This window comes from Mustela erminea, chromosome 10, assembly GCF_009829155.1.
Source record: "Mustela erminea isolate mMusErm1 chromosome 10, mMusErm1.Pri, whole genome shotgun sequence".
Classification (NCBI taxonomy): Eukaryota; Metazoa; Chordata; class Mammalia; order Carnivora; family Mustelidae; genus Mustela; species Mustela erminea.
The window spans coordinates 49,401,730-49,473,818 of NC_045623.1; positions in this window are offsets into that span (position 1 = coordinate 49,401,730).

Below are 72,089 nucleotides of genomic sequence, written 5' to 3' on the forward strand. Positions count from 1 at the left end.
TAAATGTCAAAGGAGGGGAAAATGTAAACAATTTACATGGTCTTCATTCCTGCATCCTCACAAGTATCTTTAGGTTTTTACCTAAACTTAAGACTATCCCAAACCAGAAATCACAAGGTTTTTTAGTGTTGTTTGTTCTATAGACACAGTGTGGAACTGCAACTAGAGCTCTTGAAGAGAAATCTTATTCCCATGTTAAATTCTGATAAAACTTGTATATTTATAAATTTTAACAAAAAAATTGTTATTTTTGATTATTTTATTTTTTTAAATTTTTTTTAAAGATTTTATTTATTTATTTGACAGAGATCACAAGTAGGCAGACAGGCAGACAGAGAGGAGAGGAGGAACCAGGATCCTTGCCGAGCAGAGAGCCCGATGCAGGGCTCGATCCCAGGACCCTGAGCTGAAGGCAGAGGCTTAACCCACTGAGCCACCCAGGTGCCTCCAAAATTTGTTATTTTAAATATGCATCATTTTTAATGAATTCCTACTTTTTTTAAAAAAAAGATTTTATTTATTTATTTCACACAGAGAAAGAGAGAGAGAGCACCATCTAGGTAGAGCTAGAGGCAGAGGGAGCAGGAGTAGCAGGGACCCTGATGCAGGGCTCAGTCCCAGGATCCTGGGATCGTGACCTGAACCAAAGGCAGACATTTAAGTAACTGAGCCACCCAGGCACCCCAATGAATCCTTACTTTAACTGCTTCTTTTGCTTATATAAGTAACTACTTGCTCTTATGATATTAAGGGATGGGTTATTCTTTTTTTTTTTTTTTCACATTCATAGAATTAACTCATTAGTTACTCTGACAAATATTTATTTAGCACCTACTACACACTGGACAAATTACTAGAACCTGAAGATTGAGTTGAGAACAATATAAACAAAAATCCTGCCTTTTATATACAATAAAGATAAGCAAATTAAACATATATGTATATTTATTAAATGAAAAAGACAGAGATAGCCTATGTGTATTGGCCCCTTCTTGTTAATTTCTTTATTGCAGGCTGAGACCGATTTGCTCAAAATTCTGCCAGCACCAAATTCTATTTTTTACACATCAATTTATTATTTTAAAAACTCAAACATGCAAATTTTAGCCATTCAAAGACCACCTCCTTTGCACACCAGCAAAACCTCATCTAATAACTATTACCTATCAATAACACAGGGTTTCCACAGTTATAAGGCCCAAAGCTACCACAGTCCTTGTTAACTATCTGACCCAGAGACTCCCTTCCCATGGGGCTGAGCAACATCAGCTAGACACATAAGCCAGTTCTTCAGTCCTTCTGTCTCAGGAGTACCCTGCCTTTTTCTAATTCTGAGTAGTGTCCCTAGCTCAATAGCCTTTGGACAGACCCCTGTTATATAGAACTTCCTCTCTCTTGCAATTTTATCCAAAAGCCACCCAAATAAACTTGTTGTATGTCAGTGCCTTCTGTGATCATGTTGTTTTCTTGGATTAGCCCGAATCCCTCAAACTCCCAGCAATATTAATTAGTATAAATCATGAACAAGAAAAGATGCCAGGAGGTGAAATATAAAATAGGAGCAAGGAGTTAACATTTAAAAAATTTTTTTTTAAGATTTTATTTATTTATTTATTTGAGAGAGAATGAGTGAGAGAGAGCATGAGAGAGAAGGTCAGAGGGAGAAGCAGACTCCCCAAGGAGCTGGGAGCCCGTCGCGGGACTTGATCCTGGAAGTCTGGGATAATGACCTGAATCGAAGGCAGTCGTTCAACCAACTGAGCCACCCAGGCGCCCAAGGAGTTAACATTTTAGATAGAGTGGCCAGGTACATCCTCACTGAGGGGCTGAAATCAAATGAGGTCCTGAAAATATGTGGGAATTGGTCACACATATTATTTAAATATTTATTATCTATCTCCTTCACTAAAATGAATGTTCCATTTTTAAAAAGCATGCTGTGGACGAGATTGAGCACATTCAATCTCAGGTGGCATGGCCATAGAATTCTACCACTAAAACTAATATAACATTATATGTTAACTAATGGGAATTTAAATACAAACAAAAAAGAAAATAAAATACAACCCATAAGAAAATCAATCAATTAATCAAAATTTTTAAAAAAGCATGCTGCATATTTTAGTCACTGTCAATATTTTCATTGCTTAAACAGTGTCTAGAACATGGTAGGTAGTTAATAAGTATACATGTGACCAAATCAATAAATAAGACTTCTCTTGTATCTGCAACACTGTTCTAGTATCAAATTTTTAGTCTTTCAAAGTATTGCTGAACTGAAAGTATTCTAAGGAAATAGTTATCAAAAGGGAAAAGTGAACTCTCTCCCAATCTGCCAAAAAGAAAGGTGAAAATCCACACCAACTCCCAAACTGCCCTCCAAAACTCAACCACTGGTTTTGATTTGTAAATATAGTGTAGTATTGTGTTGTATACACATATATGTGTGTGTATATATACATATACATACACTGAAATATTTCCCCTTTCCCCTTTTACTTGTTAGCTATATAACTTTGAGGATGACTTAAATTCTTACAAGGCTTATATTCATTATCCTTAAAATAGAGTGATGATATAATACGCCCCACATGATTTTGCTGAGAAAAATAATAATGCATATATAGCATTTAATAGAGGCTCAGAAACACTGTAAGTGTTCAATTAACACTAGCTGAAATTAATCAAACGATAATTGGACCAGTATTCATCAAATGCCTTCTATGTAACAAATAATATGCTTCGTGTAAGTATCAAATGGCTGATAATATTTGAGCCCTCATATATGAAGGAACATATAAACTATAATGGATGATAGACATATAAAAATACAGATTCAATGAAGTGGTGAATGCTACAGTGGTGATATTAATGACTGCTATAGGAGCACAGAAAACAAAAAATATGATATGCACACAGCTTCATATCTTTCCGGTGAGAACTTTTTCCTAAAGCAATTTACTCTTGGACTAAACTATTAAATATTAGTAACTTCTGTATTTATAGTTATTTACACATGATCAATTTTTTGAACTGTTAATCATATCAAAAAGTTAATATTAAATGGGTACCTGGGTAGCTCAGTTGATTAAGCATCTGACTCTTGATTTTGACTCTCTGGTCATGATCTCAGGATCATAAGATCAAGTCCCACTTCCACGCTGTGCTCAGTAAGGAGTCTGCTAGAGATTCTCTCTTTCTCCCTCTGTACTTCCCTCCACTCATAGTTTCTTACTCTCCCATTTTCTCTAAAATGAATAAATAAATCTAAAAAAGTTAGTATTTGAGTGTTAATCATATCAAACAGTTGCTCAGGCTAAAATTCTTTGGGGTTATTTTGAGGCTCCTCTTCTTTTACAAAACTTAGCAATCTAACATATTGGGACATTTTTTGATCTACCTTCAGTCCGTGTTCAGAATTTGAACACTATCTCCACTACTGGCACCCCTTTCAAGAGTCAACATCATCTCACATCTGGATTATTGCAATGGCTTTTGAACTATATCTCTGATTCCTACATTATGTTCTTACCATAGCCATTACTTCTGCCTGTAATGCTCTTTCCCCAGATATTTTACATGGCTCCCTCGCTTTTTGTCACCATCTGTGCAGGGCAAACTTGATTATCCACTTTAAAATAGCAGTCTGTATTTTCCCCATGTCCAGCATCCAATATCTCCTTATCCTGCCCTCCTTTTCCATTGCACTTACCATGGGCTGGCATGCCTTATAATTTACCAATGCATTATGTTCATTGTTTTTTTCTTCCTCTTTCTCCTAGAATAAAATCTCCATAATGGCAGATATTTTTCTTCTTTTTTTTTCCTGATGATTCCCAAGCAGCAAGCATGATATAAATTCAGTAACTACTGGTCACATGAACAAGTGACTAAAACAAAAAGAAGCGGAGATCTTAGCCAAAATGGAAACCATCTAAATATCTCCTAATATTACATGAAAACTCTTTCAGCAATGGTGATTTTTTTTAAAGTAATCCTCATGGTAACAAAGAACTCTTGAGATGTTAAATGCTATACATTACTAAGATTGAACTTCCTAGGCAATTCCTTCATAAGACTTGTACAGCAAAATTTTACTAGGAATTACAAATATATGAAAAGTTTCTAATACTATACATATTTTTAGAAAACTGGTATGACCAAAACAAAACAGAACATTGTCAAACTTTGTAAATTGTCTTAATCAGAATAACATTTAACTGAGATCACCCTCCCTTACTGAAACTCTCGGTGGGGGGTAGCAAAATACATCTGAGTATTCAGATCCTCACCTATTTTCATAAAGTTTTTCATAAAGCTTTATTGAAACACAGACACATTCTTTTATTTATGTGTTGTTTATGGCAGTTTTTATGCCACAGTAGCCGAACTGATTAGTTCAAGGGTCATCTGAAACATGAGCCTAAAATATTAGTAAAATATTTACTATCTGGCCATCTATGAAAAAATTAACAGGTCTTTGCTGGATAAACAAGTATGAACAAAACAAGCTCTGGACCATCTTGGGTAGGAGAATAAATAACACCGTAAGAAAACATTTCCCAGTGAATTCATTTATTAACAGTATTCCAATGGGAATGTCCTCTCTAGAACCAATGGGATTTTTGTTCAAAATCATATTTTGTCAGCTTTGGTGAAAAAGGGTTTAAATACAATAAAATTAATCACTTTCAAATGTGCAATTTCATGAGTTTTGACAAATATATACAGTGTATCATCAGTGCCACGGTCCGTATATGCAATTTTTTTTTTTTTCCAGTTCCCCTACTCTACTCTATGGCCCTTGTCAGCTGCTGATGTACTTTCTGTAACAATAGATTTATATTTTTCTTAATGTTCAGGTAGTTGAGTGGCTCAGTCAGTTAAGAGCCTGCCTTATGCTCAGGTCATGATCCCAGAGTCCTGGGATCAAGTCCACAATGGGGGAGGGGGGGTCCCTGCTCAGCGAGGAGTCTGCTTCTCCCTTTATCCCCACCCCTGCTTGTGACCTCTCTCTCTTTCAAATAAATTTAAAAAATCTTTAATATAGTTTTCTTAATGTTTTACAAATGAAATCAATTATGAATGAATTATTTCACTTAGCGTAATTTTTATGATTGCATATGTCAGTGATTCACTCCTTTATACTGTTTACAGCATCCCATTGTATGTCTACATCACAGTTGGCTTATGTGTTCACCAATTGATAGACATTTGGGTTATTTCTAAGTTTGGCTATCATGAATACATCTTCTGTGAATATTTACCTGAATTATTTGTATAAATGCATGTTGTATTTATGTTGGACCTGGCAGTGTAATTTCAGGGGAAAATAGTACATTTAATTTTAAAACAATCTACTAAGCCATCTTCCAAAATGGCCATACATACCATTTTACATTCCCACAAGCAATATATGAGAATGCCAGTTGCATTGCATCTTCCAAATACTAGAAAGTGTCAGTCTTTTCAATTTTAGGCATTTTTATAAAACCACAATTTTATTGTGGTTATTATGACATAAAGGAGTCATGTTATGGTCATAATTTGTATTACACTAAGGATTAATGCTTTTATTAATTTCTAATATTATATTTCTAATATATAATATACATTATATCATTTGTCATGTTATGTATATCATTTGCCACCCATTTATCTTTTTGGTAAAATGTTCAGATCATTTGATCATTTCTTAAATTATGCTGGCCTTTTTTACATTATTGAATTGTAACAGTTCTCTATGTAGTAGATATATGTTTGGCAAACAAATGCCTCTCAATCTGTAGCTTACCTTTTCATTTTCTTAATATTATTTTATGAGAAAAAATAATCTTAAATATTATTTATTTTAAAAAGAGTGAGAGCGTGCAAGTATGGGGGGAAGGGATGGGAGGAAGGGAGAAGAAGTTTTAAAAAGACTTCTTGATGAGCACAGATACTGTAGGGTTGGATCTCACGACCTGAGCCAGATGGGGACCTGAGCTGAAGCCAAGAGTCAGATACTTAACTCATTGTGGCACCTAGGCTTGCCAAGGGAAAATGTTTTTAAAATTTAAAGAAGTTCGACTTCTAAAATTTTCTTTTATAACTAAAGTGTTTTGTGTCCTGTTAAATAAATTATTAATTAATGTAAGATCATTACGATTTTCTTCTATTTTTTTCTTCTACAAGTTTTACACTCTGAGCTCCTGTATTTAAGTGTATTGAACATTTCAAGTTGTTGTGTTTGAGATTTATATTTATATTCACTCTATTGCATATGAATGTCCATTTTTACTAGCATCATTAGTTGAGATTATCACCTCCCTTCTGAATTACCTTAATATTTATCTTAGGTCAAACCAATTGATCATATATATGTAAGTCTGTGTTTAGACAGTTAACTTTTTTTTTTTTTTTACTTTTATTTATATGTCTATCTTAAGCCTATGCCTTATTTTCTTCATTGGTTTGGCTTCATAGAAGTTCTTGAAATCAGGTAGGTTAAATCCTCAAATGGTATCTTTGAAAAAATTTTGCTTCTTCTTGGGGGTAGTTACATGTCCTTGTAATTTTGGAATCAATCTAACAATTTCTAAAAAAAAAAAAAAAAAAAAGCCAAGAATTTAATTAGAATTTATTGAATCTATAAAAATATTGAGTTTTTGATGTTTAACATGGTTTAACTCCCCATTTATTTACATACTCTTCACTTTTTCTTTTCAGTGTTTCAGTTTTTAGTGTGTGGGCCTTGCATATATTTTATTAATAGTTCCTTATTTTATATTTTGATGCTATTGCAATGATAATATTTTTCATTTATTTTATATTTATGTAAAATTAAACTTATTATTTTACTGTTGACCTTATAGCCTAAAATATTGCTAAAGTCACCTATTCTAAAAATTGTGGTGTGTGTGCACATGCCTGTGTGCTCATAAATTTCTTAGGATTATCTACATAAATGACCATGCTGTCTACCAATATGTGTGTGTGTTATTTCTTTTCTTCTCTTATTAAACTGGCCAAAAGTTGAAAATGGATCATGATAGTTGACATCTTTGATTTATGCCCATCCTAGGAGGAAAGCATTGATGCTACTTGTAAGTTCTTTGTAGATGCTCTTTTTCATGTTGATGCTTTTTCGTATTCCTACTTTACTGAAAATGATTACCATAAACGTGTGTTGAATAAATTATGTTTATTTCTTTTTTTCTGATAATTATGGCTTGAAAATTATATATATATATATATGTGTATATCAGTCTGATTAATTTTGTATCAGTCTCATTAATTTTGGTCTTCTTTTACTACTATGTTGGAAAATTATTGATATGAAGTCTTTTGATTTTTCTAATAATTTTTCTAAAAGCATAATTTTATCTCCAATAAACAAAATCTGTTATTTTGCTTTTTAAATTTTTAAATTTTCATAAGGTAAAAATGTATTTTTACTTCTTTATATAATTTATTTTTAATGATTCTTATGAGTTATTTAGAAGTATTTTTCCAAATACTTGGTGACATTCCAGATATATATTCTGTTATTTATTTATAATTTAATTTTCCTGGGGATCAAAACCATATTTTGTACAATTTCAAATATTCTATAAAAATATGATTTATTTCATGGTCCACAATATGATTCATCTTATCCATATGCATGAGATGCTTTACCCATGTGTGGAAGAAAAGAATATGTCTTTTCCTGTAGTTATACTAACTATTCTATATATCCATTATATCATGTTCATTCAGTTTTGTAAACATCTTCCCTATCGAACACCAAATTTTTGGCCTACTAGTTTTACAAACTCTTGTGATGGAAGTTTTGAAATATCCAGATGCAGTTGTGGGTTTTCTACTCCTCTTCAGTTCTCTCAGTTTTCCTTCTTGTACACAAATGTTCTATTATCATGTGCATATGCATTTAGGAGTGTAATGTCTTCTTGATAAATTGCCCTCTTTATCAGTAACATCTTTTCCTCCAGTCACTATTCTTTTCCTTAAAATCTACTCCTTATGTTATTAATGTAGTCACAATAGCTTATTTTTGAACAGTGTTTGTATGGCATATCTTTTTGCCATAAATATATCTATGTTTTCATATTGTAGGTATGTCTCTCATGGACAGTATTATGTCCAGTCCTACTTTTTTATTCAATCTAGAAATCTCTGTCTTTTCCCTAAGTACTTAGAAAATTTGCATTTAATGTTCTCATCTATATGATTGAATTTAAATTACTACTTTTCTATTTCTTCTTTTTCTGCCTTCTTTTAGGTTAACAGAAAATTTTAGAGTTCTCTTATTTCTTCTATTGGCTTATTAGCTCTACCTCATTAATTCTTTAAAATGTTTGTTGCTTTACAATTTAAAACATGCAGGGGCGCCTGGATGGCTCAGGTTAAGCCACTGCCTTCGACAGTGGGTCGTGATCCCGGGGTCCTGGGATCGAGTCCCGCACGGGCTCTCTGCTCGGCGGGAAGCCTGCTTCTTCTTCTCTCTCTTTCAGCCTGCCTCTCTGCCTACTTGTGATCTCTGTCAGTCAAATGAATAAATAAAATCTTAAAAAAATGCATATAACTTATTATAATTAAACAATATTATAAGATTTTATGCATAATATGAAACCCTTATGACATATACTTTCATTTCCTCCAGAATATTTATGTTATTGCTGTCATACATTTTAGTTCCACATTTTTAAAGGATATTATTTATTTGTTTGAGAGAGAAAGTGTGTAAGAAAGAGAGCATGAGCAGGAGGATGTCCAGAGATTAAGGGAGAGGAAGAAGCAGACTTCTGGCTGAGCAGGGAGCAAAGACATGGGTCTCCAGCCCAGGATCCTGGAACCATGACCTGAGTTGAAGGCAAGCGTTCATCTGACTGAGCCACTCAGGTGCCCTTTCACAGTTTTTTTGTTTTGTTTTTTAATGTGCAATATATTGTTATTATTTTTCCTTTAAAGAATCAATTAGTGAAGAAGAATAGGGGGATCCTAAGTTAGTCTTATCCCTCAAATACAGCTAGATAATTATCAAGTCATTTGAATACCTGAGAAATCAACCAGAGATCTGAGAAGAAATGCTGTAAGTCTACAAATAGAAAAACAACCACCTTTTGGATGGCAAAAGTGAAGAGATTGAATCTGGAGTGATATAGTTGAGAATACAGTGGACAGGAGGAGCCTGCTTAAGGAGGCTAGTGTGAAATATTATAAGCAGAGGAGTGCAAAACTGGAACTTTTAAGAAATCTGCTAGTGGGGGGCGTCCCTGACTAAAAGGTGCTCAGGTGCTGGAATGGAATCCCAGGTGTGAGAGTTGGTCTTAGGATTCCCCAGCATCTCAAGAAAAACAGGGGTGCCTAAATGAGGCAGAGTTCTCAGGCATAGGAGTGGCAGCAAGTCTAGGTACTGGCTTTCTGCTCTGAATTGCCATAAACTCAACTGCTGTACAGTTGTGAGACCACTTTCCAGGAGGGGTCCAGCAAAATGGAGAGGCTTGGCAAGATCCAATCCCTCCCCTGGGAGGAACAGCTTGGGTCCACACCTCAGGAGTCCATAAAACATGGAATTTTGAAATTCAGTTGGGTGCCTGAAATAAAAATGCTCAGTCACAGATCAGGTAAACATAGAGTTCTGTCGGAAACTGGGAGATGACAGTGATTGACTGCTTTTCACAGAAAATTGGGGGCATGGTCTTATAGCTCCAGGGCTAGAGAGCTGGGCACAGCCATATTTGTTCTACCCATCAGAGCTAAAAGCCTGCAGGGAGCAAAACAGTGCCACAGAGTGGGATCTAGAGCCACTTACACTGAGCCCTGCTTCTGTGCAAGGGAGATGCACTTGCAATTGGACAAGTCCACCTGAGAATCAGCGCAACAGGCCCATCCCCTGGAAGACCAGCACAAACAATTGGCCTACACCAAGTTTACAGATCATAGAGGGCTGTGAAGTTTCAGCTCTTAGGAAAAACAGTATATAGCATTTTTTGTATTTTTATTCTTTAGTATTTTACTATTATTTTTCAGTTATTTTCTTATTTTTTCAATGTTTTTTATTTTTTTAATTTTTATTTTTATACATACATTATATATTTTATTTTATTTTTTGTTTCCTTTCATTTTACTGTACTTATTACCCACACATATACACATATATAAAGTTTTCTTTCTTTCTTATTTTGAAATCTAATTTCTTTTAACAAGCACACTAAAACATACCAAGGATCTAGTTTGTTTTGTTTTCTTGTGTTTTGTTTTGTTTTCTGTTATCATTGTTGATTTCTCTCTCTCTCTCTCTCTTTTCTTTTCTGGACAAAATGATGAAATGGAAAAATTCACCCCAGATGAAAGAACAAGAGGAACAAAAATCCTCATTGCCAAGGATTTAATCAATAGGGATATAAATAAGATAACTGAATTAGAATTTAAAACAATGATTATAAAGATACTAGGTGGATTTGAAAAAAATATAGAAGACACTAGAGAATCCCTAGAAGAAGTAAATCTTTTTTTTTCAGGTTGAATTTAAAAATGCTATAACTAAGATGCAGCCCCAAGGGGAGGTCATAAAAACAAGGATGAGCAAATCAGGAGATTAAATCAATGATACAGAAAATAAAATGATGGAAAATAAGGAAGCCAAAAAGAAGAGAGAAAGAAAACTATTAGATCAGTAAGGGAGGCTTAGAAAACTCAGCAATTTCATAAAGCAAAATAATATCTCTATTATAGGGTATCCAGGAGATGAGGTGTAGGAGAAAGGGTCAGAAGGTTTATTTGAACAAATGATAGCTGAGGACTTCCCTAATCTGGGGAATAAAGCAGGCATTTAAGTTCAGGAGGCACAGAGACCTCTCTCTCTAAAAATCAACAAAAACAGGACTACAACTCGACATATTATAGTGAAGCTTACAAATTTCAAAAATAAAAAGAACACCCTGAAAGAAGCCTTGGGACAAGAGTTCTTTGAACTATAAGGGAAGACACATAGGATGGAAGCTGACCTGTCCACAGAGACCTATCTGATAGACGAGAAAGGACTGGCATGATATATTCAACGTGTTAACTGGGAAAAATATGCAGTCAGGAATACTTAATCCAGCAAGGCTGTCATTCAGAATAGAAGGTGAGATAAAGAGTTTCTAGGTCAAACAAAAACTGAAGGATTTTGTGAACACTAAAGTAGCCTTTTAAGAACTGTTAAAGAAAATCCTTTGAGCAGAGAAAGAACCCAAAAGTAACAAAGATCAGGAGGAACAGAGACAATCTACACTAACAATGACTTTATAGGTAATACAATGATGCTAAATTCATATCTTTCAACAATTATTCTGAATGTAAATGGGATAAAGGCTCCAATCAAAAGACACAGGGTATCAGGATGGATTAAAAAAAAAAAAGAAAGAAAGAAAGAAAAAGAGAAAGAAAGAAAAAGAAAAAGAAGACCCATCTATATGCTGCTTTCAAGAGACTCACTTTAGACCCAAAGACACCTTCAAATTGAAAGTGAGGGAGTGGAAAACCATCTTTCACTCCAGTGGACATTTAAAGAAAGCTAAAGCAGCCATCCTTATATCAGACAAACTAGATTTTAAATCAAAGGCTTTAATTAGAGAGAAGGAATGACATTGTATCATAATGAAAGGATTTATCTGACAAGAAGATCTAACAACTGTGAAATTTATTCCCCTAACTTGGGGGAAGCCACATATGTAAACCAATTAATAAAATTAAAGAAACTCATTGATAATGAGACAATAGTAGTAGGGGAGTTTCAAATTGCACTCACAGCATTGGAAAGATCATTAAAGCAGTAGATCAATAAGGAAAAAAGGGCTTTGAATGAAACACTGGACCAGATGGGCTTCACAGATATATTCAGAGCATTTCATCCTCAAGCAGCAGAATACACATTCTTTGTGAGTGCACATGGTACATTCTCCAAAATCGATCAAATATTGGGTCACAAATCATATCTCAACAGGTACAAAAAGACTGAGATCATACCATGCATATTTTCAGACCACAATGTTATGAAACTTGAAGTCAGCTTCATGAAGAAATTTGGAAGAACCTCAAGTACATGGATGTTAAGGAACATCCTACTAAAGAATGAATGGATCAACCAGGATATTAAGGAAGAATTAAAAAAAAAATACATGGAAACAAATGAAAATGAAAATATGACAGTTCAAAACCTTTAGAATGCAGCAAAGCCAGTCCTAAGAGGGAAGTACATAGCAATATAGGCCTTCCTCAAGAAACAAGAAAAGTCTCAAATATACAACCTAACCTTACACCTAAAGGAGCTGGAAAAAGAACAGCAAATGAAGACTAAATCCAGCAAAAGAAAATATATAATAAATATTAGAGAACAAATCAATGATGTAGAAGTTAAAAAACAAAACAAAACATTAGAGCAGATCAATGAAACTAGGACCTGGTTCTTTGAAAGAATTAATAAAATTGATAAACCTCTGGCAAGACTTACTAAAAAAAAAGGAAAAATGACCCAAATAAATAAAATCATGAATGAGAGGAGAGATCACAAAAAACATGGAAGAAAAACAAATAATTATAAGAGAATATTATGAGCAATTATATGCCAACAAATTGGGCAATCTGAAAAAAAAAAAATGGATAAATTCCTAGAAATGTAAAAACTATCAAAACTGAAACAGGAAGAAATAGAAAACCTGAACAGATCCATAACCAGCAAAGGATGTGAAGCAGTAATCAAAAATCTCTCAAAAGGGGCATCTGAGTGGCTCAATGGATTAAGCCACTGCCTTTGGCTCAGGTCATGATCTCAGTGTCCTGGGATCAAGCCCCGCATCAGGCTCTTTGCTCAGTGGGAGCCTACTTCTCTCTCTCTCTCTCTCTCTCTGCCTGACTCTCTGCCTACTTGTGATCTCTCTCTGTGTCAAATAAATAAATAAAATCTTAAAAAAAAAAAATTTCCCAACAAAGAGTCCAGGGCCAGATGGCTTCTCAAACGAATTCTACCAAGCATTTTAAAGAACTAATGCTTGTTCTTCTGACACCATTACAAAAAACAGAAATGAGAAGAAAACTTCCAAACTCATTTTATGAGGCCAGAATTGCCTTGGTCCCAAAACGAGACAAAGATCCAGCTAAAAAGGAGAATTACAGGCCAATATGCCTGATGAACATAGATATAAAAATTCTCACCAAGATACTACCTAATAGGTTCCAACAGTAAATTAAAAGAATTATTTACCATGACCAAGTAGGATTTATTCCTGGACTGCGGGTTTAACATGTGCAAATCAATCAATGTGATACACCACATTAATAAAATAAGGACAAGAGCCATATGATCCTCTCAAGACGCAGAAAAAACCATTTGACAAAATACGGCATCCTTTCTTGAAATAATTCTCTACCAGGTAGGGGTAGAGGAAACATACCTCATTATAATAAAAACCATATACAAAAGACCCACAGTGACTATCATCCTCAGGGGGGAAAAACTGATAGCTTCTGCCCTAAGGTCAGGAACAAGACAAGGGTGCCCACTCTCACTACTGTTGTTCAACATAGTACTGGAAGTCCCAGCCTCAGCAATCAAATAACTAAAAGAAATAAAATATATCCAAACTCAGTAAAGAAATCAAACTTTCTATCTTTGCAGATGATGTGGTATTCTATGTAGAAAATCCAAAAGACCCCACCAAAAAATACCTAGCACTAACACACGAATTCAGTAAAGTCACAGAACATAAAAGCAATGCAGAGAAGTCAGTTGCATTTTTATACACCAACAATGAAGCAGAAGAGAGAGAAATCAAAGAAATTATCCCATTTACAATTGCACTAAAATCTATAAGATAACTAGGAATAAACCTAATCAAAGAGGTAAATGATATGTACTCTGAAAAGTATAAAACATTTAAGAAACAAATTGAGGAAGACACAAAGAAATGGAAAAACATTGTTTATTGTTAAAATATCTATGTTACCCAAAACAATCTACACATTCAATGCAATCCCTATCAGAATACCATCAGCATCTGTCAGAGCTGAAACAAACAATCCTAAAATTTATATGAAACCATAAAAGACCAGAAAAATCCAAAGGAATATTGGAAAAGAAAACTAAACTGGAGGCATCATAATTATAGATTTTTAACTCTATTACAAAGCTATAATCATCATGATAGTATGATCCTGGCATAAGAACAGACATCTAGATCAATGAAACAAAATAGATCCCAGAAATGAACCCTCAACTCCATGGTCAGCCGATTTCCAACAAAGCAGGAAAGATAATCCAATGGAAAAAAGACAGTCTCTTCAACAAATGTTGTTGGGAAAACTGGACAGCCATATGCAGAAGAATGAGATTGGACCACTTTCTTTCAATATACACAAAAATAAACTCAAAATGCATAAAAGAACTAAATGTGAGACAGAAATCCATGAAAATCTTAGAGACCACAGGCAGCAATCTCTTTGACCTTGGCCACAGAAACTTCTTGCTAGATGGTTTCCAAAGACAAGAGAAGCAAAAGCAAAAAAAAGAACTATTGGGATTTCATCAAGATTAAAAAGCTTTTGCACAGCAAAGGAAATGGTCAACAAAACAAAAAGGCAACCGATGGAAAGGGAGAAGACATTTGCACATATCTTATCAGATAAAGAGCTGTATCTAAAATCTATAACTAATTTATCAATCTCAACACCCCAAAAACAAAAATCCAGTTAAGAAATGGGTAGAGGATATAAATGATGTTTCTCTGAAGAAGACATACAAATGGCCAACAGAAACATGAAGAAATGTACAACATCATGGGGTACCAGTGAAATACAAATAAAAACCACAATGAGATAGCACCTCATGCCAGTCAGAATGGCTGAAATGATCAACTCAGGAAACAACAGATGTTGGTGAGGATGCACAGAAAGGGGAACCCCCTTCCACTGTTGGTGGGAATGCAAACTGGAGCAGCTGCTCTGGAAAACAGTATAGATATTCCTCAAAATGTTGAAATTAGAACTACTCTATGACCTAAAAATTGAACTGCTAGATACTTATCCAAAGGATATAAACATAGTGATTCAAAGAGGCACATGCACTCCAATGTTTATAGCAGTAAAGTCCATAATAGCCAAAATATGGAAAGAACCCAGAAATCTATTGACAGACGAATGGATAAAGAAGGGGCATATATACACAATGGAATATTATTCAGCCATTAAAAAGAATTAAAATCTTGCCATTTGCAATCATGGCAATGAAACTTGTGGGCCACACCCTAAGTGAAATAAGTCAGTCAGAGAAAGACAAACACTATATGATTTCACTCATATGTGGAATTTAAGAAACAAAACAGATGAACATAGGGGAAGGGAAAGAAAAATAACATAAGATGATAACAGTGAGGGAGGAAAACCATAAGAGATTCTTAACTATAAGGAACAAACTTAAGGTTGCTGGAAGGGAGGTGGGTAGGGGGATGAGGTAACTGGGTGATGGGCATTAAGGAGGGCACTTGATGGAATGAACACTTGGTGTTATATATGACTGATGAATCACTGAATTCCACCCCTGAAACTAACAATATACTACGTGTTAACTAAATTGAATTAAAAATTTTAAATAAAAAAAAATCATTTACCTTTTTAATGGAGATAAAAACATCTTTTATACTGACCCAGATGTCTACTTTTTCTTATCATCTTCACTTGTTTGTATAGATTAAAATCTTCATGTTTGATTTTTCTTTCAGCCTAAAGGACTCTATTAATATTTATTATAGTGCTCCTATGCTTTTCATAATTTATCTAGGCTTTGTTTATCTAAAGAAAAACTCACATCTACTTCAATATTGAAAAATATATTTACTATTAAACATTTGTTTTATTTCAGTATTTTTAAAATGTTACTCCATCATCCTCTGGTTTGCATAGTTCTACAAGTCTGGTGTCATTTTTTCCCCTCATAAAAAACCTGTCCTTTTTTTTTTTTTTAAAGATTTTATTTACTTACTTATTTGACAGAGAGAAATCACAAGTAGATGGAGAGGCAGGCAGAGAGAGACAGAGGGAAACAGGCTCCCCGCTGAGCAGAGAGCCCGATGCGGGACTCGATCCCAACACCCTGAGATCATGACCTGAGCCAAAGGCAGCGGCTTAACCCACTGAGCCACCCAGGCGCCCCCTGTCTTTTTTTTTTTTTCATCTATTTTAAGATAATTTCTTACTATGAATTTACACATAATTGATTATAATATACACTGGTATGATTTTAGTCTTTCTTTTAATTCTTATTTTTTTTGCTTGAAATTCTGTGAATGTCTTGGATCTATAGGTTTATAGTTTTTAACATATTTTGAAGATGTCCTTTACATCTTATTTTGTTTCTGTATCTTGCTTTTTTCTATGGAATGCCATAACACATATATGAGGATGACTGATAATGGCCTATAGTTCACTAAAGCTCTGTTCATTTTTCCAGTGTTTTTCTTTTTTGTTTTTGTTAATGTTTGGATATTTCTACTGCTAGACTATCAAATTCACTAATATGTTCATATGTAGTTTCTAATTGGCTGTTTACTTTCTATTTCAAATACTGTGTTTTTCAAAGATTTGTATCAGTTTTTCTTTTAATCTTCTATACTTCTTATCATGTTCATGCATTTTTTTTTCTTCTTGAACACATGAAAAATATTTGCAACACTTTTAATGTTTTAAATGTGTTGATTTCCTTATCTCTGGTATTTTTGGGACTCTTTGTATTTTAAGCTTTTCCTCCTGGCTATACATTTTCTTGTTTTGTGCATACCTGACTTATTTTTAATTTGATGCCAAATATGTTACCTTGTTGGTTGCCAGATATTTTATTCTTCTCATTAGTGTAATATTTTTTTCCCCATCATGTAGTTAAATTTCTTATAATCAGAATCCCCTAAGATTTCCTTTCAAGTCCTCTTAGCATGGGTTTTGAGCTGCCTTTACATTAGGGCTAACATTTCCTTACCTCTGAGCAAAATTCTTTCATGGTAGTACTTTTAGGAGAGCTCTATCTTATCCCCCATGTATTAGAAATTCCTTCTCATCTGTCTGATGGGAATACAAAGTATTCTAGGCCCTCTGTGAACCCTGTTACTTTTTTCCTCTGTTACTTTCTGGTGGTACTTCCTGATCTTGGTATCTTCTTCCTATACATACACAAATCTGTATTCTGTCAAAATCTCAAGGGTCCACTCTGGAATACCAATACTCTCTTATCAGCTACTTCTCTTCAGTACTCTTACTATGAAGATTTTAGCCACATGAGGCACAAACTCTGAATCTATCTTAACAACAACAATAAAAAGCCATAGAATTTGGCTATCTGCAAATCGCTGTTTTATATTATTTTTGTTTCTCTGTTATTTCATCACAGCTGAAAGTGAGAACATTTCAACAGATCATTACATGAGATCATGAGCTTGTGAGTATTACATTAGATAATATATTTAAAAGTCCTGATTACTTAGCCTACTATATAGAAGGGGCTCAATAAACATTAACTTACCTCCTACTTCTATATACTTACTTTATTCCATACTATACATTCTAAAAGTCAGATCATATATGAAATAACTTCTTGTCTTAATAGATAAATACACTTTAGTGCACACCACAGGGAGATTCAGCTAAGTAATGATTGCTCTTCCCCTTAAATTTTCTATAAACTGAAGCAGATGTACTTCATTCATATAGGATGAATGTTCTCAGATATTTTAACCTTCTCAGATATTGCTTCCTCTAAAAAAAGAACATGATATTGCTATTATGTTTATGAGAATTAACCGCTTTTATTTTTTGATCAAAGCATCTTATTATGGATTGAATGTTTGTGTCCTCCCTCTCCCCAGAGCCATATGTGGAAACCTTAAACCAAGTAGGTGGGATGGCATTAGGACCTTTGGGAGGTAATTAGGTTATGAGGGTAAAGCCCCCAAGGGGTATTAGAACTCTCATAAGTCGAGACATCATGGAGTTTGTGCACTCTCTCTTTCTCTCGCTTTCTCTCTTTCTATTTTGGATGGCTGGCTATTAATCAGGAAGAGGGTGTTCATCAGAACCTAACCATATTGACACCTTGATCTTAGATTTCTAGACTCCAGAACTATGAAAAATAAATATTTGTTGTGTAAGCTACGAAGTCTATGTTATTCTATTATAACAGAAGGCACATTTTAATCCATGCTTCCATTAATAGAAACAATCTAAGCCATGACTCCTGAATATGCCTCCACAGACATTAATGCTCTCTTTGGAGCAATAAAAGGAATGCTAGCAAGGTGATGCTCCCTCATAATACCCCTCATATTTCACAAATTGACAAATTCAAGCCTGGGACTTAATTGTTATGCTTACAGTAACCACTAACTTTGGGAACATCTGGTGATCTCTCATTTGACAGCTGGCGTCCACAATTCCAAGTATATATTTGAGCAACTGAAACATAAAGGACAAAGTAAGGGATTCTCCAACTTTTTCAGGAACATATCTGGATGGTATCCATCGTTACTATTTAACCCACAGAAAATGGGCAGGGAGAAGTTCTACATAGCAGTGATCTTCTGCCTCTTTCAAAGGGAATATCACTTTTTATACAGCCCTTCAAGATGACTTAAAACTATGATTTAGTCATCTAAAGCTGGACCAAAATTAAAGTGAATTGAGGGGGGGCAGTGTGGAGAAGAAGCCCAGAAATGTAGAGAGAAGATAAAAGTTTGGAGTTGCAAATCTTATTAGCTGCATGGCCTGAAGTAAGCATCTACAACTTTCAGAGCTTCCCTAATTTATGCATCCAAGGATATATAGTGTGCATAAAGATTACTATGAAATAAAAAAATACAATGTATAGATTTTTGAATGCTGTTGCTTTTATAGACTGCAACTTTTAAATTATACTGTCAGCTTTTATAAAATTCTTTAACCATTGGCTTTGTAGATCTAAATTTAAACAGAATCTGAAACAGTAGACACATTTTCCTTTCAGAGAGATAAATATAAATTCAAAGAGGATAAGATGACAGATGGGTATTTTGGAGATTCATAACTCTGAATTGAGCTTTTATTTTATGATGTTTCTTCTATATGTATTTATTTGATAGAGATTTTATTTCTAACAGGTGTTACTGAGCACTACTGAGCACTACCATAGAATTTTTTTTAACCTGTCTTCTACCACTTGCATCTGTTTGTGTCTTTCAGTAACAGCATTGTCACCTTCATCTGGATGAGACAGTTTCACAAGGTCATCAGCAAGGTCAGTAGCAATAGCCGTCTCTAAAAGATCCAATCAGGCTTGCAATAGGATCAGGGTGATTGTTTGTTTATCCATTTAATCTTTAATTTATTTTCCAAACCTGTTATTTTGAGTTTATCACCTATTTCATAGTTGTTTAATAAGGTGCAAAAGATCTGATTTTTTTCATACTGAATTTTTGAAACATAATAGTATAGTGATATCTGTGCAATCTATCACTGCTCTGAAATAAGGGGAAAGACTATTTCTCCAGGGTTAACCTGAACATATCCATTTGGATTGTTTCCTTTTGCACTGATTTTTATATTATGCCGTTACAATGTGGAGTTCACACAAGGAACAACCTATGGTAACAGTTTTCAATGGGTATCTTGAACTTGTGTTGGATGGTTAAATATCTTGAAAGCAATTAGTTTAGGATTTATGGCTTTGATACTTTCTGCTATATCATGCAAATTGTTTCTAAACAAATCCCTTAGACTATCTATCAATCTAACTATCTAACATATATTTGTCTATCCTGAGAGTGAGAGGGAATGAAATTTATAGTTATATAGTGTTTTATATATATATATATATATATATGAATATCTATAGTTATACATATGATATCCCTTTCTACATATTTTTTCAGAGAAATGAGTGAAAAATTACAAAGAAATGCTTATATTCTATTTTCTATCTACTTAAAAGAGAGGACAGATATGTATATCTCTATATATATTTATCTATAGCTATAGATCCAGATCTATCTATATCTACAACTACACCTGCATTTATCTAGCTATTTTATGCCTCTATCAATCTATCTATCTCTTGAAAGTGAGGATAAAGTATGTTTTGTTTTGTTTTGTTTTAATGTTTGTATTTTACTCATCCTAAGGACACAAGGACACATCCTAAGGACTCATCACAAGGACACAAGAAACCAGTTTGGTTTTTCCCAGTAAGGTGCCAAGATAACAAAGATATCAGGTTATTTTTTTTCCCCCATGGAAATTTTAGATGTTCAAGTAGATGTACATCAACTGTGTATATTTCCAGACTGGTTAATATTTATAGTCTTGACCTTCCATGAGTATTATATGTGTGCGGTCATGCCATAACTTTTTGAAAGATGCAGTCTGTCTCAAACTTAAATTTTCAATCAAGATTATATCCTACCTTGGGGTGCTCGGGTGGCTCAGTTGGTTAAATGTCTGCCTTCAGCTCCAGTCATGACCCCAGGACAATGGATGAGCCCTACATTGGGTTCCTAGTGCAGCAGGGAGTTTGCTTCTCCCTTTCCCACTTTCCCTGCTTTTGTGCTCTCTTTCTCTCTGTCAAATAAATAAAAATAAAATCTTTTTTAAAAATTATAAGATTATAGCCAATCATCTTCCATAAATTTAACAGGAGTTATCTGTAATTTATTATTACTAGGATGCCCAAAGGTGTTCTATGTCTTTGAACATCATAGAACAAAATCTTACTATTTACTTCCTAATAGATTTGCTATGTGACTTAAATATATTTTTGGAAGATAAAAATTACTTAAATGAAAGCTGTAAACATTTCAAAGAAGATCACTCTCACTATCTTCAGATCATCAAATTACAGAAGCTCAGAACTAGGAAGAAATAATACCAAATATCTGACCAAACTTTTTACTTTTAAAAATGATTAGGCATACGTATAGGAGACATGACTTGGCCCCAAATCTCACAAGTTGGTCTTGTTCATACAACAGAAATAATTGCTATATTGCTGCTGTTATAATGAAAGCAATCTCTTTCTTGCAATTATTGAGCTAAAATATATATATATATATATATATATATAGAATACAGAATTACTTTTCATAGCATACTATTTTTAGTGTTGTTGATGTTTTATTATGAGTGTCACTATTAGTATTTATAATTATTGTTATTATTACATCTAGATCTAGACCTTTGGGTAGGATTCAGGTTAAAATATCAAGTTTGCCACTAACAAACTCTGTGACCCAGGTAAATACTTAAACATCATTCAGGGGGCACCTGGGTGGCTCAGTGGGTTAAAGCCTCTGCCTTCAGCTCAAGTCATGATCACAGGGTCCTGGGATCGAGCCCTGCATCGGGCTCTCTGCTTGGCAGGGAGCCTGCTTCCCTTCCTCTTTCTCTGCTTGCCTTTCTGTCTACTTGTAATCTGTCAAATAAATAAATAAAATCTTTCAAAAAACCATTCAGAACCTTCCTTTCATATATATATATGCTCCATCATTACAACTACTTATTTTTTAAAGACTTCATTCATTTATTTGAGAGAGAGAGAGAGAATGAGCAGAAAGGAGGGGTAGAGGGAGAGGTAAATAAGAAAAAAGACTTTCCACTGAGCAGAGAACTCAATTTGGGCCTCAATCCCAGGACCTATAGATCATGACCTGTGCCGAAGGCAGACCCTTAATTGACTAAGTCACCCAGGTGCCCCACATTACAACTATTTGTAACCTAATATGATATGAACTCTTCTAAATCCTTAGTAATTTAGCAATATACTCATGTAGGGAGAAAAGAAAAATATCTGCAATTCACCAGCCAAGAAATAAATGAGAAAATCCAATATAAATAAATAAATAAACAAGGTATAACTGGACAAATAATCTTAATCAAAATGTGCAATAGGAGACCAAGATCACAGAAACTTTGGCACTGTGAAGCATAGCAATCATGAGTTCATTCTTTCACCTGGGATAAACAAGGCCTCCCAGTGGGAAAGCATGTTTTGTGTTTTGGAGAACTGAGTGGTTTTAGTTGCTGCAGGTATAACAGGAAGCCCTTGGTCAGGAATAAGTTGTGGACTCAGACTTCAGACTTCCTAACTCTCCAAAAATGTGTATCAGTGAGAGACTGTCAAGATGGCTTCTTCTATTTCCTGATGATCATAGTTTCTCAAAGGCAAATAAAACAGATCCTGACCTATAATATATTTCACTGGTCTTGACAACGTTTGTTTCTCAAAGGGCAGAGTAGGATTCATAGGACAAGCCAATAAACTTAACCATAAGGAAAGAATGAAGATTATGGTAGATAACCAACAAAAGACAAGAATAAAGATTTAGAAAAAGCCTAGTGGAGGGAAGTAACCTTTTAATCAGGGTCTGATGGGGTCCCAGATTGCTTCTTTTTGTCTGTTTCTGACTGATAAAAATAAGAAGTTAGATTCAGGTAAAGCTTATAGGCTGCTTATTGTTTGAGTTTTAGAAAACAGAACATAGAGTAGCGACAAGCTTTTCTACCTTCTGTGAGCTATTTTGGGAAGGAAGGAAAGCCAAATATCTACTAGTATGAATATTGGCCCCAGAGACTCAGCCCTAATTAGAAAACAAGATAGTGCCAGTGTATTCAGGAAATTAAGCATTCCATTTACCCATCACTGATTTTAGCATCTGATTTTCAAAAATTAATGAATGCATTTTTCTAAAATTTCAAAAAATTATCATCTCTAGGATGAGATCTTCCAAGGGGAAATTTATAAGCCACTGAAAATAGATTCTCAGAAAGAATAGGCCAGTTCAACCATAAGAATGAAAATAAAAATGTCTAACAAATGAAAGCAACTTTTTGAGACTAAATAAAATTTAAAAACCTTCATGAGCCAAGTGTGTAGTAAGAGATTAGCATCATGATGAAATTTCATATAAAAAATGATTGTATCCTTGATATGAGGAAGTTGAGAGGCAACGTGGGGGGAAGGAAAAGAAGAAATGAAACAAGATGGAATTGGGAGGGAGACAAACCATAAGAGATTCTAAATCTCACAAAACAAACTGAGGGTTGTGGGGGGCGGTGCTGGGAGGGGGTTAGGGAGAGGGTGGTGGGGTTATGGACATTGGGGAAGGTATGTGCTATGGTAAGTGCTGTGAAGTGTGTAAACCTGGTGATTCAGAGACCTGTACCCTCGGGGCTAATAATACATTATATGTTAATAAAAACAAAAAGGGGAAAAAATGATTGTATTTGTAAATAATTAGTTCTACCAAGTAACTAGGTAAAAGACCAGGGATCAAAGTCAGTTAAAAAAAAAACAAAAAAACAAAAAAAAAACCCAGACTTTATTGATGCAGAATTTGTATTTGAGATCTAAATATCTATTAATCACATAATAGACCCACCCTTTTATCACAGCAAGTGTCTGAACCAATGCTCTGGGGACATCTCCAAATTCTATTGGAGAAAGAAATAGATAAAAGACAGCACATTCAGGCTTTCTGCTCCTTTTAAATCAGTAAGTAGCCAGCTGTTCCATTGCAACTGATTCTGTACTTTGAGTAGACTCATGACATCTATCAAAACAGTGTTTACATTTTCTTAATAATGTTAACTTAAGCATTTTATTACCACATTCTGCAAACTCTCTGAGTGCACTAAAGAAATCTGCTCATGGGAAAGGCGGTTAAGCAATAGGCGGACTACATAAAAAGCCCAGTATCTCTAGGGGTTAGCTGCATGACACCTGGAATGACACAAAGCCTCTGTTGCCTTTGTCCAGAGCCAACTGGGAATCCCCTGTGGTCAGGAAAATGTTGGTGAAAGCAAATGCCCTTCCATGCAAACATCTGGAGCCCTGCAGTCTATGCAGCTTTAAGCAGAAGAGGACTGCAAAATTGCTTAGAATCCCAATAAAGTGATGAGATGCAGATCGCTGTTGTTTCCACGTTGTTTTTTAAATGCACATTGTGAAACAAGGCATCCTTCCTTTTTTTCAGGACTTTGAACAGCAAATGCCAAAAATCAGAAGTTTTGTAACTAATCCACTCTTGAGTCATCCAACCACAAAATTATATTTGAGCAATTGCCTTGACAGCCAAAATACAAAGCTTGTTTTTCCTGCTTGTTCAGATAATTCAGACAGAAAATCAGATTTTTAAAAAATGCTCTATTCCCTCTTTTTTCATCCTAATAATAACAGTAATAATAATTTAACCTCAGGCTAAGACCTATTAATATTATCCACATTTAAAAATATTTTCTAAAGTGCAGAAAATAAGGAGATAAAACTCTAAACCTATGTCCTGTATACAAAATTTGTAAATCTGTGTTTGGGATTGAAATTTCTTGGCTTTACCCTAAAATTACTTTCCTTCCTTAAGCTAATGGAATTCCAAATTGAAGTCTCACTTTAGTGGTATGAACATTATTATATATCTTTAATAAAAATTAGACACTTTTGGGGAAAAACAATGTAATATCTATCTGGGTAAAAAAATAACACTATTATTTCCAGTTACTATGAAACAAAATCAATTTGCAGATCAGTTAAATACAATGGAAAAAATAGCAAAAATGATGAAGTAAAAGATACATTGTATAAAATTGCAGTGTATGTCAAAATCAATTGGAAAGTTCGATTTGCTTATAATATTTATATAGAACTATTTTATTTAGTGGTCTTACCCAACATAATACATGGCTTTCTGACTGATAAACCAGACAAAGAACTTCAATAAATTATGGTTGACTCTTGAACAATGTGAGGTTTAAGTGCACACAGCCAAAAATCTGCCTACAGCTTTTGACTCTTCCAAAACTTAACTGCATAGTTTACTGTTGACTGGAAGCCTTGCAAACAACATAAATACTTGATTAGCACATATTTTTGTGTGTTATATATATGTATACTGTACTCTTACATAAAGTGAATTAAAGAAAAAATGTTAAAAATACACTTATAGTACTGTACCACCAACAATCCGTATATGTGATTCAAACCTGTATTGTTCAAGGGTCAACTACAGTTGCAACCCAATCTTTGGGTTACTGAAGTACTTCTCCTAAGAAATGCAATCACACAGGGTCAAATGCCAATATAAATAAAGTAATAGAAATGTAGAAAGTTAAAGAGTACTGACTAAATGAGAAATTTTAGATGCCAATAACAAATTCAGAATTAAACAGGGCTGCATAATTCTCCTATTTCTCTTATCACATTAATTTGAAGACAAAATAATGGAAACATTAAATAAGTTTTGTAGTAGATAATAAAAAATCTCTCTTGCAAATCACATAATTTTATTTCCATTTCAATACCAATTAACAATGTAAATCAGAACTAGATATAGTCCTATTTAATCTTCTTTTTATTTTGCACACTACAAATTCTGTTATTGGATACTTTTGTGTGAGTGTGTATGTGTATGCATGTGTGTGTAGATACTGTAATATGGTAGACAGCATGGTTTTAAAGACAGCATGTGTGATTCTGTAATTTTAGTGATCATTCAGAAATAGTTGGGGGCCATTTAGAAAGATCAGATTAAATAAAATCCTCAGAAATTATTTCCCTTTAATATGAATAAAATGTATTAAATATTAATTAAATTCCCATTTTTTGATCACAAATAAGTATGTTTTTATAATGCAAATAATTACTTGCATATGAAATATATTTTTTGGAGGGTCCATTTCTACCCACAGACACCAACCACATCTCTTCTAAATACCACATTGTCACTGCTCTTACCACCACTACCAACACCTCCATTTACCACCTCAACAAATGCAATTTTGCAATGATTATTGAGTCTGTTTTCCCATCAGTTATATTTGCAAACAGGTCTGGGGAACTTACATGTCACTACCCTATAGAAGAGCTTCACCATTATCTCTTTAGTGATTGGTCTTCCTAAAAGAAAAGGAAAGAAAACCTGGCTTGGCTCTGTCTGGATCACTATCTTAATGAAAACACTGAGTATGTCATCTAAATGAAAGATCCTGAGGTTGTCTACCAAATGCATTATGAAATTATATCTCATATTTCAGAACTGTGTCCATTTGGGGGTTGGTGAGAGGTGAAAAAACATTTGTTTTCCTTTCTTTCAGTAATTTATCAGCCAACTGAAGTGCTCAGAAAGGACAGATGGGTTCTAGAATATCTTGGCCATTTTTCATTTCTGGAACTTTTTCATGGAAAAGGAATCATGAATGCTCTGAATGATGTCCTAATATTCTGTCCTGAACGCTCATGTGATTTCAGCAGTCCATGACCCTGCCGTGAAACTACCTCTGTGACAACCAATAAAAAAATATGTATCTGAGAGTCCCAAGGTGAAATTCCTAAACCAGAGTCTGTCTTTTCAACTGATATCAATTAAATACATCATAAGATTGAGGATTTGTCACTCTCAGAAATTGCATTTCTAGTTTTCTGTTCTGATCATCCTAATAAACAACTTTTGCATAAAAGATAATTTGCTAATCTGAACATCAAAAAAACCTAAAATATTACAAAAGACATTTTTTTTTTCCCTGCTAAAGTCTGTGCTACTTGGAACAAGCCAGGATAGTACACACTTAACAATTCATTCTTTTAGTGCAATACTTAACATCAGCCTGTGCCAGGAGGATACTATCTCAGGAAAATTGATCCCTGTGTGGTAAATGCTTCTTAGATCAGGCTTAATTAGAATAGGGATGACTTACAACCATTACTTCTTTAGAAACATGAAAGCACTAATTCAAGGTCATACTCTGTCATCAAACTACCCCCTCCTCATCCCTTGAATTTTTCACATAATATATGCTAACTTCTCTAAAGCTTTCCTGAGAATGGGGTGTATGAGGCAGAGTTTTCCAGAAAAATAGGAAGAATACACACACACACACACACACACACACACACACGGTGGATATATCTCTATCTATCTCTATCTGTCTCTATCTCTATCTATATCATCTATATCATCTATATCTATGTCTATATCATCTACATCTATACCTATATCATCTATATCTATCTTCATACAGTAGATTTTTTTTATAAAGATTTTATTTATTTATTTGACAGACAGATCACAAGTAGGCAGAGAGGCAGGCAGAGAGAGAGAGAGGAGGAAGCAGGCTCCCTGCTGAGCAGAAAGCCCGATGCGGGGCTCGATCCCAGGACCCTGAGACCATGACCTGAGCCGAAAGCAGAGGCTTTAACCCACTGAGCCACCCAGGCGCCCCCATACAGTAGATTTTAAGAAATTATTTCATTGACACATGGGTTTGTGGGAGCTGGCAAGTGAAAATGCTAAAGAGCAGTTAGAAGGCAGGAGGTTGAGGCAGAAACTGATGCTGCAACAGTCTAAAGGCAGTTTAGAGGCAGAATGCCTTCTTTTTGGGGGACCTAGTCCTTTTTTTTAAGGCCTGAAACTTACCAGATGAGACCCACTCAGTTTATGGAGAGTAATCTGCTTTACTCAAAGCCTACTTGCTTAAATGTGTTAATCACATTTTTAAAATACCTTCACAGCAATATCTAGACTGGTGCTTGACCAAACAGAACAGAACAAAACAAAACAAAAACAAAACAAAAAACCCAACAAACAAAAACCACGCCCAAAATACTGGGTACCAGGGGTACTATGGCCTAGCCTGGTTGACTCATAAAATTAATCACCACTGTTTGGAAGTGTCCCTTCCTCTTCAATTTTTTGAAAATGTTTCAGAATGACTGCATTGATTGTTCTTTAAATATTTGGTGTAATTCACTTAATAAAGCCATCTGGTTCTGGGTTTTTCTTTGTTGGGAGGTTTTAGTTACTGATTTCAATCACCTTATCCATTATTGTTCTGTTAAGACTTTCTTAGGATTCACAGTTGGTAGTTTGTATGTTTCTAGGAATGGTTCCATTTCTTCTATTTTATAGGGGTTTTTTTTGTCATTAATTGTTCAAAATAGTCTTTTATAATCTTCTTTATTTCTGTGGCATTAGTTTTAATGTTTCCTCTTCCATTTTCGATTTTGTTAATTTCACTCTTCTTTTTCTTAGTCTACCTGAAGGTTTGTCAGTTATGTTTATCTTTCAAAAAAAAAAAAAAACCTACTCTTGTTCTCCTTGACTTTTTCTCTTGTTTTCTTAGTCTCTAGTCCATTTATTTCTGCTCTAATCTTTATTTCTTCTGCTAACTTTCAATTTATTTTTTTTTTCTTTTAGTTCCTTTAAGTATAAGGTTAGGTTTTTTATTTGACATTGTTTTTTTCTTTTTTTTTAAATGTAGGTGTTTATTGCTATAAACATCCCTGATTGTACTGCTTTTGCTGCATCCCATGTTCATTGAAACATCATTCACCATTGCCAATATATATGGAAACAATTTAAATATCCAACAACAGATGAATGAGTAAAGAAATTATTATGTATACATATGATAAAATATGCAGCCTTCAGTAAGGAGATAATATTGTCATTTGTGACAATATGGATGAACATGGAAGACATTATGCTAAGAGTAAAAAAATCTGTCACAGAATTACAAATACTTCATGATCCTACTTATACATCTAAAATAGTCCACCTCAAAAACACAGGTACGATAGTGGTTGCCAAAGACTGGGGAGTGAAGGAAATGAAAAGTTATTGCTCAATGGGTATAAAATTTGAGTTGCATCTAATGAATTTGAGTTCTAAAGATCTGCTGTACTACACAGCATGGATAGTTAACAATATGGTATAATGCACTTCAAAAATTTTTAAGAGGGCAGATTTCATGTTAATTGTTCTTACCAACACATGCATACACACACACACACACACACACACAAGGTAACCTTAGGAGGAGATAGAAATGTCTTTTATCTTGATTATAGTGATGGTATCATTTCATGTTTGCATATGTCCAAACTCATCAAATTGTATACATTAAATGCATACACATTTTTGTACATCAGTTACACCACAATAAAACTGTTAAAAAAAAAATTACAAATGTGTGATAGATATAGTCCCCGAGAGGTTATATGACATGAACATTTGGGATCTTATGGCCTAGCCTACGACATGAAAGCAGCAGAAGACATTCTGAAAAACAGTCTTCTCATAGAAATGACAGGTGTATTTATAAATTGTGACATACTCAAGAGCTTTGAGTATGCCATGTTGCTACCCTAGTCTATTCCAAACATTGGATTTATCCACCAAGAGCTTTTAGAGATCCAGCTTCAAAGAAAATTCCTATGATATCTGTATCAAAATCAATACTAGGCTACCCAATGGAAACTACTTTTTTATTGTTTGTCCTGTTTGTTTGTTTTTACTCTGAACACAACCAGAACTGCATCAACCTTTTTTTTTTTTTTCAAAAAATATATGGATACATTTTCAACAGATAAATCAGGCCAAAATGACTTAGAGTCTTCCCACTTTGAGATAAATAGCACTAGAGAATTACATGGAAGATTATGATAACTTTGCTATGTATTTCCTTTGAAAGCAGGAACTTTAGTATATATTAGAAAGATTTCCACAAAAAATGACAAAATACAAAATTAAAATCTTTTGGAAATTTGGCTTAATTACATGGAAATACTGCTTTTAATGAGATATTTTAAGGATCAACTTATTCCTTGTCAATACTATATAAATGTGGAATTATAATAAACTCCTGTGGAATGAACCCCAGGACACTATAGGAAAGCTTTCCTAAAGCATTCTTAAAAGGTTTACTACATTCTGTGAGGATTTTTCTTTAACATATTTTAAGTGAGCATAGAAAATGTCTACAACATATACATTCTATTTATACTCAGTTTACTCAACTAAGTATTCTATATAAAAGAACTAAACTAACCAATGATTTGAATTTGATGGTCAGTGGTGAATATGTAATAATATTTGCATCGTTTTTAAAGAGACTAAATTATTTCTAAGGAGATTCTTATGTTTAGCAACTTGCATATTTTATCTTACCTGCTTCCAATATAATATCCACTTTCATTAAGGTTAATTTATAACTTCTCATGATTTGCATTTTAAAAAGTATGCAAATTTCAGTCCATTAAATAATATATAGAGAATAATTCTCTGCTGATGTTATAATAAACAAAGGACTCATTTTATTCAATTTTAAGTACACATGAATATATATATATATACATACATATATGTGTGTGTGTATATATATATATATATATACATATATATATAAAACACTCATCTGCGTTCTTATTTATAGTATCCACAAACCTTTAATTTGAGAGAAGCTAGAATTTTAAAATATAGTATACCTACTGAGTTGGGTTATTGTGGAGATAGATGATATAAACTTAAGATAATTCATTAAGACAAAATATGAGCAAACATAGAGTCCACTAAATATGGTCACACATAAAAGGTAATAGGCCAGTGAAATGGTTGGCATAAGAAACACTGAACAGGGGGCGCCTGGGTGGCTCAGTGGGTTAAAGCCTCTGCCTTCAGCTCAGGTCATGATCCCAGGCCCCATAGCGGGCTCTCTGCTCAGCAGGGGCCCTGCTTCCTCCTCTCTCTCTGCCTGCCTCTCTGCCTACTTATGATCTGTATCTGTCAAATAAATAAAATCTTAAAAAAAAAGTTCATTAAAAAAAAAAAGAAACACTGAACAGTAGTTTACAGTAACAGTGCATACAGAATGGAAATAGGAAATGGCTACTATCCCATGTGTGTGAGTGCTGCCCAGGAATAATAGGGAGATATTTTATCACAGCAGGCATTGCAGTCAGCACAATAGGAGTATCATCTGCAAAAAATTGTGAGGCACACCTAGTTACTCTTATATTATGGATAAGAAAACTGATATATAAAGTGTTTAAATGTTTAATATCAAATCTACTTCATTCTATTTCCAAATTCTATGATTCATAGTGATATGCTATGGATATCACGATTTGGCTATAGACAGCAGAACCCTTCATGAAAGCCTGGAGCTTAGTCTATTAAGAAGACAAGAAAAAGGTCATCCCATAATGTTAGGCAGGTTTCCATATTGCATTCCTAAGCATGAAATAAAAAACCAGGAAGTTGAACTGGAACTTGATAACAAGGACAAAATAGATGTCCCACTACACAGTTAGAGAGAAAAGGAATAGCCACAGGGTGACATGAGACTGTAAGGCATTGTTTGTGAACTAGAGTCCCTTAAACGCCAATTCCTAAAGACAGAATATTTCCGGTGTGGGTATGAGTAATGTGGATTCCTATGTGGGAAAAGAGGGTCTCATGGAAAGAAAGTTATTTTACCCATGAAATACAGTTATTGTGAGTCAAATGTAAAAATAAATATTAGAATAATGAGTAATCAAAAGGTGTTTTATTATTGTTATGAAGTTATTGCCATTATAATTATCAATAGTGTCTAACTTGACTTTCTCAATTTGTGTGTAATAATCCTTTACATGGTGTTTCTGGAATAGTGCTGTGCTTTACAGTCTTATTTCTTAATGACTGGCAAATGCTGACCTATTGTTTTCTAAATCATCAGACGCAGCCAGAGCATTATGTTTTAATTCACAAACTCTGCAGGTAGCAACGATTGCTGTTCTGTTACACTTTTAGTTTCTATAGACTAGCCATAACATAATCAACAGTTCCTCAATGCTATTTGCTTCATGAGGACACAGAGTGTGTGAGTGCTGCCCAGGAATAATAGGGAGATATTTTGAATACAAATAATTTGAAAGAAAATCTTTGATTGAAAGACTACTATCTTACATAGTAAAGAGAATTAATAAGCCAGTTTTCCAAATGGAGATTCTCTGGGATTTTTCATACATGAACAGATTCAAATGGCAGATCACATGGTCTTAATACCACAAATAGTGCAGGAATTCAATGACAATATCTTACTAATTAATGTAGATGTGGGGCAGGTAGTATCAACCGTGTCTGAGATTTTATCCTACAATACTAAATATTACCCCAGATTCTGACAGATAGCTCTACCATGATTTTATTAAGGCCAAAATAGCTAGATAATAAGATACTGTTGTATCTAAGCCTCTTTGATGATGACAAGTGACAGAAACCCAACTCTAACAAGTGTAGGCCAAAAATGAGAAACTGGTGAATAAAAATATTTGTTTGAATGGACTGCTTATGCTATAGTCACAAAGAGCTTCAACATTTCATGGCTAAAGTTCTATCTGATCTTATCTGCTTAAATAATACAGTCAGGAATCTCCTCTATACATCCCTAAATCATGTTGGATTGCCTTTTTTCTGAGGAGGAAGGGAAAGAAGGATCCCAGATTTTACAAGTTTTTACAGTTTATAATTTCAAAATGAGAAATGCTGGAAGATTCTGGTAGTCATACTAGCTCCTAAGAAAGAATTCTCTTTGGTTCTATTCATTACCTAGGATCCTGGTCCAATTACCAGCGGTTAAAGTAGGTACAAGTTGGTAACCAAAGTTAATACCAGTGATGGCTAATTTTTTGTGTCAAGTTGGCTGGGCCACAATGCCCAGGTATTTGGTCAAACTAACTGTGAGGGTTGGGTTTTTTTTTTTTTTTTTTTTAATGAAATTAACACATAATTCAGTGGACTGTGAATAAAGCAGAAAAAAGACCAGCCCTAAGCAAGAACAAATTCCGCCAGTGGACAGCCTTCATTGCAGTTCATTGCACAACATTGGCTCTTTCCTAGGTCTCCAGACATTCCTAGCATGTGAGTAAATTCCTAAAAATAAATTTTTTCTCTCAACCTCACTCTCTCTCTCTCTCAACACACCTCCTAATGGTTCTGTTTATTTTGGGAAGCTGACTAAACTACTTGTGGTGGTAGAAGATATCAAAGGTCCCACATATTGTTTAAAGTAGATAAGAGACAGTTTCTAAAATAATATGGAAAGTATCACACAATATATGATATATGTCCACTACATAATTCTTATTTACCAAACAGCTGCAGCTCTAAGCACGCTATGAGAATATATACATATTTAAAACAAACTTACATTTTCTAATAAACATAATCTTATAGCCATTAAATATAATTTGAAAAATTAAGAACAGCAATAACAAGAGAAAAAAATCCTGTACTTTTACAACCCAACAATTACTATGATATCACTTGGTAGATTTTCTTCTAGGATCTTTCACATTTAGTTTTATTTACACTTAATGTATATACTTGGACAAGGTATTTGTTACAGAGCTCTGCTATAATTTGATTTTACTTTAGGACTCAGATGATTGAAGTTACCACTACCAGAAATATTGTCAATCAAAGTAACAGAGCAAAAGAGATCTTTGGAAGGTCTCATACCAATGTTGAAATGCTCTGGCCAAATATTAGACAAGTCATTTGCATTCACAATTCATTGCCAAAACTGGTCATATAGCTCCAACCAAATAGAAGGTATATGAAGTGTGTTTAGATAATAGGAAGCCAAAAATGTTTATTAACTAATATATATATATATATACCAGTTCCTAATTGCTTAGGTATTTATGATTATTAATCCCAGGTCTGATTAAAATAACCTAGGAGAAGGAATTTAATGGGACTCTTTCTGGATATTTTCTACCTCTAAGTAATTCATAACATGTGACTCTTTCATGCTTTCGCTTCAACCTTAGCCTCCTTGGGAGGGTGGGGCCACATAACCAGATATTTATCTATTAGTCCAACAATGGTGTGTTACTTTGTAAATTTATATCACATGTGTTAAAAGTTGCATACAATTTATATGGTATATAGTACTATCTCTAAGGAAACCAATATGCTAAACTATAGCTCTGTGTTTTTCACAATTAGAATTGATGAAAAAAGAGGAGGGAGGAGTTGCTTAACAAAAACAAACACAGGAAAAACTGGGGAGAGATGGAAACCACACAGATATTTTGCCTTTAAACACACACACACACACACACACACACACACACAGCTGATTATAAAGCAAATGGAGAAATCGAAAACAATTGAACATGTTCAAATGATGCCTTTTTTCTCATTCTGATGGAGAAATCAAACTTATATGTTAAATTGTTTCCTAGGTCTCTAAATAGAAATCTTCTTCCTCTCACCTGGGTCAAAAAACCCATAAAGCTATAAGTTGTCAGTATTCATTGAATTCTCACTGTTCCAGAACAATAGCCTTTTAGAAATGTTTATTCCTTAATTTCATTTCTGCCCATCATGTGTGGGTTAAATTTTTCACAGGATCATGGATATTGTTTGAAGAGTTTCTTAAGTTCTGTGTGGTTGTTCCAGCACTGAGCAGGGTAATTTTGTTAAGAAAATAGAATTTTGATAAGAAAGAGTTTTAGAACATTGTATTCATTATTGTTGCTTAAAAAGTTACCCCCAAATTGAGTGACTTAAAATCATTCCTCTGAGTCTGTATACTGTTAGCTTATCAGATCCAGTTCAGCTGAGCTGAGGAACTCAGTTGGACTCTCTGTGTGTTCTGGGCCAACTAGAGATGGCTCCGTGTGTCTCAGCCTCTTCCTGGGACAGTGGGATAAACTGGTGTGTCTTTTTTATGACAATGGTAGAGAATTAATGGCACATGAAGTAAATTGTGCAAGTGCTTTTAAGGTATACTTTGAATCATACCTTTAACATTCCGTTGTTAGGGGAAGGCAAGTTTTATCTTTCTTTCCCTCTGTACAAGGTTACTAAAGAGTTGTGCCAAAAGACACACAGGAATTGGAAGAAATAAAAATTGTCATCACCCAACATACAGCAAAGACAATTTATATATTTTTAAACATAATCAAATAAATGTCTCTATGAGAAGCAAAGAAGCTGTGGCATAGTAAAACTTAGTAGGACATTCTCGTCTTGTTCCTAATTTATATTTCCCATGATCAGAGTGTTTACTTTTAATGAGACATATCTATGTTTTTGACATTGTTTTAAACTATGTATGTACAGCAAACTACATGAAATTTCCTAGTTCTTATACTGAGTAAACAGAATTAAATAGATTTCCAAAGTCCTTACATTTTGAATTCAGTTACATCATATATACCAATTTATTCATTTAATAACTCTTTATTTAATGCTATATTTTACATGAGATTATTCTTTCTCACTTCCTAAATCGTTACTTTCATCACATTACTGAAATACCAGAGTACTTAGGAACCACTGAATAAAATATTTTTGATCTACAGGGAGCTTGCTTTATATTTTTTATTTTACTGCTATGGAGTTTGACACCTCTAAAATATGGGTCAGGTTTATGGTTTTAACATTTTCTAGGCATATGGGTTTGAGAGCCAGAGATTATATCCATTATAGGTATTATAGGTTTAACCAAATTAGAGAGATAATTATGCTTATTACCTGGAATCATAAATTATTAAGAATGGAGACAGTTCTGTCTTCTAATATGTAGCAAGAGACAGTAAAGATGGAAAACAGGCAATTCTATTGTTAGATTCAATACCATCAAAGCTACTATTTGTGGCTCCTTTCGTTGGATCTCTGTCACTGTATATCCCACTTCATATCCATCTCTCTAATTTCCATAATACAGGTATATATTCATAGTACTTGACTGCTTAAGGATTTTCAGTAACTTCCTATTGCTTTAAATAGAAATTCAAAAGAGATACCACTCCAAAATTGTGATTATTTGACCTTAATTTCCACCACATTACTTCTACACAGCAAGCTCTCAGATAAACATAATAATATGCATCAAAATGGCCCCAAATTCTTTCTACTTGATAATTCCAAGAATATCCTAGCTATATTCTTTAGTAACCCCAATGTCTGACTCAAGTACCCTACTCCTTTAGGAAGTATTCTTTAAATGTCCATCATGACCCTTGTAGGAGGAAGTTACTCCTTCCTCTGTGCCCAGTAACATTTGATGTGCTATCCTTCCTCTCTCATTTAAAGTTCTATTAAAGTTGCATATGTACATCTGATGTTTCTCTACGGATACCAAATTCTTTGTTCGCCATGCTTGTCATCCATAATTTTACAGACATGTGGATGAGACCAATAGGTAAGCTGATTACAACAGTATTTGGATACCTGGCATGACTGGGGTACAGAGAAAGCCTTCCTGAATAAGTGGAACCAAGGAACTCAAGTCAAAATGAAGTGACTGATCGTTATTTTTTAAAGTGACTCATTTGTAATCATCCAGGATGTTAGAATCAAACTCAGTGTTTGAACTCATGTCCCTGGCTTTTTTTTTCTTTTTTTAATTGTATGAACTTTGTCTTCCTTTGATAAATACTAAGAGACATAATGCTAACATTTGGTCATGTTGCTTAAATATTTCACTTAATGTGACATCATCAAATATTAACCTGTTCATTCTATGACAGCATAAACTTTGTCCTAGAAAATATATCTTTTGCATTTTTCTCAAATGAATATAAACCTCTAAGTTACTAGAATTTCCTTTTTTTAATGTAAATAATATTTGGCAAACCCTATAGTCCTCCTCTAATAATCTAATTGAAAGACATTTTCAAAATTCTTCATTCTTCTTTATCTCTCTGCCTTTTGTGTTATTTAAAGTTTTCTCAGAATTATTTTGATTTTTTCAAATCTCTTTCCTAGCTGAGTTTTATAGCCCTACTTCTTAAATCAGGGATTCTCTAAACTTACTGAATTCTCTAAAAATACAGAAGCCCAAGCTCCATTCCAGATATGCTGAATTATAATAATCAAGCAGAGCTTTGACTGTGTATTTGCTACAAGTTCCATAGGAGATTTTGAAATACTGCTGGGATGAAAAATGCCTATCTTCCTTCAACATGGGTATTCTACAAGGAGTTGTTGAAATCGCTTTTGCATTGTGTATATATATATATATATATATATATATATATATATATATATATATATTTCTCTCTCCCCCCCCCCCGCCTTCTCTTACTCTAATGCTGGCAGTATTTTAGCATTTGGTGACCCCCTGGAAAGAGTACTAAGGTCTCTGTGCCTGTTTCTTTGAAGAACAACTAAATATGTCTCAGCTTTAGTTGCCTGACACTAACCTGGAGAGCCTCCAGTTTGCCTTTGTCCACCCTCTGCAATGCTGAATTTGACAAAACAAGATAGTGAACAAGAACAGAGCAGGAGTGAGAAATGAGAGCACAGTGAGCAATAGGAAAACTGAAAGGATAGGTCATGTGAATGAATTTTTGCTATGCTGTATCATATCTAAAGTCAATACCACAGTATACAGCTATGCTTCTGAACAAGGCAGAGGTAGAGAGGTGGTCTTAAGCAAACATTTAGACAAATGTTTCAATCTAAGATAGGGGAAGACATCATATATCTAAATTATTTGGTTAAGGTACATCAGTTAACTGTTTATTTCAATATTTATTGATACAGTAATATATTTAGGGTATCATCCAATTGTGTAACTACTTTGAGAAGTTTATTATCCTAAAATATTAATAATATAAATTTTATTTGTCCTGAATTATCTATTTCAAATTTCAAATGAGTTACTTTTTAGTTTTGCTATATTAGATATAACTTCTCTACCTGGTCAATTTTTAATGACCATTTCAAATTCTCTTTTAAGAAAATCAATGTCCATTTATACCACTAAACTAAGAGCAGGGTGATATTTTTTCTTTATCTTGCCAGTCTAAATGATAAGCACGAAGTAAGTCATTTAATTCTTATAGCAATCTGAACAGGCAATTGATAATATTTCCATTTTACTCATAGGGAAACAGATCCTTTATAGAAGTTAATTTTCCTGAAATCAGAGTTAGAAAGTGATAGATCCAGATTTAAACCCAGAACATCTGGTTATAGAACCCCCATAATTTACTAAAGGATATTCTCTCTCTGGGAAATAACCAATACTAATAAATTGAATTAGTTCATTACCTTCCTATCATATAGTCTTTGCTGATCTTTTCATTGGTCAAATGAAGAAACTGTTACAAAGATAAGTAAAGTAATAAAACTGGATCTTTGGTTTTTGTCTCTAATTGGTAATAATCCCACCCCCACCACCCCCCCGCAAAAAAAGGGAGGATGGCGATTAGTACCTATGGAAATTAATAAAAGGAAACTTCCTTTAGGATGGAGTCAGGAAGCCCTGAAGGAGAAGTGCATGTACCACTTGTTTCAGCTTATTTTACATTTCTGGCAGGAAGTGGTCTGCTTTACTACACCAGCAAGAGGAAGATTTTTTCCTTACTCAGCAATAGCCAGACAATGAGAAGCTGCAACCTACCAGTCAATAAGGAGCTACTAAACTTCAAACTCCCAGCTTCCTGTACTAGATTGAACATTTGTTCAAAATAATTGCTCCCAAATCCACTCTTTTTTTTTTCAAAGCAGAATGTTCCTCTGCTTTGTCTCTGAATTTGCTTATCGTTTTCCATAGTTTGCATTTCCTGAACTGCAGTTCTTTCATTATTCCTGTATAAAGTCTTTTTTGCTGGCAAAATAACTAGTAATTTTTATTTTTGAGGTTAACTCATCTTTCAAAACCTATGGACAGTACAAACCACAGTCAATTTTATTCTTTCACTAAAACATTCAAGATCTTCAAAGCTATTCTTTAAAAAGAAATAATAATTTTGGAAATACTTGTCATATTTGTTAAAAAAGCACAATGGAAGTAGAAAACTTTTATTTATTTTTTTTTTAAGATTTTATTTGACAGACAGTGATCACAAGTAGGCGGAGAGGCAGGCAGAGAGAGGAAGGGAAGCAGGCTCCCCGCTGAGCAGAGAGCCCGATGTGGGGCTCAATCCCAGGATACTGGGATCATGACCTGAACCAAAGGCAGAGGCTTTAACCCACTGAGCCACCCAGGTACCCCGGAAGTAGAAAAAATATTTAAAACATTTTAATTTCACAAGTCTAAAGAATGTAGGAATATGATTATAAAATATTTACTATATATCTTATGATCTTAGTACCACATGTCATATAAAGGCAATTAGACAGATATAAAAAATTATTTTCTTTTGAATTATTCTCTAATTTGAATTATGTTTGGTGTTTTGTGTTCAGAATATAATAATAATTGAATAAAATATTTTATAGATATGTACAGTGTCTCCAAGCTTTCAAGGAATATTGTTCAAGCTATGAAATAATTATAATGGTCTTTAAAAATCCAAATTGAGGAGAAAGAAGATGATTGATTATATGAGGGGACAGGAATTAGGATTAGAGGTACAATATTCATCCCAAGAAAGGAAGCGATAACATCAAAAGCATAGAAGTAGCCAAACAGCTCCTACCTACTCATTTATTCAACCATTCATTCCATCCATAATTATCAAATATCTGCTATGTGCTAGGCATTCTTCTAGACATTGAGGACTCAGTAATAAGAGAAAAAAACTTGCTCTTATGGAAATTATATTGATATAGATAATAAGAAAATAAAAACAGTGGGATGTACTATAAAATCATAAAGCTAGGTGATGTGATAGCACATAACTAAATAGACATTTCAGATTGGTGGTGTGGGAAAGTTTTACTGAAGTAATATTTGAGAAGACAGAAGACTGAATAATACAATGTTGTGAGCAATATCAAGATAATGGAAAACATTCAGGGTAAAAATGCAACACATAGATGTATTTGCAATGATGAAGTATCCAAAAGTTAGGAAATATGTATTAAGTGTAATAGTCTGGGAAATGGTATGAGATAAAGACCATAATATAAGAGGCAGGGGGTATATCTTATAACCAGTTACAAAGAGGAAATTTTGTGATTTACTTACTTAAAGTAAGTCTAGTTGCTGTTGGAAAATGGATTTGGGGTTGGTGAAACTAGACACAGCGTGATTAGGTAAGTAAATATTATAGAGGTCTATATAAGAGATAATAATGACTTGTAATCATGCAACAGACTTGGAAATGGAAATAAGTTGATCAAGTAAGATAAGTTTTGGAGTTAGATACATGGTTGGATTAGATATGATGACTGAATTAGAGAGAAATCAATGAGGTTAGAGGTTTTATGCTTTGTTTTTTTGCTTAAAGAAGTGGGTAATTTATTGAGATATGGATGGAAGCCTATGGAGGAGAATAACTTTGGGTAGAGTGAGGAAGTATAGGATTCTGCATTAATTTTAAAATATCTGTTAGATATATGATGTAGATGTATAGATCAAATATTGAAATACAGATAATAGATCAATGATAGAGATAAAAAATCAAGAAGACAGTTAAATATATTTGCCTAGAATTTAAGGAATAGGTTAATGTTGGTAGTGTGTTTAGAGATTACTGGGATATGGAAGGTAATTAAAAATATAAAACTGGATTCATTTACTCAAATATATATACAAAAAAGAAAACAAATCTAGGCTAGGTACTACAATATTTAATAGATGAACAGAAAGGCAAAAGAACAAGGAAAGGTGATTGTGGACATTGGGTTAAGGGTGATAATTTGGATTGGACTAGTAGATGACAAAATGGTATATCTGAAATACTTCTGAAATAACCACATCAATTTTTAAAAATATTTTCTTTTTTTTTTTAAAGATTTTATTTATTTATTTGACAGAGAGAAATTACAAGTACAGTGAGAGGCAGGCAGAGAGAGAGAGAGAGAAGGAAGCAGGCTCCCTGCTGAGCAGAGAGCCCGATGCGGGACTCGATCCCAGGACCCTGAGATCATGACCTGAGCCGAAGGCAGCGGCTTAACCCACTGAGCCACCCAGGCGCCCAATATTTTCATTTTGATTGATTGTTTAGTTAAGTGAGTGATAATCAAAAAAAATTGGCTTTATAATTTTTGAGTTATTTTATTTTGTCTTTACCACATCTGTCTCTAAAACATTAAATTTAATATTTATTTAGATATAATATTTATATCTAGAGCCTTGGCACTTTAAACTATGTTTCTTATGTAGATCATCTCTCTCAGAATGCAGAACTTTCTTTATATGGAATTTCTGAACCCATTAGTACATTAATCTACACCTCTGTTTTTGAATTTCCTGAAAATTTTGTATAAACAGTACAAAATCCCATTTGTGTTTTGTGGACACTTTCAGTTGTTAATTTATTTGTTTGAAAAATTCATGTTATTATTTTACCATGGCAAATACAGGGTAAAATTGTCCAAACCTAAGGAAAAAACAACAATGTAGCTAGATGACTGACCCATAGAATATGGCTGATAGAATATGGTTGACCACCCACTGCTTCAGTGGGATATATGGTAGCAGCAAAGGGTGGGGATCCTGAGAGTAAGTCACCATCAGCATTTAAGAGTAAAAACATGTCTGATATTACCTGAGATTTGGAAACCTTTCTTGAGTCATTTCATTACAAAAGGGAAACATTGAGGGGCACCTGGATGGCTCAGTCAGTTAAGCATCTGTCTTTGGCTCAGGTCATGATTTCAGGGTCCTAGGATCTAGTCCTGCATCAGGCTCTCCACTCAGCAGGGATTCTGCTTCTTCCTCTGCCTCTCACCCTGCTCTTACACACACACACACTCTCTCTCTCAAATAAGTAAAATTAAACAATAAAAATAAAAAGGGAAATGTTGGAAATAGAGAAAAAAAGTCACACAAAATCAGAAAAACATGATTTAATGATTTCCACAATCATTTACTATAATGAGTGCATTTCTTTTTAAAAAGAATTATTGTTTTTAACCAACAATTATAATTTTAGTATTCAACTATATTGGGGCTTTGAAGTTTTAAGGAGGGGATATTTTATTAAAAATAGATTATTCCCCTTAAAAATCATTTACTTAATTTCCTTTTCAATAGTACTTCTTTCAATTGATGAGAAATATGGCTTCTTTTATAAGGGGACATGACTGTGGCTCAGTATACAGCTGTTCCAAAATCGAAGTTATAGTGTTTAAAATAAAAAGTTCAGTGTTTAAAATAAAAAGTAAAAACAATGAAGATGTCAGTAGAAAACAGGAAGCATTGTGAAGTAACTAAACAATAATGTGTTCACAATTTCAAAAGAAAGTTTTGACTTACTATAGCTTAATATTAAAATGCCTTAAGCAACTTAGAATACTACTGTTTATTTTATGTACAAACAAATCTTGCCTATTTCCAAAAAATTAAGGTGGTTTTTATATTTAAATGTAAAAATATAAACAAATCACAAAACAACAAAAATTAAGAAACACAATTTTCCTAGAAAGCCTAGGCTGAAGGAAGGTCTTATATTTCAGAGCAAAACCTGGTTCAGTATTTCCTGGAAGTGGAGGCTAAAAGGGAAACAGAATGAACTGCAGGCACTAAATTATAAATCAAACATAGTGTTTTAATTTACAATGGGAGACATAATATTTTTTCTTATCTCTGAACTCTAGGAAGAATATATTGAAAAAGTCTTTGTAAATAAAATACAGAACTTTCAAATTGGTAGTAAGTACAATAGCTTTTTTTTTTTTTTCAAAACTGCAAAGAATCTATTAATATTCAATGACTTTGTCCACCTGAGGTAAAGTCAAGGACATGGTGTTAAATAATGATTCATTTATAGTATTTCTAAGGGAATTTATATTGTATACAATATTTCTTTATCAATGCAATAGGTTAGTCATTTAATTTACCAAAATTAAACCCTTTGGCCTACTAGAGGAGGTATAATCAATACTTATTCTCAGATAACAGAATTAAACCTGGACCACCATTCAAGTCATGGCCTAAAATCACCTTAATTATCAAAGAACTGGTGTGATTCAAATAGCATTTTAAGTAGTGGGCCTAACTTAATGTCACTGGCTTAAATACAAAATCAGAGTTTTTTAGAGATAGCAAACTCTCACAGTTAGACTGATCCTAGTCCTACCATTCATTCATGAGCAACTTCTTCTATTGAGAGGGTAAAGGGATGATTACATACAACTAATTAATTTTTCAAATAAGGGCTAGAATCTTTATCCATTGATAGTTAACCAATAATTTTAAAATATATCAAAATCATTCTCATCTTTACCAGATATTTATTTTTATAGGTTGGTGAACCCACAAGATTTGAAATTCAAGATTTGCTAATTATTGAACCCAAATTGATCTATTCTTAACTAAAGTCAATATGTACTCACACCTTATCCATGGGTTTGCTTCCCATGCTTTCAGTTACCTAGGGTCAACAGCAGTTCAGATGATTGCCTTCTGATTTAACACCACTAGTCCAAGAAAAGCTACATCCAACGATTTTGTCATTCACCTCTCTCCCTGTCATTACATAGGCATCTTATCATCTTAGATCACAAGAAGAATGAGTACAGTACAGTAAGATATTTAGAAAGAGAGCCCATATTCACATAACGTTTATTATAGTATATTGTCATAATTGTTCTATTTTATCATTATTTATTGCTATTAATATGTTACTATGCCTAATTTAAAAATTAAAATTTATCATAGGTATGTGTATGTGTGTGTGTATATATACATATATATTTGTATTACTGTATTTTGTTATTTTTTAATTAGATAACTATTATTTTTCATTAAATATCTTTTTTTTCATTTTTAACTATTCTATTGAGCTATTATCCATGTATCAAAAAATTCACCCCCTTAAGTACATAATTCAGGGGGTTTTATAGTGGATTTCACAGGGTTGTACAATTTTCACCATAAACCAATTTTAGAACATTTCGTTCCCCCTTAAAAAACTTTTTACTGATCAGCAGCCAATTCCTATCCTTCCTTCTTCCTCCCCTCCACCCGAGGCAACTACTAATTTACTTCTTGTACATTTCTCTCTTCTGGATATTTCACACAAATGTAACCATATACTATATTTTCTTGAATATTTTATTGGTTTAGCTCTTAAATTTAGGTCTAAGATTTATTTTGAGTTAATTTGTTTATAGGGTATGAGATAGGTATTTCTGGCATATTTAGAAAACATTCGTGTTTGGGATATATTAGGAGAAAAATATAGATGGTACACTTTCTGTAGTTTGAAAATATGGGATTATTTTATTGTCTTTAGATGAGTAAGATGAATTGTCTGGATATAGAAATTTGAGTTTATAACATTTTCCTTCAAATATCTGCTGATGAAGCTTCAGTGTTGTTCAGCAGAAGTCTGATGCCTCACAGATTTTTTTTTTTAAGATTTTTATTTATTTGTTTGAGACAGAAAGAGAGAGACAGAGAATGAGACACAGAGAGAGAGAGAGAGAGAGAGAGAGAGAGAGCATGAGAGGGCAGAAGGTCAGAGGGAGAAGCAGACTCCCTAGGGAGCTGGGAGCCTGATGTGGGACTTGATTCCAGGACTCTGGGATCATGACCTGAGCCGAACACAGTTTCTTAACCAACTGAGCCACCCAGGTGTCCCTGGATAAAAGTTTAAATTAACTGCCCTCCCCAAGACATTTGAAAAATGTTTCTTTAAAATTCAAAAGTTGTATATATCTTTTATATAATATGTAAATCTTATATAAATGAATAATTTATGTATATGTACATTTTAACAATTTGATATCAAAAATCAAAAATCAAAAATTTCATCAAAAATCTGAATATTGAAGGGGGTGGGATTATGGACATTGGGGAGGGTTTGTGCTTTGGTGAGTGCTGTGAAGTGTGTAAACCTGGTGATTCACAGACCTGTACCCCCGGGGATAAAAATATATGTTTATAAAAAATAAAAAATTAAAAAAAAAAATAAAAATAAAATGTAGACGTTAAGGTGAAAAAAAAATCTGAATATTAAGTTTGTACTATCTATTTTACACATTTATCAACTATTACATCAATGTTATCTTTACACATTCTTCTTTATTTAAGGGTAGTTTCTCAAGATTGCTCTCCATCTTGTGGATTTAATACTATGTCAATTAATGTTTCTAATTAAGATTAAATGTTTGATATTGAATATATATTTCTTCAAGTCTTATTTTTACCTCTACTTATTTCATAATCTGATTTCTACTAATTTCAGAATGATGTCTCTTTGTTTCACCAATTATCCAATCTTAAGCAGACCCTAAGGTTATCAAAACACAAAGGAGATGTTTCTAAAACTGTACTTTCAGTAATTTTTGCCAAATTATGTTTTCCTTTGGATATTTAGCATAATCTCCACTTTACCATACAAAAAACCCCACAAAGTTTATCATTATTCACATAGCTTGGTGATTCTCAAGTTAAATATATATTGGTATAGGAGTGCCTTGGTGGCTCAGTCAGTTAAGTGTCTGCCTTAGCCTCAGGTCATGATCTCAAGATCCTGAGATCAAGCCCAACATCACATTACTTCCTGAGCAGTGAGCCTACTGCTCCCTCTCCCTCTGCCTGCCTCTCTGCCTACTTGTGATTTCTCTCTCTCTCTCTCTGTCAAATAAATAAATTTAAAATCTTTAAAAAAATTATATATATATATTTATATATATATATATATATTCTTAAAATGCAAATCATGGGCCCTACTTACCCTACTGAAAAGTATATTTTCTGAGATAATGAAAGACTGTAGTATTCTTCACAACTGTTTCTCCTTTCCCTGAAGAGAACTATGCATATACTATATTGTTTGTAGTAATATTCCTATTGGTATCTTGCTTTGGACAATAAAATGTAAGTTTGGTATAACACATGCCACACCCAAAAGTGCATTTCAAATACAATTTTGTGTGTCTCTTGATGCTGACCTCTGTCAAGAGACCAACATGTGCCAGGGAGTGGCTGTTCCTTCAGTCAATATCCAAGAACAAGAAAACATGTGGATCAAACTCCAGCAATTCTGAGAGCTAAACAGATGTTTGCTGTTGCCAGTTACTAAAGTTGTGGGAGTGTCATCACAGCAAAGCTGAGAAATACGAAGGGAAAAAGGAGGCTGGGGAAATTTTACATTTAACAAGCTTCCAAAGTAAGGTTAGTGCAGGTGGTACCTGGAGCACATGCTGAGAAGCATCAGTTTAGTGGTACCTGGAGCACCTGCTGAGAAGCATCAGTTTAGTGGCTGTAAAAAGTACTGCTTATATCACTCATACTTTGTTTGTTGCTCTAGACCCAAGCTGCATTTGCAATATCTATCAGTCATTCATGCAACATGGTTCTGCTGGATGGAGGAGAGATTGCCTGTTCACCATTCCTGAACCTCAGTTTGTGAGGAGGGCATTTTTTCCAGACAATTTAAAGCAGTCTGTAATTCTTTTCTTGCCTGAAAACAATCCAATAAAACTGCACCCCCAGAGGGCTCTGTTCTACCCATTCTCTATCACGATTCCGCATCGCAGGTGAAGCGCTCTACTGCTTTTCCACTCCTCCTTTCAGTAACACTGCTGAGAAATGTATTTGGTAAGTGATGCAGACAAAAAGAAAAACCAATGGGGAGAATAGGAAAATTAAGTTCTTATTGCCTGCCTGCCTCATAAAGCAGATCTGATGTAGTATGAGGCATGGCTATCTTCCTTCAGGTCAGCAAATAATCCATACCTCTGATGCAGAGAAACACATCAAGTGTAAGATCTGATTTACTGATTTCTTGTATTGTCCCAATATTCCATATCAGATTTTTTTTTTCTTTTTGGAAATTAGAAATCCTCTTAAAAAAATCCTCTTAAGATAAATTTTTAATCAATTTTCTGAGTTGCCATTACTGCTAATAACCTTCCTCCTCTTTCTGTATTTTCAATGGGAGCCTGGGGAAAGCACTGGCTGACTGCTATCTTGACCAGAAAATCTAAAATGACCTTGTTTGGAAGATTTTAAAAAGTCACAGGAGCTAGATGACAACTAACATCTGGGGGAAAAGAGATGAATAATCTTGAGTTGAGAATATGAAGTAAACAAGCAGTGGGTTGCAAGCAGTACTGTTATAATGTTGGTCATGTGAAGCTCGGCAGGATATCCTAGACCCTGCAGGAAGCTGCAGTCAAGATTACTATATGCACTGCAAGTAGAAACAAGTCTATTGTGACTAAGAAACTTGTATTAAAAGATTCAAAGTCAGTTTTAAAAAGAAAGCACAAGTAATTCATTGTATTTATGATGTTTATCAAAGGCAACTGGAACAAAGTTTTGACATAAATAATCATTTTGAAACTCAAGGAGTACAAATTTCCAAAATGCAGCCTGTCTGAAATATAAAGACAGTCTTATAACATAATTTTTATTATTATAGTCCTAGCAACTTTCATCTAAAGAGGAAAAAATAATTGTGAAATTAATTCCTCACAATGCCCCTGGCCAAGAGATGAGATAAATTTGCTCACTCATTTCTTGCATACAGGGAAATTGAGGCATTTGAATTATGTGGAATAGACACATTATTAGCATTTTTATTATCATAATTTTAGGGGTGAACACATATGGCATTTTATAGGTTTTTGTTTTTTTTTTTTTTTAGCACATATATTTTGAGATTTCTAAATTGACAACAGTAATATTGTCCTCTTAAAGCAAATTCATTCCCTCTTCTTCTAGAGAACAACAAACATGTATCTCTTTGTTAGAAATACCTCCAGGCTCAAATTGAGAAAATGACTGTCCCTGACTGATCTCAGGCAAGAAAGCTAAGATTTCACATACAATCTCATGCTATACTTCTAGGGAAATGCATTAACTCAGGCCACAGTGATGTATCTGAGATTTCTTTAAAGGAATATCATAAAAATTTTATTCTCACTTAAAATTATTATTATTATATGACTCAAGGAAAAGAAATTTAGGGAAGGTAACTGAGTAGGAAAGCTTTCTCTAGCATTTTTCATAGCTAGTGGATTCAACTTTACTCTATACCATAAAGGGTGAGTATCAAAATTTATCCCTTAAGCACCTTTCAAAGAAAACTTGTTGCAACCTTTAGAGCTTGATGGAGAGAAGGAGATAAGTCTTGATTTGCCTAGTGATTAAAACATGCAGTTGAGTAGCAGCTCATGACATATGTCATGCCTTATGAACTATGTTGAACCATCTTCAGATGGGTATACTTCACATTTATGATTTCTGGAGCAATTAAATGATTCTAATGAACCCTTGAATATATTTAGTGGCTCATTAAGTGATATTAAATGAGATAGCTTTTTTAAAGGATAAGAGTTGTTAACCATAACATAATAATGATTTCTTTACTCAAATTGCTACACTCATAAAAGCACATGGATATAATTTTATTATTTCCAAATTTAAAAACCAACAATTACATTACCTATACCCATGTCATGTTCACATCCTCATGAATGGTGTCTTGCCATAAGAATTGATATAGAAACATGGATAAAAATTAACTAGATCATAATTATGGATAAAAAAACATAGTAAACCAATACAGGGCCATAGTTATATTGAAAATTCACTCACTGTGGTTAATACAACTCTGTGAGAGCTGGGGAGCATAATATTTTAGTTGATTTTTAATAAATAAACAACTAAATAACCAAAGTAAAAAATTTAGGTTACCAAAAACAAATTTGCTAATTTTCAATTAGCAAAACAACATTTCTTGGTGAGAATTGTCACCAATCCAGGAACTATAGTAGGTCTAGGCAAAGGAACATGTATTTTGTTTGCATCAAACATGCTCACCTCATAAAAGAAATGGTAGAAAGCCTATGAAACCTGTGGCATCTCATCTTATTGGAATTAAGTTTTCCTTTTATGAAAGAAGCTCTTTATTGAATGAGCTACATTATGGGGAAAAAAGCTGAAAGACATGTGAGTATGTTCCTCATTTCAAGACAATGATAGAAGGTCAAGTAGAAGTGTTACTGTTATTTTATTGTTAGATAATTATCTAAATGGCCAAGTCCATTTTGAAAACCAGGTAATCAAGTGGATTTGTACAGTGTAAAGTTACATCCATCAAAAAGGTGAGAGGAGGGCGCCTGGGTGGCTCAGTGGGTTAAGCCGCTGCCTTCGGCTCAGGTCATGATCTCAGGGTCCTGGGATCAAGTCCCGCATTGGGTTCTCTGCTCCGCGGGGAGTCTGCTTCCTCCTCTCTCTCTCTCTGCCTGCCTCTCTGCCTACTTGTGATCTCTCTGTGTCAAATGAATAAATAAAATCTTTAAAAAAAAAAAAAAAAGGTGAGAGGATTTGGGCAGCAATAATCTCTTTCCTCATTATATAAATATCAAAAAATTTTATCAGTAATGAATCCAGAAGAGTTAGCAAAGTTATCTGCCTAATATCAAAATTGGGTTTTGGAATTGAAACTATAGAATAATATAACTATAATGCAAGCCATATCATTATGATTACTGTAGCATGTGAACCAATCATTGTTACAGTAGCTGATAATCAGACTTTAAAAAGATAATTTAAATAAGACAAAAAAGAAAAAGACAGAAAGAAAGTAAGAAAGAAAGAAAAAAGAAAGAAAGAAAGAAAGAAAGAAAGAGGAAGAAAAAGGAAAAGAAAGTTATATAGATTGAAAAGGATTTGATAAGACTATCTTGTTTGCAGATGTCATGATCATCTATGTAAAAGATCCATAATAATAAAAAGAATAACTTAGAAAGCTGCCCTAAAGCAATTAAAGTAAGAGTGCAGGATATAGGGTTGATATATAAAATTTAATTGATTTTCTATATATCAATAATTAATATGTGGATTATGAAATTAAAGATACAATAGCTCTTATTTATTTTTTATTTTACTATTTTAAAAATTTTGTTTTTTCAGTGTTCCAAGATTCATTGTTTATGCACCACACCCAGTGCTCCATGCAATACGTGCCCTCCTTAATACCCACCACTAGGCTCACCTAACCCCCCACCTCCCTCCCCTTCAGAACCCACAGTCTCTCATAGTTCATCTCCCCTCCCCCTCCAATTCCCCTAGTTCACTTTTCCTTTCCTTCTCCTAATGTCCTCTGTGTTATTCCCTGCGTTCTACGACTAAGTGAAACCATATAATTGACTCTCTCTCCTTGACTTATTTCATTCAGCATAATCTCTTCCAGTCCCATCCATGTTGACACAAAAGTTGGGTATTCATCCTTTCTGATGGAGGCATAATACTCCATTGTATAAATGGGCCAATATCGTCTTTATCCATTCATTTGTAGAAGGGCATCTTGGCTCTTTCCACAGTTTGGCGACTGTGGCCATTGCTGCTATGAACATTGGGGTACAGGTGGCCCTTTTTTTTCACTACATCTGTATCTTTGGGGTCAATACCCTGTAATGCTATTGCAGGATCATAGGGCAGCTCTATTTTTAATTTCGTAAGGAAACTCCACACTGCTTTCCAAAGTGGCTGCACCAACTTGCATTCCCACTAACAGTGTAAGAGGGTTCCCCTTTCTCCACATCCTCTCCAACACTTGTTGTTTACTGTCTTGTTAATTTTGGCCATTCTGACTGGTATAAGGTGGTATCTCAATGTGGTTTTGATTTGAATCTCCCTGATGGCTAATGATGATGAACATTTTTTCATGTGTCTGTTAGCCATTTGTATGTCTTCATTGGAGAAGTGTCTGTTCAGGTCTTCTGCCCATTTTTTGATGTGATTATCTGTTTTTTGAGTGTTAAATTTGAGGAGTTCTTGATAGATCTTGGATATCAGCCCCTTGTCTGTAGTGTAATTTGAGAATATCTTCTCCCATTCCTTGGATTGCCTTTTTGTTTTGTTGACTATTTCGTTTGCAGTACAGAAGCTTTTGATCTTGATAAAGTCTCCAAAGTTCATTTTTGCTTTTGTTTCCTTTGCCTTTAGAGACATATCTTGAAAGAAGTCGCTGTGGCTGATGTCACAGAGGTTACTGCCTATGTTCTCTTCTAGGATTTTGATAGATTCCTGCCTCACATTGAGATCTTTTATCATTTAAATTGTACCCCCTTCCAAAAAAGAAATATTTTGGAATGATCTAAATACTGACAAGATCTATATGAGAAAGAAAACTACAAAATTCTGATAGAAGAACTAAATAAATGGAGATATATTTCCTGTTCTTGAATAGAAAAACTCAGTATTATAAAGCTGTCCATTCCTCCCAGCTTGAATTTACGATGGGAAACAATCCCAATAAAAATCCAAGCGAGTTAATTCATGGATATTAAAAAGCTGCTTCTAAAATTTATGTAGATATCCAAAATAAACATATTAGGCAACTCAGTATTAAAGAACAAAGTTGCAGGACTGTTATTGCCCTACTACATGAACTAAAATACCAGAAGAATAGTATAAAAGATTAATAAAACTAAGAGCTGGTTTTGGAAATGATAACCAAATCTGAAAAATATTTATCTAGACAAACCAAGAAAAAAAAAAAAAAGGGAAAATTCAAATGAAATTAGAAATGAAGGAAGAGACCTTACAACTGATGCCACAGAAACACAAAGGATAGTAAACTATTGAAAATTATGTGTCAACAAATTAAATAACCTCAGAGAACTGGATATATTCCTAGAAACATACAACCTGACAAAATTGATCATGGGGAAATAGAAAATTTAAATGGACAAATAAAAATACAAAGATTAAATTAGTAATCAAAGAGTTTCCAACAAAGTCCAAAACCAGATGGTTTCACTGGTGAATTCTACCAAACATTTAAAGGAAGATTAGTGTAATTTCTTCCCAAATTCTTCTAAAACTTTGAAAGAAAAGAAACTCATTTGATGTGGTAGATAAATGGCTCAGTGGTTAAGTGGCTACCTTTGGCTCAGGTCATGATCCCAATGTCCTGGGATCAAGCCCTGCATCGGGCTCCCTGCTTGGTGGAAAGTCTGTTTCTTCCTCTCCCACCTCCCTGCTTGTGTTCCTTCTTTCACTGTGTCTTTCTCTGTCAAATAAATAAATACAATAATAAAAAAAACCTCATTTGAGAGGACAGCATTATCCTGATACCAAAGTCAGATAAGAATACTATAAAAAACAAAAATGACAGGACACTATCCCTTATGGATATAAACATTTTCAATGAAATACTAGTAAACTAAATTAAACAGATTGAAAGGATCATACATCATTATTAAGTGGGGTTTATCTTTGCAATGCAAGAATGGTTCAGCATATGCTAATAAATAAATGTGATACACCACATTAATAAAGTGAAAGATAGAAATCATATGATCCTTTCAATAGATGTAGAAAAAGTAATTAACAAAATTCAAAATCCTTTTAAAATAAAAACTCCAGAAATTCAGTGTAGAGGAGATGTATGTCAAAAGAATAAAGTTCATGTATGACAAAGCGATAGCTAACCTCAAACTAAAGAGTGAAAAGTTGAAATCTTCTCCTTTAACATCAAGAACAAGACTAGGGTGCCTATTATTCATCATAGTACTAATAGTTCTAGCCAAAGTAAATAGGCAAGAAAAAGAAATAAAAACATCTAAGTCAGAAAATTGGCTCTGTTTTTAGATGACATGATCTTATACATAGAAAATCATAAGGAATTCACCAAATACTGTTAGAATTAATAAAAAAATTCAGTAAAGTTGCTGTATACAAATCAACATATGAAAATCAGTTGTTTCTATACATCTAAAACAAACTATCTACAAAAAGAAATAAGAAGACAATCTCACTTACAATAGCATAAAAAATAAAAATAATTAGGAATAAATTTAATCAAGGAGGTGAAAGATCTGTACATTGATATCTATATGGAATAAATTAGAGAAGATGTGAATAATAAAAAGATATCTTGTGTTTACGCATTAGAAAATTAACATTGTTAAAATGCTCATAGTACCAGAGTCATCTATAGATCCAGCACAATCTCTTTTAATTTTCACAGAAATTAGAAAGAAAATAATTCTAAAATTTATATGAAATCACAAAAGACCCAAATGGCCAAAGCAATTGTGAGAAAAAAGAACAAACTTGGAGTTATCACAATTCTTGGCTTCAAAATATATTGCAAAGCTCTAGTAATCAAAACAGTATGGTACTGGCATAAAAAGAAACTCCTAAATCAAAGGAACAGAACTGAGAGCCCAATATAAACTCATGTATGTGTGGTTACCTAATATTTGACAAAGGATCCAAAAACACTCAGTAATTAAAGGATAGCCTGTTCAATAAATTGTCCTGGGAAAGCTGGATAACCAGATACAGAAGAATGAAATTAGACCTTACATTTCACCACTCACAAAAATGAACACTAAATGAACAGAAATGAACTTGTTAAAAAGTTAAATATAGATCTGAAACCACAAAACTCTTAGAAAAAAAAAGTAGGGAAAACTATTTCAGAACAAAGTCTTGCAAAATTTAGTTATGACACCAAAAGTCCAAGCCACAAAAGCAAAACTCAACATGTGGAATTACATCAAACTATAAATCTTCTGCACAGCCAAAGACACAATTAACAAAATGAAAAGCAACATACAGAATGGGAGAGTGCATTCACATGTTATATATTAGATAAAAAAAAATAACAAACTCTCACAACTCAGTAGCAAAGACACAGATAATCTAATAAAAATGGGCAGGGATATAAATAGACATTTTCTCAAATAAAATACAAATGATCAATAGATAATGAAATGGTGCTCAACATTAATCACCAGGGAAATGGAAATGAAAATCACAATGAGATATTGCCTCACATCTGTTATAATGGCTGTCATCAAAAAGATAAGAGACAATAAGTATTAGTGAGGATTTGAAGAAAAGGGAGCCCTCATTCACTATCAGAAATGTAAATTGTCATAGCCGCTATGGAAAACAATATGGAGGTCCCCCCAAAATTAAGAATACAACTACCATATGAACTAGCAATACCATTTCTGGGTATACATCCAAAGAAAATGAAATTGTTACCCAAAACAGGTATGTTCATCTCCATGTTCATTGTAACACTACTCATAATAACTAAAACATGAAACAAACTAGGTGTTCATCAGTGAATGAATCAAGATAAAGAAGATATTTTCTATATATATATATGTTAGTATATGACATATAGAATATATTATGTATCATATATTATATAAATAGCATACAAAGATATATTTATACATATAAGCTATACATTATGTATGTGTGTGTATATATATGTATATATATACATATGTAAGTAATTTGGCCACAAAAAGAAGAAAATCTTGCCATTTGTGAAGGGCATTACTCTAAGTGAAAAAAGTCAGAAAAAGAAAGACTTTTGTATGGTCCTACTTCTATGTAGAACATAAAAGAGCCAAACTCCTATAGAAAGTGGACTGGTGGTTGCTTTGGACCAAGGCACAGGGGAAATGGGATGTTGGTCAAAAGGTAAAAAGTCACAGTTTTAGGAAAAAGACATTTTGGAGACCTAATGTACAGCCTGGTGATCTTTGCTAAAAAATGTACTGTATACTTGAAAGTTGTTAAAAGAGTAAATCTCCAATGTTCTCACCATAATAAAAGGGAAATATGGGAGGTGATGAATATTTTAACTAAACTTATTTTATCATTTCAAAAAATATATATATATGCAATCATCACATCGTTCCCCTTAATATATTACACAATTTCATAATGTAAATTATATCTAAATTAAGCTACAATAGTCAAGGCAATGTGGTACCAGGTGAAGAATAAATAAATTGTTCACTGGGTCAGTTTAGAGAGCCCAGAAACAGACTCACATTAATGTAGTCAACTGTTCCTTGACAAAGAAGGAAAAAAATACAATGAGGTAAAGAAGTCTGTTTGTTTTCTGTCAACAAATGGTGCTGGAACAATAAGACATGCACATATCTTACCACAAGCCTTATACCTTTCACAAAAATTAAGTCAAAATGAGTCAGAGTGTAAAACACCAGAAATCCTAGAAGTAACATAAGAAAAAACCTAGATGATTTGGTACGACAATGATTTTTTACATAAAGCATCCAAGACACAATTCATGAAAGAAATAACTGATAAGTTGAATTTCATCAAAATTAAATACCTCCATTCTGCAAAAGACAATGACAAAAGAACAAAACAATAGTCATATACTGGGAGCAAGTATTTACAAAGTGTATATCTGATAAGGAACTCCTAATCAAAATATATGAAGAACTTTTAAAACTCAATAGTTGGAAAACAAACAACCGAATTGTGTGAAGCCAGAGGGCATATGGGAAATTTCTGCACCCTTTTCTTAATTATGCTGGAACATAAAACTCTTCTAAAATTTAAATCTTGAAAAAAAAAGGCATAGCTTATTTCTGTGTCTTTTGGTGCCAGAAAAAAGATCTAGGATTTACATACTTAAGGCAAAACTGTACAGCATTTTCTAGGGTTGTTAATCCCAGCTTTATGATATCTTCCTCTTTTTAATTTGTCTTTTATATGATTTTCCTCTATCAATACCTTCTACCTATCCCACTTTTATGTTGTGCTTATTTGACAATTTTAAATAGAACAAGTGTTTAAGCCAATTACATATCTGCTCATAAAGACTGAGCAATAAATAAACAAACAAACATTTTTCTGGACCAAATGTTAATTCAATATTTAGGACAGATTTTACAAATTTGAAATCCTGAAATACTATTAACTAGTCTCTTGATGACTATACTATTTCTTTTAAACTAGGTTCACTGTTTCTATAATCTACTAAGGATCGTGATGTTTCAGCCTTATTCCTCCATTCCAAGGGTCTTTGAATATATAAGACTCTGACTGATATCCAAAGGCCAAATCTGTGCCATCTACCCAGACTATCCTGTCTATATAGATCATGCCCCTCCAATGTCAGGGGAAATAATGTTTCGAAGTTTCTGAGCCATTGGGTAGCTGGAGGCACTTCTGTGTGGTGGTTTGAAGAATCACAAGCAAAATCACTTATTTCTCTAAAATGCTAAATGATTTTTCTAAAATAATCTTAAGCAAATTAATAAATTGCGAAGTGACACAGTTTCCTCATCTATAAAATGAAGAATAAATGTATGAACTTTATAGATTTGCTGTGAGTGTTGAGTGAAATATATTTGATACATGGGAAGAATTAATTAAATCATGCTATTCTTATCCTAGGTATCAATTTCATTTAGAGCTAAATTTCTAGATCAGGAAAGATAATGCAAGAAGTTCATTTTTCAAATTCTTTTTCCTTGATAATGGTACACATCTCTCACTTACCCAAAGCCTCTCACACTCCCAGATATTTGAATCAGAAATCTAACACCACTGTAGGTAGAGAACTGTAATTAATTAGAGAGACTTTAGCTATTTGCTGCCCTTATCTTAGATAATAAGCTATGCTTAATTTTATATTATACAGTAATTACAAAGCTCTTCTTGAGCTATTGTATTTCTCTCTGTATACTACGCACGTATTTCTTAACTTTATAAAAAAGGTGACTGGCCTAACCAAAACAAAATTCTGGATGTATGAATCTCCAACCTGATATTAGTACATATATATAATTCATTGGACATAAAATACATTTTTAAAGTATACAGTTCACTGACTTCTAATAAAGTCACATAGCTATAAAGTCATTTTGACTGTCTAGATCCAGAATTTCTTCATTATCCAAAAAAGACAGGGCAAACCTGTTAGCGGTTACTATTACCTTCTTCACCTAGCTCCTGGCAACAACTGTACCATTCTGAACATTTAATAAATGTAATCATGAAATATGTGAATTTTTTTGTGTCTGTTTTCATTCACTTAACATTAATGTGTTCATGTTTCATCCATGCTATAATATACATATGTACTTCATTTCTTTCTATTGTTGAATGATATTCCATTTCACAGATATATTTTCTTTATCCATTCATCAGTTGATGGATATTGTGTTTTCCATTTGGGGGCTATTATTAATAATGTTGCTAAGGACATTAGTATGATAACTTTTGTGTATATGTGTTTTAAACTATCTTTTGCATATATCTAGGAGTGGAACATTTTGAAGAACATTAATATTTTGAAGAACCGCAAAATGGTTTTTCAAGGCTTTTACTGCTCTACATCCTCACCAGGAGTGTATGAGAATTCCAATTTTTCCAAATCCTTCCCAACACTTGCTGATATGCATACCTTTTTTTAAAATTAGAGTAATTCTAATATATACAAACTAGTAACATACTGTGTTTGACTTGCATTTCCCTAATGAATAATGATGTTAAGCTTTTGTTTACATGCTATTGGCCATATGCCTATGTGCTTTGAAAAAAATATGTGCTCAAATCCTTTATCAATTTTTTTCATCTTGACATGGATAAGTTATGAGTTCTTTTTATATTTGGCAATTAGGCTCCTTCAGGAATATGATTTATAAATATCTTCTCCCATTCTGCACATTTTTTTTTTGCTTTCTTGATGGTATTACTTAATTTTGAAGTCCAATATATCTAATTCCCATTTTCTCATTTAAACATTTTGTATCTTATCTAACAAGCCATTCACTGCCTAACCTATGATAATGAGAACTTACTATGTTTTCTTCTAAGAGTTTTATAGTTTAAGTTCAGATTTAGGTTATTGATTATTTTCAGTTAAATTTTTTATATGGTGTGAACTGGGGTCAAATTTCATATTTTACCACATGGACATCCATTTTTCCCAATACCATTTGTTGAAGACTATGATTTCCCAATTAATCGTCTTGGCACATTTGTCAAGAAGCACCTGTTCATAAATATATGGCTTTATTTCTAAACTAAAATTATTTGTCTTCCATTGATCTACTAACCTGTCTTAATACATGTCACACTCTTGGTTATTAAAGTTATATTTTTTAAATTAATTAATTTATTTTGAGAGAGAGTGCAAGCAGGTGATAGGGCAGAGAGAGAGAGAGAAAGGGCAAGGAAAAGAATCTCAAGCAGACTCCCCACAGAAAGCCTGCAGTGGGGCTTTATCTCATGATCCTGAGACCAGGACCTGAGCTGAAACCAAGAGTGGGATGCTTAACCAACTGAGTCACCCAGGTGCCTCTCAGTTATTATAGTTTTACAGTCATTTTTATAATAGGCTAAGGTGAATCTTTTAAATTTGATCTGTTCTTTAAAAAAAAATCTGGAACTCTTATTTTTTCATATGAGTTTTAAAATGACCTTGTTAATGTTTCAAAAAAAAAAAAAGACAATTTGATAGGAATTGCATTGACCCTTTAAATCAATTTAGAGAGAACTGTCATCTTAACATTATTGCCTTCCAATCCATGAACATGGGTTATATTCTTTTTATGTAGGTCTTCTCTAATTTCTTTCAGTTTTTTAGTTTTCAGTGTGCAAGTCTTGTTTTTATTTTTTTGGTTAAAATGTTTCCTAAATTTATGTTTTTTCATACTATAATAAACAGGATTATCTCTTTAATTTCATTTTTATGTTTTTCATTGTTATATAAAATTGTTTTTTGTATATTGATCTTGTATCCTGTAACTTGAACTTTTCTGTCAGTGTTAATTGCTTTTGGGAGTAGTTGTTCTCAGGATTTCCTCTATACAAGATCATGCCATCTGGAAAAACAAATCATTTTACTTCTTCCTTCCTAATTTCGATGCCTTTTTTTTAAAGCTTTTTGCTTATTTTTTGTCTAATTTTTTCCAATTGGCCTTGCAATTAGAACATACAGAACAATGTTTCATAGAAGCAGTGAGAATGAACATTCTTTCTTCTTGCTGGTGTTACAGAGAAAGCATTCAATTTTTTCCCAGTAAATATGGTGCTAATTGTGGATTAGTTTATAGATGCACTATGTCATACTGAGGAAGTTTCTTTCTTTTTTTTTAAGATTTTTTTTTTTTTTTTTTTTTTTTTTTTTTAATTTGAGAGAGAGAGAGAGTGCAGACCATTGGGGAGGCACAGAAGGAGAGGGAGAAGCAGACTCCCTCCCCCCACCCAAGGAGAGAGCCTGAGACTGGGGTAGATCCCAGGACTTCAGGATCATGACTTGAGTCAAAGGCAGATGCTTAACTGACTGAGCCACTCAAGCCCCCACGAAAGTTCCTTTCTATACTTTTTGTCGAGTGCTTTTATCCTGAAATACTGTTGGATTTTGCCCAATGCTTTTTCTGTATCTATTGAACTGATTATGTATTTTTTAAGATTTTATTTATTTATTTGAGAGAATTCAAGTGGAGCAGGTTGGGGGGAAGGTTCAGAGGGAGAGTCAAGTAGACTCTGTGTTTAGGGCTTGATCTCAGGATCCTGAGTTCATGAACTTGTGCTGAAATCAAGAGTCATACATTTAATCAATTGACCTTAACACCCAGGTGTCCCGATTATGTGTTTTTAATATAATGCATCACATTTGTTTATTTTTGAATGTTGAATTGATTTTGCATTTCATGGTTAAGTTATATAATTATTTGCATATTTTTTAAATTTCATTCATTAGCATTTTTGAGTACTTTTGTTTCTATACTTCTAAGGGATATTGGTCTATAGTATTATTTTAATTGTGATATCTTTGTTTAAATTTCATATCAGGGAAACACTGGTCTCACGGAATGAAGGATAATATGGGAAGTATATTATAGTGATATGGGAAGAATTACCTCCCCTTCTATTTTTTCAAAGAGTCTGAGAAGGACTGTGTGTACGTGTGCATGTGTGTTAAACTTGATCACATTCTGCTCTAAGTAGAAAAATATGCATTTTTGGTTGTGCCATTTAGTGTGACATTGGGAAAATTAGTTAACCTCAGTAAGCCTTAGGTTTTTAATCTCTAAAATGGGGTAAAATAACTTTGTAGAGTCTTATAATGTTTAAATCAGATAAAATATGTTCAACATATGTGTATTAGGAGTGCTAAGTTACTATTAACTATTATTATAATGAAAATTCTACACAAAATTTGAAAAGTACAGGAGAAATATGCTCATTATTGAAATATAATACTGGTAATATTTTATTATATTTCTTATATCTTCTAAAACTGTAAATTTTAAGATTGTAGGAGGTTTTTGCATGCTTCTTAAAGTGCTTCATAAAGTTTTCATAAAGTTTTCACATCTTTTTATGACATTTGTAAGTTATGGAAAATAGCTTTTACAGAGGATAATCTCTGTCTAATTAATTTGAGGGTATAGAGAAATTTAAATTTATAATGAGTATTGAGGAAATAAATGTCTATATTTAGTAATTTCAGATACAGAATTTAAATGTATGTTTGACTTATCAAATCATGATCCTGACTTATTATTTAAAACTGAGGGTCAAAAAATTTTTTCTTCTGCTCAATAGTAACATTTTAAAACATATTTAAGATATAAATATATAAAATATAAATATAATTATTGTCTTTGTATGATGAGATAAAATTATTTTAAATTCTGTAGATTATCTTTATCAATAATTAAAAAGAAGTATAGATATTAAGTAAATATTATCATCTACATAAGAATATTTTACTTCACTAAAATCTGAAATATTTAAAATTTAAAATATTAAATATTTAAAATTTTAAATATTTAAAATATTAAATTTTACTTCAGAAGCCAAAAAAATTGCTGCATTCTTCTGTTACAAAATATTGGGATTGTGCTGTCATGCTTTCAGGTAAAATTTTCAAATCTCAGAGCCTGGTTTTAAAACGGATGCAAAACTATGGGGGCATCATAATGTAGTTTTCTAGGTATAAACTGGAGTCCAGGGTTAGAAAGGCCTTGTTATGTCATTCTTAATTTTCTTGAGATTGGTTGTATTAAGAAAAATGTCTGGAAAAGTTTCTAGGGTTCTCAGGTTCTCAGACCCTGGAGGAAAATTTATGTTTGTGGCTGTGATGTTCTGAAGCAAGTCATTAAGAAAAGTACAGACATTTTTGTCTTTAATTCATCTGCTTTAGTTTTTGTTTCCATAACACCTCTTGGCCCGAAAAAAGTTCATCTTTTGATTTCAAATTTATAAATGTCCTTATTTAACCTTTATAAACCTGATTCCAAGTAAGGTCTATCCACAGTATGCTATAGTAACAAGCACAAGGATCCACATCCTATTACGCAGACCACTTTTGAACACACTGCTTTGTGTTACAAGGAAGAAGATTATCAGGTCAGGGTGAAATATTATTTATATGGTATCATGGGAGCAACTTTCTCCCAACCAACATCAGGGACCGGAATCCTGCCTGAGGCTTAAAAGTATTAACATAGGGTTTATGTTCAGATACAATAAAGCCATCACTAAAAATAAAATTGAGCCAGTGATTTCATCTCCACATGACTGATTTCTGTTTTGGTAATTATATTTTATATATCACAAATTACTGTGTTGTACATCATGAATATTTATTTCAGAGATGAAATTGCTGGCAACTTTATAACTTTCTGAAGTGACAGGATCATGTATTACAATGTATTATCTAAGAGTTGTACTTTAACCACAGTGAATCATGACTCACACAATTAACTTCCAGCCCTGTGAAAGAGTGTAGTTTCAGAATTCTCTAGAGAAATTGAATTTTTCAGACTTTCTATAGTCTGAAGGCACAAACCAGAAGCTTGGGACACAGTGGAAGTTCAAATAAAGACCCTAGTATATCAAATCTTAATTTCAGATATTTTCATATTGATGTTACTCTCAGTTTAATAGTAAGTAAAAGAGACACTGTACAGGAATACATTCTGATCTCTTGGCAGTGACAATTTCTATGTTAGTCAGCAAATTCTACAATTTCTTATACTTTTTGACATCATCCAGTAAAGTGTCAGTAAAGTGAAGATGAAGAGCATACCAGGGATAAATTTCTCACTCTCTTTTCTGCAAATGTCTTTCTAAACCATGTACTTGAAGATCACTTCTTTGGGACTTCAGCAAAGGCACTGAATCTACAAATGTCTTCCTGACAGCACTATGAAACTTAACTCAGAACACAAACAAATTTTAAATGGCCATTAGACTGTGTTAGAAAATTAAAGAAATAATAATAATCTAGTCATCTAGTCAATCTAATAATCTTGTTTTTATCCAGGAAAGACTGTTTCACCTTTATTTTATAGATAAAGAATGTGAGACTCAGAGATACTAAATCACATATTTAAGGTAAAAATTTTGTTTAATGTAGAGGTAGAAGTGAATATTCATAACACTGCATTACTTTCAATACCAATCTACTTCTACATTTTATTAAGCATTACACAATGATCAGGCCCAAATATCTCTTTGATAGAAATGGATGTTGCATTTATTCAAAACAAGTTGTGACTAAATATGCTGACAGAGAGCAAGGAGTTGAGGAGCTACCAACTCCATCAAAGTCAGCCCCAAGACGGTGTAAATGATGTGGCAACAGGAATTTGACAGTAGTAAATGATGGAAGATAGTGTCCATAAGAAGAGACCATTCCCAAGGCTCAAGACACACAGTTGCTCAGTGTGACAGCAATTATGATAGCTATAGGCCACCAAAGAAAAAAAAAATCATTCTAGCAGGAAGCAAAGCAATAAATTGTCAGCTACCAGAAGAGTATAATCTAAGCAATACCATCAGCTGCCATGAGCTGGATCAAATAGCTATCAGCCATCTTGTCAATGAGGAGAGAAATTCAGTTCCCTTCATTTCTGTTTGAGATTTTACCCAGAGTCTGTTCTTCTATTACTCTTATTCTTCTACTCAACTATCCTTAGTGACTGTTGTCAAGGTACAAAATATTTAATTCATATTATAAAGGTATAAGAATATAGATGCATACACAACAGACTGAGTTGAATGGAGTGACCATATCAATATACAATCCAGTTTAGGAAATTCTTGGATAATCATTATCTTCTGAAAAGCTCTTTTGCAAAAGTACCAAGCCAAACAGGAACACAGTACAATAGCTGATAGACTTTGAGTTTCAGCTACATAATTAATATTCTACTGTAATTTATTTTATTGTATATTCTTACTCAAATGCAAGTTATAATTCATGGACCACTTATTTATATAGAATTATTCTTTAAAAGAAATACTTCTGTGCATCTTCACTGTAGAAAATTGGAGGGAACAAAACATAAAACCTCAGAAGTCTCCCATAATGCCATCACTCAATGATTAAAAACTGGGTGTATCCTTCTAGTTTTTTTTAATCAAATGCACATATAATTATATTGCAATCACATTCTCTATACTTGTGTTCATTTTTATCTAATATATGAATGATGTTTAAGGCTAACTATTCTTGAACAGGATAGATATTATTTCTAAATGTAAAGGAATAATAATATAATAGAAAAAGCATACAAGTCATAAATTCTGGCACATTGACTCCAGAGAAGTATTGACTGAGTTTCTATCCTGGCACCACCACTTAAAAGCTGTATGGCAGTAAGCAAACATCTTAAACATTCTATTCTTCAATTTCTTTACTTTGTAAATCATATTTATTTTTTTATTTTTTTTAAAGATTTTATTTATTTATCTGACAGACAGAGATCACAAGTAGGCAGAGAGGCAGGCAGAGAGGGGGTGGGGGAAGCAGGCTCCCTGCCAAGCAGAGAGCCTGATGCGGGGCTCGATTCCAGGACTCTAGGATCATGACCTGAGCTGAAGGCAGAGGCTTTAACCCACTGAGTCATCCAGGTTCCCCTGTAAATTGTATTTTAAATAAAATCTATAGTATTGCATTATAATGATACAACACAGTGCATGCTCATGACCTCTGTAGTTGGATTTTTAAGTTGCTTTCAGTTTTCTTCCCTTTTTTTTTTTTAATTATTTTTCTTCCATGTATATGTAATTCTACAGTGACCATTCTTCTAGCTATTCTGCAAAACCTTAATTATTTCCTTAGGCTAATTCCCAAGTGTGAAATTGTGATCGAAGTACGTGTATACCTTTTAAAATCTTTAGATACATAAAACCAAATTACCTTCTAGAAGTACTAAGCTAATATACATTTATATTAACATTATATAATGAGTACCCTAAACCTTTTCAACACAGGGGTGTCTATGTGTAAATAAATTATATGCTGAAGAGTATATATGTGTATTTTACTGTTTATTAGTTTGACAAGACATAAATTCAAACAAATGCATTTTTATTGTTGGACATTTGGACATTAAGCTTCTGAAGAATAAGGCTTCCACTGCTGAATGTATGCACTAGGAAAAACACTTATTTTCACCCTTTTTCATACTCTCATGAACGTACAAATAGGTAACATAATCATATCAACGTATTAAAAATTGACTAAAACATTTCTAGGAAGGGAAATGTATTTCCTTTCTTTCAAATATAGAGAAGGTAGGTTGTGAGTACTGGTGGGCCTTGAATGTGTTTGCAAGCTAAAATCACTCCAATTGGATGGTTTGAAAAATTTTAGACTGAAAATTTAGTTTAAAAGTAATCCCATTTTGGGGTGCCTGGGTGATTCAGAGGGTTAAAGCCTCTGCCTTCGGAGGTCATGATCTCGGGGTCCTGGGATTGAACCCCAGGGATCTCTTTGGTGGGGAGCCTGTTTCCTCCTCTCTCTCCACCTGCCTCTCTGCCTACTTGTGATCTCTGTCTGTCAAATAAATAAAATAAATTTTTTAAAAAAATAAAAATAAAAGTAATCCCATTTTGAAGTACATTCAAGAAACCAGCAGGCTCCCCTTCAATGCAAGCCCAAGAATGTCAACAGATAAATCTTCAAGAAATCTAACTCCCAGAAAACAAAAATAAAACTTCCTACACATACCACATACATGCGCCCTGAAAAGACACATCAGAGTTTAGTTAAATAGCAGCTGATCTGACTCTTAAATGACCAAGAAATGTTCAAATTTATCCCTGGATTTTCTTCTTGTTTCTCATTTCTCAGAACTGATTAAATCTAGATAAATATGGAATGTGAACTTGTCAATGCTATAAGAAACAGATTTTATCTGCTCATTAAAACTGTTTAATATGACAAGCACATTCTAAAAGATAGTGAGAGATGGAGGAGATAGCTTGCCTGAGAGCAATGGCTCACATTACCCTCATTTATTGCAACTGACTGGACTCCATGTGGTAGACAGACCTAAAGACTGTGGCTACAATTTTGTTGCATATCAAAAGTAGTTCAGCTTTGTATTAGATTAGTTATATTGTACTTTTAAAAACATTTTCTACATTGTTATGGAAACTAACTGTGGGTAATATGCACAAATATTAAGTGCACATCTCCACGGATTTAAATAGAGGGTATGAGGGGAAAGGGAAATGGAAAGGTATTTAATTGGTATGTGGATGTTCTGAGTTGGAAAAGAAGAAGTTTTGAACACTAGAGTAATGTTGCTTTCAGAATATTGTGAATGAACTAATTGAATTATACACTTTAAAATGGTGAATTGTATATTATGCAAACCTCACCTCAATTATTAAAAAGCCCCACAAAATATATTACATATATTAAACAAAATACCAAAACAAATAATCAAAAAGAAGTTATAAATGAGACCAAAAAGGAGGAACAAAGAGAAAACAAATTGCGTAATGATGAACATAAGTCCAAATATAACATTATTTGTATTAAAATCTTTGCTCTAAATATTCTAATTTAAAAAAGAACAGTTTGAAAATAAGAGTATGAAATGTGTATGTACCAAACAAATAGCAAAAAAAAAAAAAAAGCTGGAGTAGAATAGCTATCTTTACAGTAGATAAAAATAGACCTCAGGATAAAGAGTGCTTCTAGTAATTAAATGGTTTGTTTAAAAGTGATGAGGAAAGAAACAATTAATCAGGAGCACATAAATTTAAACATGTATTACTTGATAAAAAAACTTCAAAATACCTGAGGCAAAGATTGAGAGAAATAAAAAGAGAAAGACGCTATAACATAAATCCCTTTCAGAAATTGTTAGGACAATTAAATTAAAAAAAAAACCACATACATAGATGATCTTAGCCATGTTGTTAGCCAATTTGATCTTATTGACTATAGATCACTTCTTACAAAGCCAGAGAATAAGACTCTTGTCATATGTATACATGTACAACTACTAAGATATACTATATGTTAGACCATAAACAAATTTTAATAAAATTATTCAATTTTTTTCTCTGAATGCAATATAATCATATTAGAGTTCAATTTTAAAAATTAGGAAAACCGTATTTGGCAAATAGCACACATAAGTTCACATGTCAAAAATTTAATTAAAGAAGTAACAGGAACTATTTTGAAATTTATGAACAACGAAAGAACAATGTATATACATTTTTTAATTGTTTTTAAAGCAGTATTCAGAGAGAGACCTAGAATTTAAAATGTTATTTTAGAAAGAAGAATGATCTGTATCAGTGTTTATGTCTATATTCAATATTAGTGGCTTATAGTTGCACCAGAAGTCTTGAGTAAAAGAAAAGCAAAGACATACAACCAAGTAGAAGGAGGGAAGCAGTAAAGAGAAAAGCAGAATCCAAATAGATAGAAACAAGAAAACAAAACTTGAAGGTAGTAATCCAAAAAAGTCACCAAAATTGTTGAAATTTTAAATAGACTGAACATATAAGAAATAGAATAGAAACCACCAATATCAGGTTTAAAGAGGATTAGTGTGCTAATACTCACTTATAAATAGGATTATTAAAACTTTTATGTACAGATATTAATTGTTCAAAATATTAGGCTCTTTTTTGAAAAATATAACTTATGAATACTGACATTTAAAAAAACTTAAAAAATCTGACTAGTCCTATAATTACAAATATATGGATATATATATATATATTTCCCTCAAAGGAAAGTCTGTGCCCAGATAGTTTTACTAGCGAATTTATGAAACATTCAGGGAAAATGCACGTTTTCTTTTTAGTAAATAAATGAAGAGTGAACACTGCCCCTCATATTTTATGAGACCAGCTAAACCATAGTATCAAAGTCTGATCAAGACACTATAAAACAAGAAAGCAAGCAAATAGAGAAAAAGTAAAGAAAGGATTACAAATCTAGAACTGCAGCTGCAAAATACTAGCTAATTTAATACCACAATACATAAAAAGTATAATATGATTAAGTAGAGTTTGCTTAATAACTGAGATCCAATCAGTGTATTTCAATATAGTAACAGAATAAAAAGAAAAAAAATATTGTTTTAAAAGGTACGGTTAAAGCATCTATAGTCATAATAACTCTCTGCAAACTAGAAATAGTTGGGAACTTCTTGAAACTGATACAGGGCATTTATAAAAAATATGTAGGTAAAATACATTATAATTAAATACTGAATTATTCCCAACTAATGTCAGAAATTCATTAAGAATAGCTGCATTTATGATTATCAGAAATTTTAACCATAAATTAAGACAATAAAAAATTAAGAAAATTAACATAGTTTGGAAAAAAAGAAGGAAAACTGCCTTCATTTGCAGATGATATAATTTAAACATAGAAAATTTGAGGAAATATATAAAAGAATTACTAAAATTTATAAATTAATTTTGGAAAATTACTGCATATAATATTAATATATAAATATCAATTGTGTCTTTATAGAATAACCCCAAATAATTAAGCAATAAAATTAAATAGACAAATTCTTTATGATAAAACCAGAAATTATAACATATAAATAAATCTAACAAAATTTTAAGATTGCTACACTAAAAACTATACAACTTTGCTGAAAGAACTTAAATAGGATTTAAATAAATAGAGAAGACCTAATTTTGTTAGTAAAGGAGTCTACCCAAATTGACCTACAGATTCAGTGCAATCACAGTCATAATCCCAGATAGTATTTTTATAGAAATTGGTATTTTGAGGGGTTTTATTTTTTATTTATTTTTATTTATTTTTAAAGATTTTATTTATTTATTTGGCAGACAGAGACACAAAAAGGGGGGGGGACACAAGTAGGGGGAGCAGGAGAGGGAGAAGCAGGCTTCCCGCTGAGCAGGGAGCCTGATGCAGGGCTCCATCCAAGGACTCTGAGATCATGACCTGAGCTGAAGGCAGACACTTAATGACTGAGCCAGCCAGGCACCCTGACATTTTGAGGGTTTTAAAAATTTATATAGAAATATAAACCAGAATTACTTAAGCATCATTTTAAAGAACAAAGATGGATAAATTTCTCTATCAGATTTCACTATTAAATTTAAAGCTGTATTAAGATAGAGCTAATCAAGATAGCTTTGTATTATGAAGATAAACATAAAGATAAATTGAACACAATAGAATCCAAAAATACACTGATACTTCTAAGGCCAATTGATTTTCAACAAAGATACCAAAGAAATTCAACATGGAAAGCATTAAAAAAAAATAGGCGGGATGAACTGTATATTCATTCTTTTAAGTTGAAATTAAACTTTGATTTATATCCTCCACAAAAAAAAGGGGGGACACAATGTGGATCATGCAACTAAACATAAAATGTTAATCTATAAACTTCTAGAAGTAAACATTAGGGAAGAGGAAGTTTTGTAACCTTGGTTCACAAAGAAAAAATGTGATAAAATTGATTACAGAAATATTAAGAATACCTGTCATTTGAAAGATGCCATTAGAAAAGTGAGAAACCAAGCTTTAGACTGGGAAACGGTTCTAAAACATGTATTAGAAAAAGACTGTTTACATCAGTATACACCAACAGTCCCAGAAGTCTTGCCCACCCATACATTAGATAATAGGCACACAGACACCAGTCACAAATTTGGATCCTGAAATAGCCTTGTGAACTAACTCAAGCTCTTTTTGGAGGCACTGCAGAGAGCCCTGAAGAAACTGACCTAGGCAATCATACAGAAACAAGACAGCCTTTAAAATTCAGGTGTGTAGTGGAGAAGTTCCAGCAAACCATGGGAGCAAAACAATCCAAAAGATTGGATGCTGTGAATAGGGTAAAAAGAACAGATTTATTTACCTGCATCACACTTCCCCCACAGCAGTACAGCTTAGTGTCAAGAGAGCCATTTTCACATGTGATTTCTCCTGTTGGGGGTAAAGAGAGAGAGCCTGTGAGTGAGTGCCAAGATCCCCCAGCTGTTCAGGATGCCCAGAGGCCCATTTCTCTCTCACTCCATCCAGAGTACTGAGTCCTGAACTGCATGACTAAGACGCAGTGAGCACTTGGGAGAACAAAAAACAAAGCTTGGAACTGAGTATGTCAAAGGGACTCATATCTAATTAACAGCCCCTGGGATTCCAACAGGAGGCCTTCCCATGAGCCGCTGGGGTTGCTTTGCCAATGAATCCCTCCAACTGACCCACAGGCACCCCAAGTGCCCCATACAACTCAACACACACACACACACACACACACACACACACACACACGTGTCACACATATCTATCCCTGGCCAGCTCCTAGTGTATGTTCCCAATGGAGATAAGAACAAGCTTTCACAGAGAGCTAGTGAGTACATGAAAAAAACTGGCCTGAATCCATGACCTGGAAGAAACCACAAACTTTAGCATACAACACCATTCTAGGGATAACAAAACAGAGGCTGCCAAAACATGGCCTGGCTTTGTAGATAGCATGATATTATGCAGAGAAAACCTTAAAGACTCCACCAAAATCTGCTAGATCCAATCCACTAATTCAATAAATTTGTAGGATACAAAATCAACATATATAAATTAGTTATATTTCTATACATTAACAATGTATCTGAAAAAGATATTTAGGGGTGCCTCAGTGGCTCGGTTGGTTGAGCATCTGACTCTCAATTTTGGCTCAGATCATGATCTCAGGGTCCTGGGATTGATGCCTGTGTTGGGCTCTCTGCTAAGCGGGGAGACTCCTTGTCTTTCTTTCTCTTCCTCTGCACCCCCCATCCAGCTCATGCTCTGTCTCTCTGTCTCTTTCTCAAATAAGTGAATAAAATCTTTAAAACAAAGAGGAAAAAGAAACTTAAAGGCAATCCCATTTACAAAAGCATCAAAAAAAATATAAAATTCCCCAGAAGGAGTTTAATCATGGAGATAAAAGATCTGTTCTTTAGAGGTGACTGGGTGGCTGAGTCAGTTAAGCATCTGAATCTTGAATTCAGCTCAGGTCAAGATCACATGGGTAGTCAGAAGAAGACCTGCAGCAGGCTTCATGCTCAGTGGGGAGTGCTGGATATTCTCTCTCTCTCTCTCTCTCTCTCTCAAATAAATAAATCTTAAAGAACAAAACAAAACAAAACAAAAAAATCAGTTCTCTAAAAACATCAAGACTTTGGTGACAGAGAAATTTGAAGAAGACACCAGATAAATGGAATGATATCCCATGGATCAGAAAAATTAATATAGTTGAAATTTCCATACTATCCAAAGCCATCTATAGATCTAATGCAACCCCTATCAAATTCCAATGGCATTTTTGACATAAATAGAAAAACAATCCTAAATATTGTATAGAAACACAAAAACCCAAATAGCTAAACAATTCTAAGAAAGAACAGAGGTAACGTATCAAAATTCCTGACTCCAAACTATATTACAAAGCTACAGTAATCAAAACAGTGTGGTACTGGCATAAACACACATAAACACATCAATGGAACAGAGCTGAAAACCCAGAAAAAAGACCTTGCATATATCACCACTTAATATTAGACAAAGGAGCCAAGAACACTCAATGAAAAAAGGACAGTCTCTTCAATAAATGGTGTTGGGAAAACAAGATTACCACATGCAGAAAGATTGAAATTGAATCGCTATTGTACATTAATCACAAAAATTAACTTGAAATAGATTAAAGACTTAAAAGTAATACTTGAGAGGTGCCTGGGTAGCTCAGTTGGTTAAGTACTTAAGCACAGCTGGTTAAGCAACTGTTGGTTTTGGCACATGATCTTGGGTCATGACTCCCATATCAGGTTCCATGCTCAAAAGGGAGTCTGAGATTCTCTCCCACTCCCTTTCCCCTTGCCCCTACCCCCACTCACTCATATGTACATTCTCTTTTTCAGATAAATAAATATTTTTTTAAGTAGTTCCTAACATTGTGAAACTTCCAGAACTAAATAGAGAGGAAAATCTCCTCATTATTGGTCTTAGCATCTCTTATTGAGTATGACACCAAAAGCACAAAGTGAAAAAGCATAAATAAGTAAGTAGGACTACATTAAAATAAAAAGACTCTGCACAACAAAAGTGAAATGAACAAAGTGAAACAATGAAGAATGAACAAAGTGAAAATAAAATTATTTGAAAACCATATACCTAATAAAATTAATATTCAAAATATATAAGAAACTTATACAACTGTATGGCAAAAAAAGAATCTAATTTAAAGATGATAAAAACTACATGAATATTTTCCTGAAGAAGACATCCAAAGAACCAACAGATACTTGAAAAGATACTCAATATCACTAACCATCAGGAAGATCAAATCAAAACCACAATGAGATATCACCTTATACCTATTAGAATGGTTATGACCAAAAAGACAAGAGATAAGTGTTGGTGAGGATGTGGGGAAAAGAGGAAGCCTTATGCACTCTTGGTGGGGATTTAAATTAGTACAGCTTCTGTGGAAATCAGTATGAGGTTTCTCAAAACATTAAAAATAGAACTACCATATGATTCATCAATCTCACTTCTAGGTATATATCTCAGGGCAATAAAATAAGAATCTTAAAAAGACAACTGCACTACCATATTTATTGCTACATTATACACAGTAGCCAGGATATGGAAACAATCAAATGCCTGTCTACATATAAATGGATAAATACATAATAGAGTATGACTCAGCCATAAAAAATAAGGAAATCCTGCCATCTGCAACAATTTGGATTGCCCTTGAGGACATTACTCTCAGTAAAATAAGTCAGATGGAAAAAGTTACATAAAAATATTGCATAATCTCACTGATAGGTGGAATCTTAAAACATTAAATCTATAAGAACTGAGAGTTGAATGGTGGTTGTCAAGGTATAGATAATAGGAGAAATGTGAAGATTTTGGTCAAGGAGTACAAACTTCTAGTTATAAGACAAAGAAATTCTAAAACTCTAACATATAGTATGGTTATTTTAGTTAACAATATTATATTAGATACTTTAAAGTTGATAAGAGAGTAGATAATTAAATGTTCTTACCATGCACACACACACACATTCACATACATATACAAATGATAATTATATGTGTTGATAGATGTCTTAGCTAACCCTACTGAAGTAATCATTTTGCCATATATACATGTATCAGTTTGTCACATTATACACCAGAAACCTAAATAATGTTATATATCAATTATATCTCAATAATGCAGGGAAAAACAAATAAACTATTTATCCATGCAATAATATTAGTGCATTTCAAAATTATGCTGAGTGGAAGAAGCCATCCAAAGAGCAAACTACAATTCTATTTATATAAAATTCTAGGAAACAATAACCCATCTTTGACAGAAAGCCAATCA